Source organism: Molothrus ater, chromosome 4, assembly GCF_012460135.2.
Source record: "Molothrus ater isolate BHLD 08-10-18 breed brown headed cowbird chromosome 4, BPBGC_Mater_1.1, whole genome shotgun sequence".
NCBI lineage: Eukaryota > Metazoa > Chordata > Aves > Passeriformes > Icteridae > Molothrus > Molothrus ater.
Window position 1 is genome coordinate 47923644 of NC_050481.2, and position 71773 is coordinate 47995416.

Consider the following 71773-nt stretch of genomic DNA (forward strand, 5'->3'; position numbering starts at 1 on the left):
TCGCATTTTAAGTTTTCAAGTACGATTCATTTCTATCTATATAATAGAAATACTATAATTTGCTTATTTCTAGATAGATCTTAAAATCAGTTCAATGCAGTTTTGTTAGCATAGGACTTAACTAAATAGCAAAGGCTTCCTTCAGAAACCTCAGCTCTCTGCCCTTCAGAACAACACAGTTGATGAAAAGGCACTCTTTGCTATATCTGTGTAGAAATAAAACATGTTCCATCTTCTCAGCACTCAGTCATGATCATCCTCATCTTCACTGCTAGTGAAGTGGAAAGACCTGGAAATGGGTTCTGCTTCCTTTTTTGACGGTGAGAAAGAGTGATTTCATCTTATCTGAGTTTCACCCATTACTTTCCCTAGCTTTGTAGATATCCTGAATCATTTCCTTCTATTCTGTGTTTTCACCAAAATTAGAGAAATTGAATGCTTTGAAGGATCCAACTTAAACACACTTGCACTGACACTTGCTGTTACAAAGATTGGAAAAACAACTTTCCTATCTATTTGGCACTCACAGAAAAGTCTTTGTGTCAGGAAGTGGCACTAAATCTTCTTTCCCTTCGTTCCCCCTTCTGGCTTTTTTGTCTTTCTGATGTACACTTATTAACTCTTCATCAGATGGAGAAGAAGAACTGAACTGAAAAAGAACAACATGGAGAAGAAGGAGTCTGTGCTGTGAAGATCTGCAGCCATAAGAATGCACTAAGGAGGTATGGGACTCTAGAAATCTGATAACAACAGTATGGGACTCTAGAAATAGAACAACAACAATTGGTGATCCTGACGTGATAGTTGGTAGAAGATAAGACAGCCAAGAGCTGCGACAGAACATAGCCTTTGGGTCAAGGAGCTGTGAAAGAGTATGGCCTTTGAGCAAGGAGCTGTGTGTGTTGTACATGGCCTGTGAGTCATGGGGAAATATGGGTGTTGTACTTGAAGTATTGTATGTAAAACCTGGTTCTGTAAGTAAAAGAAAAGGGGGAAATATAGTAGAGGAAATGTATTGTACTTGAATATCTGTATATAGGCTTTACCCTGGGAGGTCCCGGTTGTCCTTAATTGGGCTGCAGCTGTAACCAATGAAGATAACTGGGATAAAAGGGGCAGGTTAGCCAGTCAGGGAGAGCCTTGGAGGAGCCCTGAACTGAGTAAGAACAACATGGAGAAGAAGGAGTCTGTGTTGTGAAGATCTGCAGCCATAAGAATGCACCAAGGAGGTATGGGACTCTAGAAATCTGATAACAACAGTATGGGACTCGAGAAATAGAACAACAACAGACTTTTGAGCAGTTTCTGCCTCTATCCTGTCTTTGTTAGATGGGTTTCAGACCCACTCAGAAAATCATACCAAATGATTATTGAACAGAAAAGGTGAAACATGATAAATATTCTAAACATGCAGTTAGCCAGAAAAATGGGAAAAGCAAGCTGTTTTCTTGTCTTACACAGAAGCAAGGAGAAAAAAGATCTATCAAGACTGCAAGACTCTGGGCTGTTTTGTCTAGGGATGGGGGAACAGAGACAAAACACCAGAGTGGTCTTCAAAAAGAAGAAAGGCATCTGCAATGACAAAAGGAATCCTTGATGCCATGACCTCTGCATAAGAAGCAAATGTATCAAATTACACAAGCTGGAAATTTAGGTTAGACATCAGAACAGACATTACAATAGCAAGGATAATTGAGCACTGGAGGAGACTATGAAATAACCACCAGAGAAGGTTTTAAAAAAACAGTTTAGACAAGAAACAGCCTGGAAAGATATGGCTACAATTGAAGCTGAGTAATGGATTAAATGCTCTCTTAAAGACTAGTGTTTTTTAATGACTTGCTGATTCCCTGTAGACTGATGGCCTATTCATGCCCTGAACTATTCCCTGGAAATAAAACTAAACACAAAGAATTGATTTGTCTATATTTTACAATAAAATAACAGATATTGGAATTTTTCCTCCTGATCTAAAATGTGGGAAACCTTGATCCATGTTTTGCCTCTGAAGGTACCAGCGAGCACTTTTCCTCTTGCTGCTCACCTGTAGCACCTGCAGTGTTTTACAGACTGCTGTGCTCTTCTGGCACAAAGACCTACCACCGTGTTTTCCAGAATGTCTCATTTAGTCCAAAGTGGTCCAAATTTGTTCCTAGAATGGAAATGAGGTAATTGGCAGAGACAGTAGCAGAACTGTCAACAATTTAGTAATTTTATTAATGACTATACAAGTGTTTCATCTCATATATTATGCAACTGTACTTATGACTGCCTAACTTCAATGACACCAGAAGAGAAAGGACAGCCCAATACAATCACAAAAGAAGAAAAACAAGCTCTTCCTTTAAACATGATCAAAAGATCTTGATTTCATGCTTGGGTTGCTGTTGTCTGTGAAGGGATCCTTATCATGCTGCAAGTTATGTAAGCTAGCACTGGCAGAAGAAAACAGTGGACCAAAAAAAATCTCTGAAAGAGAAACATGTAGCTTTCATGCCCTGAGATTGCACAGAAATTTGTAGATAGAAAAAGCATTTTAGGAGAACCAAAGCCCCTATATTCTCAAGAACAACATGCAAATCTCTGGAATTCTTGCCTTGGTTCTCAGGCACAGATTCTAATGTCTTGGTGTGCATTTTCAGGCTTGAACCAGAAGGTCAGCATTCACAAGGCACACCTCCTAGGTGTCCAGTTTGCTGTGCACACATCTGTCTGCATTTTGCATTGTTGAAGGACTCTTGACCAGCACTAACACACAGGAAAGCCCACCTGGCTACTTTTGAGACCAACAACAAAGGGATTATTGCTGATAAAGGTGCTTTAATTTTACCCAGCTGTAGAAAGGAGCATAGGATATTTTTAAGAGATTATCCCAGACCATGTGTGTTACTGGGAGACAGAGATGTGGGCACATCAGGTGAAGTCTCGGTGAAAATCCTCAACTGCCTTGCACAGATCACTGGACAGTTTGAGAAGAACTACCCACAGCAGCCTCTGTAATTTTCTTCTTGACATTTTCCAATGAAAAAAACCCTACTTTATCAATGAAATATCTTATCTTAGTATTTCTGCTGCATCTCCAACAGCCAAAAACAACAACATGAACTTTCCCATATCTTCAAGGAGTCTGATTAAGTTCCCATGAGAAATAACCCTCCAGCAAGAGAGTGTCTGGAATGCTTTTGCCTTCCTACCTGCAAAGCAGCAGGAACAGCTGTGTGTGATTACGTGCCTGCTTTCACTGGGCTGTGGCCTTCCCAGCTAGGAGCACAGGTAAACACAAAAAAAAGGCCAAGGCTTGGATCAATTGTATTACATGTGATGGTCTCAAATGACTGTGACATATTGTGTATGATATGTTATTGGGTCAAGAAGAAAGTTTTTTTCCTCATTGTCCAGTATTTGGCTTCTGCAGAAATTCTCAAGTTCTGGCAGTTTTTCTCTCCAACAGATGTGAAAAAATAAAAACAAAAAAAAAACTCACTCTTTTTTTATTGCCACACCTTACCTTTTTACTTCAGAAATATCCTCCTAGGATGATGTGTACAAATGTACTTTTACTGTGATAATACATAGATACAGAGACACTGCCATAGTAATATCACAGTGACACAGCACTTATTGAAAATGACAGTCTGACAGATGGTAGGGCAAACCCTTTAATCCTAGTTCTTGACAGTATAGTACATTGTACATCTGATGCCAAAGAATGTTTTCCTCCTGTATGCAAATACATGTGCTCCCTGAAGCCTTTAAACTCCTGGAGAAATGATGGAGGTGTTTCAGTTCAGCATAAAACACCATGCACCCTCAGATGGTCAATCAAATGTCTTTGGTTTGATAGGTACTACATGGTATTGCACCTTACTAGCTGAAGAGTTAGACAGATAAGAAGAGGGAAAGAAAGACAGATTTTGAGGAGAAGTTTTCAAAAAGTTCCTTCCGTGCAAGTGTCAGGAAACAGCAGCTGACTGCTGTAAGAGGCTACAGGAGATCACACAGCACATACAGGACAACCAGTGGATCAGGCCCAGCCAGCATGGGTTTGTGAAAGGCAGGTTCTGCTTGATCAACCTGCTATGACAAGGTGGCATGCTGAGTGGGTAGGCAAAGGTTGTAGATGCTGTCTACCTGGACTTTAGTTAACCCTCTGACACCATTTCCCACAGCATTCTCCTGGAGAAAGTGCTGCTGGCTTCGATGGGTGCACTGTTCACTGGGTAAAAACTGTCTGGATGGCTGGACCAGAGCTGGTGGTGAAAGAAGTTACATCCAGCTGGCAGCTAATCATGAGAGATGTTCCCCAGGGCTCAGTGTTGGGGGCCAGTCCTGCTCAATATCTTTATTGATGATCTGGATGAGAGTCTCAAGGGCATCCTCAGTCAGTTTTCAGATGATACCAAACTGGGTGGAAGTGTTGATCTTCTGGAAGGTAGGGAGGGTCTACAGAGGGATCTGGACAGGCTGGACTGATGGGCTGAAGCCAATTGTATGAGGCTCAACAAGGTGAAGTGCCAAGCCCTGCATTTCAGCCACAACCCCCTGCAGCACCACTGACTTGGGGAAGAGTAGCTGTAAAGCTGCTCAGCAGAAAAGGACCTGGAAATGCTGGTCAACAGCTGGCCTAACATGAGTTTGCTGTGCTCAAGTGGCCAAGAAGGCCAATGGCACCTGGCCTGTATCAGAAATAGTGTGGCCAGCAGGATGAGGGCAGTGGTGGCCCCCAGACACTGGTGGGGGTCACATCTCAAAGCCTGTGTTCAGCTCTGGGCCCCTCTCTGTGAGAGGGACGTTGAGGTGCTGAAGTCCTGGAACATAAGTCATACAAGGAGTTGCTGAGGGAGTGGGGGTTGTTGAGCCTGGAGAAAAGGAGGCTCAGAGGGGACCTTATCATGTTCTACAACTACCTAAAGGGAGGTTACTCCAAGGTAAAAAATTATAAGATGAGAATCCAGGCTCAAGTTTTGCCAGGACAAGTTCAGATTAGATATCAGGAAAACTTTTTTCATTGAAGGGTTTCCAAGCATTGAAACAGGCTTCCCAGGAAAGTGGTGAAATCACCACCCCTAAAAGTATTCAAAAACCACACAGATGTGGTGCTTAGAAGCATGGTTTGTGGTGGACTTGATAGTGTCAAGTTAATATTTGGACTTGATGATCTTAGAGGTCTTTTCTAACCTTAATGATCCTATGATTCTGTGAGTAAAATGGTCTTTCATGGAACATATTTCAGGTCATCAAGTGTCAGAATTAAGAAATCGGAAAAATATGATGCACAAGTAATTTTTTTCACTACAAAAAAAGAAAAAAAAATCAAAATTTTCCCAAATAACAATAATTAGGCTGAAAGGAAGAAAAAAAAGGGTAAAAAGCAGAAACATTTCCTTGTTTGTTTTTTTTTCTGTTTATTTCCATTGAAACAATGCAGATAAACTCAAAATGTAGGCAATATAAATTACAAATGATTTGACAATCCTTCCTCTGAATCAGAATTTTACTTCACAATTACTGTCCAAATAAACTTACATGCCTAAATAGCACAGCATAACATATCTTTTTGATCCTATGCACTGGATGATTATCAGAGGAATTTCCAAAACAAAAGTTTATTGTCTCCCAGCCTAGGAGATATGCAGGAAAGGGAGTGCTTTTCAGAACAACCTCAGAACTATGCAGTGAAATATGTAACTGTTTAGATGTTGCTTGCCCTAAATCCATTTCTTTACTAGGATAGGTAGGTCAGCAGTTGGGACTCACTCAAGTGAGGAGTTTCAGATTTGGAGTGTCTCTTGTCCAATCCATTGCCTCTAGCTGAACCATACACCCACTGCCCTAAAAACCACGCAGACCAGCTGCCCTATGAATTTGGAGAGAGGTGCAGGTACGAGGCATTTAAGCTGGGAATTGGGGAAGGAAAGGAAATCACTGCATTTTGGACTTTGATGGGGAAACAGAAGGGTGAACTGGAAAAAGAGGATTTTTTTTGGGGAAATTCATTTAAATGAGATGGGCTAGTTCAAGAAGCACAATTAAACTTGTACAGGTAAAAGAGTTTGCAAATTAAATGCATGTGCACATCTGAAAACCTGCAAAGAGTAACTTAAACACAGACACAAAATTGTTTTGGACCACTGTGCACAGAAATGAAACCCAACTCATGCAGAATGGGTTCTGTGTTTTGGAGGCAGTAAAACCATACTTTTCCTCTGTATCACCTTTTCTGTATCTCTCGAGTGGTTCTCTCCCACAAGCCCATCTTCACTTTTCTCTTAGGTTCTCTCAGATTTCTTTGTATTTCCAGTTTCCACTGCTTTTCCATGGCATTAACCAACAGTATGTTCTTCTCAGCTGGTTTCTTCTGTGTCAGGAATGTTCTTCATCTGCAGATAAACTCTAAGACAACCAAATTTTAATTTCCTAATTAAATTTTAACTTTATAGAATCACATAAATGCTATATCATAAAATAAAATATTTATATAATAATATTTATAATTAGATTTAATTTTATAGTTGAATGTTTTATAAGAATACAAGAAGAACTGCAGTGGATCAAAGCAAAGATCCATCTAGCCCAGTAGTTTCTACAATGAGAAGAGAAATTTAGCATAGTGGGTGCTACTAGCTTTTGAATTGGAAGTAGCTAAAAGGATGGAGGCAACTGTCCCTTAGTCAAAGAGCATTTGAAGTATCTCCAGAATAAATAAAGAAGGTGTTCTTTAGGCAAGAGGCCATCTGTATGCAAAAAACCATCTATGTGATTTTTTTCTCAGTACACCCCCACCACACAGCAGTGAATCAGTTATGAGCTGACTCCTTCCATCCATTTGTGGCTTCTTGTTTGTGGATTCATGCCTTGCCTAAATTGAAACCAGCAGGAGCACCTACTCCTAGACATAATCTGGCTGTGTCAGTTGCCAGCAGCAATTACAGGAACTCATGGGGAACATTGGCTGCAGGTTACTGAAACAGATGTCAGTTGTAACAACACAGGCATGAGACTGAATTTCAGAGTGCAAGCAGCCCAAGGTGCAGTGTGCAAGTTCCAACAGGTCCAGCCACAAATCAGACACCACCTAAAAATCACAATTTGCAGCAGTCATTCATATTCAGAGCAAGCCCTGCTTTCATCTGCCTCATGGAGTCACAAACATATTGCAGCATTAAAATGCTTTTTTATTTCCTGCTGAGGCTTTTTAACCTTACCAGAAGTATGAAAAGTAGAGAGGTGGAGATGTGACAACAAGCAATTAGAAACAAAATCTTATTGCTATTGCAGGAGGACAGTCATTCTAGGATTAAGGCTAATAACATTTAGAGATTATTTGTACTGGAAGACTTCTTTTTAATTTATTGAATTTTAAAGCAAAAGAAGCCAAGAAATGTTTCTGAAAGTTTTTGCTACTATCACTCACAAATGTGCTCCCTTTATAATTCACATCTTTGTTCTGCATAGGTGAAAAAAGGAAAATATCTTGAAAATGACAAATATTCTTATGCAAATAATCAATACAGGCCTGTCTGCCCCATGTTAAGACCTGTCCTGACCCTGCCCCACCTTATTTTCTATTCGACATTATGGCCACAAGCAAAGCCCCCTGTCCTGCCAAGGTAAAAACCCCTATGGTGAGATCAACATAGCAGTGAGTTTTACCACAGCTTTACATTGCATCACAAGTCAGGCCTGGGTCTACAAACATTTCACAAACCCCCTGGTCATCCCAGTTCCCAGAGTATACCCTGTACTCTCTCAGAGTACTCCTTCTCCCCTAGGGAAAGCCAAAGCTGCAGCAGGAAATATGTGGCCTGTTTTCTGCATTATCTAAACATCCTGGGGGAGTGCTAGGGCAGCCTGAAGAAAACAGCTCCCCACGTACTGGCTGCTGTCCCACTGCACACAGGCAGACACCAATGTGAAGCTTCTGAAAGGAGCTCAGCACAAAGTACATGTTTTCCACTAACAGATAAAACATTCGTATCACTGATAACATACAAGTTAACTGAAATGAGCCATTGTCATAAACATTGCCTATGAAAAAGACTAGTTTTATATGTAGCTAGGCAATTACTCACTGAAAACTGTCTTTAGCTTCTGTCTACATCATTCAAACCAAGACTTGGAGAGGCCCCATCCTTCCTGCCAGAGAAGACATCAAGCACTGTAAAGCCTCAGCGGGGAAAGACCATGAGAGGAAGGTGGAAAGAGTGTGATATTTAAGGATGGCACACTGAACATGGAGAGGCAAACTCTTAAAGCCTTATGTGCAAACCCTTAACCAAAGAGCAGTGACACCCTAAGTGCCTGCTCAGCTGAGTTGGATCACCTGTGCCACCCTTACATCCCAGCCCACAGGGAGAGAGGTTTCTCCTTTTGCCAAATCGTCTGCAGGTACAACTCCAAGTGTCAGGAAAGCTCAGCAAACAGTAGCCATCCTAAATATTTTCCTGTGTTTTCCAACTTTTTCTGCCTTGTGGCTATTTTATTTGTCCCCCTGTGCCCCTGGAAGGTGCAGGAGATGCCAGAGTGATGGATACTTTCTGCCTGCTCTGCTTGCCTAAGTCAGATCCTGGCATAGTTTCAAGCTTGCCTGAGTATCTGCTATAAACAACAGTTAAAACCAAAGGTAATGTTAACCAAAAATGTATTTCCTTTCACAAACTGTACTAATCTTGAGGTGAATTATAAATTCTGTGCCAGTATTATCCACCTATAGAGTATGAATAGATTTTATAGGTTTTGAAGTAAATGGGTTGCATTTTGTGTATTTTTAGATCCTAAAAAAGGAATATGTATTTGGAAAGCCTGACTCCACACAGACCTTGTTAAAGAAATACAGCATACAATGTTGGAGAGCCAGGGACAAATCTGGCCTCAGGTCTTACACCTCCTCTGCTGCTGATCACCATCCTCTTGGCTTGAGAGGTGGCCACAGAGATCTGACAAGTCAAATAAAATAACAAACTGTTTTACACTCTCACACACACACACATATATATCTACACATATATGTATATATATGCCAAACCATTAGTTTGGTACAATAAAATGTACCAAACTGACTGAGGCTTTGTCATGTCCAAATAGTCTCTCATCCCACGTTTTATCACATAACTGACAAAGCTAAGGTAGTTTTAAGACATATAAATACATTTCTAAAGGGACTATTTAACTTTGTTACAATTTATCTCTCTCAAGCTCAAAATTATACTAAAAAGTTTATGAGAATGATGAGTGCTTTCCAGTGCCAAAGTTTGAGGGAAATTTTGACTGGTTCCAGGATAGGGGTAGAATGGTGGGAACAGCAACACACCTGCGTCTATAGGAGATCTCTAACTCCTCCTATAAGCACAAAAATCACACCAAAAAAGCAGTCAGATATGCACTAAAAGAGAAAAAGGGTTTGTAATGGGAGTCACCAGGAGATCAGCTGTTTTGTCTCTGAGACAGATACATACTCAACCTCAAATGGTGCAGTCAGCAGAGAACAGCCCACTCTCTGGTTACAGGCAGCTGCTCTTGTTCTTCGGGATTACAAACAAAAAAGGAATTCTTCTGGGAGAGGAATGTGTTTAAGCCTTCTCTGTTTTCTCAGTTCTTTTGTAACATCCCCCAGGCTGGGCAAGAAGCATTATCTTCCCTTTCGGGAAAGTGACCCAGGCAGGACCCACACCTCAGCAGCTGCACGGTGTGATAACCATTTTCTAAACTCTACTTGATAGTGGGCTGCTGCAGACAAGTGTGTGTAGACTGAAAAAGTCTCCAGTTAAAATGGTAGCACAGAAAACACCAAGTAAGTCCAGATAAACACCCAGCAGCAGTTCGCTGTACATTCTCCAAGCTAGGTGTAAATGTATCTCTGATCTGCTCGAGCCACGCCTCAGCCTAGAGAGAGAGCATGGCCCCCACGGCAGAGGACACCAGCAGAGTTCCCAAAAATAAATTTCCATGGGTGTGAAAGAAATCAGTTGTAAAGAAACAATGTCTGAATCCCACTTTACTGGAGTCTTTTACATAGATATAGATACAAATTTATTTATGTTTTCAAGGAGTCAGAAGGTGATTCTGTGTGTTTGACGGCAGCTGTCGGAAGGCAGGCAGGCGGCGGCCAGAGCCAGGAGCCCCGGGAATTCCAGGGATCTCCGGGCGCGGGCCGCTGCTGCCACCTGGCGGCCGCACCGCGCCATCGCCCCGCGCCGGGCAGCCCCAGCCGTCACCCTGCCCGAACAGCGGCACCTGGGGAGTAAAAAAAGGTAAAAAAAACCAAAGCCAAAGCTGATATTTAAAACGTTTACTCAATACACCGATAATAGGTCCAAATTACATTTTTTGAATATGCTTTATTGTGGAAACCCAGGCCACCGGGAATATTTCTCTGTCTGCTCTGGGGTGCCCTGACCCCCAGGGGAGCACTGACTTTGACCCTCATTCATGGAGATAGTTTCCTAGACTTCAAGATAGACTAGAATCCACAAAAGTGTGAAATAGATTATAGAGAGTAGTGTAGGTGTATCTCTTGGTGAGAAGTTTAGGTTTTGGGATTTTTAGTATGTTGTGGATGGAAGCAGGATGGAGGTCACAGGGTGTCGTCATCCTGGGTTTCTTCTTCATGCTGCTTCTTCCTTCTTCTTCATGGGTTTGGGTGGCATTTTGTAATTGGGCAGAAAAGTCCACATTGCAGGCTCTTTGGGATCATTTATTGGGTTAAAAGGGAAAATAATCTAAGTGTCCTTTCTTAATTGGATAGTTTAGTCTTAAAAGACCTTGTAACAAGAGATTGTTAGCCATTTTCTGCCTTCTGATGAAAAGCTGCTGAACTCACAGTAGTGAGACTGTTTTACTGTTAAGAAATAATAAACACTTGAGTCCGAACATGAACTACCGTCTCAAGTGCCTTCAATCCAGACCCGAGAAACCCACAACTGGGACCACTACACTTTATAACTGGTCTCTCCAAGCTTTTATTTAAAAAAAAAGGTGCAAAAGACAAAGTCCATTGCACAAAAATGCAACAATCTTAAATGGGATGCAACATTCTTTTCAAGTACTAAAAAAACCACTTATTGACACTTACTTGACTACTCTGGTTAGCTTCCAGCATGTATGAATACCTAGCATGAAACTTTAAATCCTGGTTTCGTTTTGCACAAACACAGTCAAATGAGAATATTTACACGACCACTAAGGACTCACAAAGTTTTTTGATACTCACAAATAACATATCTCCAGAAACATGCCTGAGCACTCAGGTGATTGGCATAGAATGGCCTGGCTGCAAAACCAGGGAACCTATTTCCCATCTCCACGTCTGGAGTAGCATGGAGCATTAAACACATCCTGTGTATTTCTGTGCCCAGTCTAAACCGTGTACTCTGAAAGGAACAGGCTTTAACAGCAGCTGAGAGCACTGTCAGAAATTTCTCTCACCACCCCTGCATACATCAAGAATGCTCCACACTGCAGGGGCACAGCCAACCATCAATCAGTGCACCCATACTTGTGACACAGCTGGTACATCAGTAAAAGGGAAAGATCGCATCTGGAGGGAATGCAGCAGGCACTCTGCCTGCTTGTTCTGGCAGAGAGACTTGTGGAGAAATAGCCTGGTACTTCAGCACACAGGAAAACAATCAGCATCAGATCTCTCTACATGGCAAAATGAAGCAGTACCAAGTAGCAAACTCCCACACTGAACCCCTACCCTCAGAAGAACTGAAGAGTCCACCAGCAAAAAGGTAACAGGGTGATCGTACAATAAATACTCTTCTCATCACCTCTACTGTTTACTCTGTAGTAACCAACTCTTACATTCAGAACCAGCTGAATGTATTAGTACAGACTCCACCAGAATCCATGTAGGAAGCACCAACACATTGCAAGAACAAAACCAGAAAACAAAAGCATAGAGTACGGATCTGTTACTGTGCAGAGCTTCACAAACTGACTCAAAGCCTTGCCTATGAAAATTAAGATGGTGCTAAATATTAGCTAGGTGCTTCATTTGTGAATCTGCTGACACAGTCCTAGCATCACAGAATTTCATGTTTCCTATTTCACTGGAAAATGGTTTCCCTAGGCTGGTTGCATATAGCATAACCCAAAAAGACATCACATGCCACGTACGCCTCAGCTGATAGAAATGTGGTGAGATCTAACCAGTGAAGTTTTGAAGAAAGCTGTGACAAGTACAGGGATGTAATGCACATGTGAAACTATCTTCAGTCTTTGTGAGAACTAAGCAAAGCTGCCAAGTGGATTTGGTCCCCTCAGGCTTATGTCCAGAAGAGAAATTAAATTAGCAGAAATTCAGTCTGCTTTAATGGCAGGAAAACAGCAGACTATTGACCCTGTGGCATTAAATGAAGCACCAGGGGTAACAACCAATGTCTTTACATTCTTTCAGAGTTCTGAAAATTAGGAAAAACAAATCTTCACTGCAGTTTTTCCCCTTCTCCCCACACAGTTACCACCCCCTAAAAGGTCTCAGCTGCTGTTATTTTGTATCCTTATGCTTGATTGCACAGGCTTTACACAGCAGAATTTTGGTGGGTTGACCCTGGCTGGACACCAGGTGCTGACCAAGTCACCCTATCATTCCCCTTCTAAGCAGGAGACAGTGGGAGAAAATAAGATGGACAAAATCCTCATGGATCAAGAAAAAGGCAGTTCGATAAAAAAACGGCTGTGCACGGAAGCAATGAAAACACAAGATTTATTCTCTACTTCCCATTAGCAGGTGATATCCAACTATTTCCCAGGAAGCAGGGCTTCAGTGTGTGTACCAGTTGCTTTAGAAGGCAGACAAATAACACATTTGTTAATAAAAAAATACCTGGCTCTCTCTCCCACACCCTTCCTTCTCCAGCCTTCTCTTAAATGTTGTATCTGAGCAGATATGTTATGGAATATCCTCTGGTCAGTGGATCAACTTTCCTGGCTGTGTCCCCTCCCAAGATCTTGCCGACTCCAGCCTCCTGGCCAGGGGGAATGTTGGACAGACAGCCTTGATGCTGTGGAGGGCTACTCAGCAGCAGCCAAAACACTGGAGTGTTACTGACATCCTTCTAGCTACTAATACAAAGCACAGCACTGTGAGAAATTATAGGGAATATTATCCCACCTCAGCCAGACTCAATAGAAGTGTTTCATTCAGAGTGAGTCTTTTTTTTTAAAGTGTTTTCAGCAATTACATATTTCTTCATTAAATATAGAGACCTCTATATTTAATGCCTTGGCAAGTATTTTCATTGCAACCTTTTTGTTTTGTTCTCAGAGTCCTTTCTACATGTCAATATCCATATGTGTAATTTTCCTTCACAGGTCCCAGCTTTGTGCAGGATCCTTTGTTCTTCCAACTAAATCAGAGGGAATCTGAAGGAACAGAGTATCTTGTTAAAAGTCTGGGTTCACCTGAAATTGAGGTGGTCCTCCTCAGGTAAAACTCAATGCAGTTTGGTACTACTGAAGTACATCCAGTTTAAATTCATAGTTTACTTAAACACAGGTTTTAAAAAAGAGATCTGATCATAGCAGATGTGTACAAATCAGATCATCAGGCACAGAGTAAATTAATTAATACTTAAAAGAAGGGGCCATTTAGAAAATAAAATTTTAAAAATCACAGAAAGACTGTTTCCAAAACCAAAAGATATTTATAATAAATGTGAGACTTTGAAATCTCTTGTTTTGCTACTCAGTGAAACATAATAAGGAACTAAGTTTTTTTTAGCAGCATCTTAACTAGTAATTGTTAGCTACAACATTCACTGCATACAGAGCATTTTTCATCTGCTACTAATTAGACAGGAAATTCTGAAGAATGACTCGGAAAATCATCCCCTAGGTATTAGCATACAAACAATGAGAGTAAGAATTGAATATGTTTACATAAGACAGGGAATTTTGTCTATCTCATAGAAGCAGTTGATAGCATTGTGAAGTTTGCTAAAAGGCAACAGACAAGCTGCTATTCCAAATTTAGGGGCAGAGGGAAAAAGGACAACTTCCACTGAGTGTGGAACAGTACATCATATATTCTCAGACCTCCCGGAGAATATGCAACAAGGAGGAGACTATTGCCTGAATTTTAAGAGTTCTTCTGTAGTGATGAAAAAAAAAAGAGAATTTTCAAGTTGTGGAAACCAACAGAGCTTTTGGGGGAGGGGTGAGATTTCGGCCTTGTAGGTACCTAGGTGTGTAGTAATACCAAAGAAATGTGTTAACTAGTCTGCTGTATGCAGTAGTTTACCTCTGGGGTGTTACACATGGTCCACAGAGGTAGGGAAAAAAAAAGAATTGAAATCTAGAGGTAAAACTTATATTCTTACATAGAATCTGCAAGTATACTCTGAAAAAATGAGAGCAGCAAAGGCTCAGAGCATCACTCAAGAAATGGTGCAAAACACTATTCTTTAGGACCTGGTAAAATTTCTGAGATAAAGACTTATCAGAAGAACATGCATGAATTAAAACTGTTTATATTAGAAAGTTAAATTCAAATGAAAGGCTGGTTTTGAAACAAAAGATATTTTTATTGATTGCCTGCTAAGCCCCAGAGACCTCAGAAAGACATATTTTCCCTCACAAGCTTGCAAACACATCTTTCATGCCCTTGGCAAAGTATTTCTCAATACCTTGAAAGAGAAATACAATTTCTCATTCTAAACCTTGCTAGACAGGCTCATGGAATCACAGAATATACTGAGTTGGAAGGGACCTGCAAAGATGGTCTTAAATGAATGACCTGCATGGGGATCAAACCCACATTAAAACCTTGGCATTATTAGCATCATGCTCTAACAACCTGAATTAAACACAGTCTTGCCAAAAAAGTGTATCATTATGCTCATGTATGACCCCAGATTTTTTTTTTTTTTCAAATACACACTCACCTTTATTAGCTTCCTGTTTTATCATTCAATCATTTTTTTCTTCAGACAATTATGCTCCTACCCAGTAAACAGATTTATCCTGGTCTTCAATTATGGTAAGGTCTCAGTGAACCCTACAGGTATGTGCATACACATATATTCAGAATTATGTTGTTTGCTCAGTTTCCTCACTCCAGTTTGAAGCACCACCCTTTCAGACTATTAGTCCTTTCCACATATCAAGACCTATCTGTTAGATTACCTGCTTAATTACAGCTTAGCTAAGGCTGTGGAATTACTTGACTGCTTTTAAAGCAAAAAGCAAATCACAGAATTGTTAGGGTTGAAAGGGACCTCTGGAGATTATCTGGTCCAACTGCCCTGCTGAGGCAAGGGTCACCTGGAGCAGGTGACACAGGAATGTGTCCAAGTGGGTTTTTCGTCTCCAGAAACAGAAACTCCATGACCTCCCTGGGCAGCCTGTTCCAGGGCTCTGCCACTCTCAAGGTAAAGAAGTTCATGTCAAGGTGGAACTTCTTGTTTTACTTGATACCCATTACTCCTCGTCCTATTGCTGGGCACCGCCAAAAAGGGTCTGGCAGCACCTGCGTTTGAGATATTTATATGCACTGATGAGACCCTCCCTCGTTTCTCCACTGCAGAGGAGAACAGGCCCAGCTCCTGCAGTCTCTCCTCAAGAGAGATGAGATGATGAGGCATCATCCTTGTGGCCTCCACTGGACCCTCTGCAGTAGTTCCTTGCCTTTGCTGCCCTGAGGAGCCCAGAACTGCACATAGCGTTCCAGATGCGGCCTCACCGGGCAGAGTGGAGGGGCAGGATCACCCTCCCGGCCTGCTGGCCACAGTGTTCCCCCAGGAATGCACCCCCAGGATTCCACTGCCTTTCCTGCTCACAAGGGCACTGCCGGCTTAGGGTCAGCTGTGATTCACCCGGACGTTGATGCTTCACCTCATTAATTTTTCCCAGTAACTAGACACAGCTTTTGCAGCTGCAACACGCAAACTTTTAGGCTACAGGGGAACCTTTTTTCCATTAAGATCTCAATGTGCTCAGCAGCAGAGGGGCTGCGAGAGGAGCTCTCGAGCACAGCCGTGCTCCAGGCTGGAACGCCCGAAGCCCCCGGCAGCTCCCGGGCCGCTGGGCCGGGCTGGGCCGAGCGTTCTGTCCCTGGCTCCGCACCGGCCCGGAAATGCCCACGGGCGAAGGAGCCCATTTCCCGTCCCCGCCGGCCGCTTCCGGGTCGCGGGGCGGGTTCCGCTGGAGGCGGCGGGGCGGGAGCTGCGGGGCGGGCGGCGGTTCCCGTCCTCCTCCTCCTCCTCCTCCTCGTCCTCCTCCCCTCCTTCATCTCGTCCTGGTCCTGGTGCCACTCGTGGCCGCCGCGGGCTGTCCCGGGTGAGCGGGGCCGGGCAGGGCGCGCCGTGGCCGGCCGGGGAAGGGGAGGCCGCGGGGGCCCGGGGCTGCTGTGCCGGCGGCGCTCCGGCTGCAGGTCTCTGCCAGTGTAGGTTTATCACCCCTCCCTCCCCACCATCGCCAAAAAAAAAAAACCGCAAAAAAAGTGTCCTTAGCCGAAAATTCGGTGTGGTTCTGCTGCTGTGCGTGGGTCCCTGCTCTTGAGAGCATCCCCGTGTTCCCAGAGTAAAATTGCTGGGATTTTATGAAACCGGCCTAAAGCCGCGCAGTCTGTTCCTGTTGGCATGCTGTTCCTTCTCGGGGATGTGTGTTAATTCTTGGGTGTGCGCAAATCGTGTTTCCTCGGCAAAGGTGAGTTTGACTTGTCACGGCTCAGCTGTCCAGGGAGATGGAGCAGCACAGGCAGCACACGGTGATGATCATCACTTTCTTCCTTCTTTAGTGGGACAAACATGGTTAAGTACTTTAATTCATATTTTTTTTGAAATCAACCGCTCATTTGGGGTCAGCTAAATTAGTGTGGTCTGTCACACCTGTGGCCGTAGGCTTCTGACAACTGTGTTGTGTTCAGTCTAATGCCGAGCACACCTAGACCTGGAAAGAGCAACGCATCCCAAACTGGGGAAAGAGCCTCAGTCTTCCTGGATAACTACCAGACTCTGTTAAGCAGAAATTCATGGAAAAATGAGTTTCACTTAAATGCAAGAGATGCTTGTATACTTCTAGCAACCAAGCTTGTTTTCTGGATATTCATCTTAAAAGTTGATACAATTGCACTCAAAGCTTTTAAATTTCTGTTTAAATTTATGTGGCAAAGAAAAAATGTGATACCGTATTTTTTCCTGTGAATTGTAAACATTTCAAATATCTCTAATGCTTTAACGTGTTTTTTTTTTTGCAGAATAATAAACTTACTGGAGCATTGTTAAGGAGCTAGAATGGGAGTGAAAGGAGCTTTAATAATTTAGTCCCAGTTAGGTATTTTGATTATAGAAACATGGGATTACTCTGGGTCTTGTTTTTGAAGTTGTAGGCATTCAGCTGGTCATAAGAAACAGGAATTAATCTTGGTATATAAGTATTTCCTCTTTTCTGATGGTAATGACGAAAATACTGAAGTTCAAAATGGCTTGTTCTCATCTTGTTTTAGCTTTTTCCCGTTAATTGCTTTAAATTAGTCTGTGGATTTTAATAAATATTTTGACTGTAATCTATCATTTGGATTCTGTAGCTTTTCTCTTGATTGTCCAGCTTGAACTAGGTCTGCAAGAGTGTGGTATGCTAATGCAAGTCATTGGTATGAAAGATGATTTTTTTATCTCCTCTGTAATCTAAGAGTTTTGCAACTACTTATGTGGTGCTTATTTTAAAACTTCAACATTTTCTCCAGGTTTAAGTTTGTTTTATCATACAAGTTCTTCACTGCCATAATGAGGCTAGTAATTCTTGAAGATTATGATCAGGCTAGTGAATGGGCAGCCAAGTACATCTGTAATCGTATTATCCAGTTCAAGCCAAGTCAAGGAAGATATTTCACCCTTGGTCTACCAACAGGCAAGTTTTATTCAGTGTCTTTGAAAATAACTAAGCCTGGAACAATGTTTGTATCACTGGTAGTAGATACAGTATTTAAAAGAACATAAGTATTTTTGGTAATATTCTAAAGTTTTTTTAAATATTAATTTGATTTTTGTGAAAAGTTGTGATGGTTTGAGAAACTGATAAATACTAAATGAGAAACAGCATGTTGCTTGTATGTTGAAAAGCACTGTAACAAAATTTGACTGTGAAGACATTTAAATACACTGAAAATGTGCAGATACACAGAACAGTAGAAAAACTTTTATTTAACAGGAAGTACACCTTTGGGATGCTACAGAAAGCTGATAGAATATCACAAAAATGGAGATCTCTCTTTCAAATACGTAAAGACTTTCAACATGGATGAGTATGTAGGTAAGATGTGCTATTATTATTTGAGAACATACTGTACTGTTTTTTTTCTCCTTATAAAAACTATTAAATATTTTGTCAAAGTACCAGGTTAGTCTAGTATATTTGTATTCGTGTATTAGACTGGTGTCCCAGCATTTTTCTGTTCCTTGATCTACAAAAATGCAAAAATAAACACCAGGCTAAATCCAGTGTTTCACAGTACTTCTGTAGAATTATGTTGTCATGTAATATTGGGACTGCATTTCTGTTGAAGACTTTACACTCTGGGATAAGATGTATGTGGAGGGAATGTAAACCAGTCACCTTGTACGTGCCAACAGGAAACCTTTCTTCTCGATGTAGTTTCAGATCTTTATTTGACTCAGGTTTGCCTTGCATGCCCTACATCTGTTACACACAGACTAAAATTAAGGCTGTTTGGTTAAATCTTGTCATATGGTAATTTCCCTATAAATCATTTCAGGGCTTCCCAGAAATCATCCAGAGAGCTATCACTCCTATATGTGGAATAACTTCTTTAAGCATATTGACATAGATCCGAATAATGCTCATATCCTTGATGGGAATGCACCAGACTTACAGGCGGAATGTGATGCATTTGAAAAGAAAATTGAAGAAGCAGGGGGGATTGATCTGTTTGTTGGAGGTATGAGGAAATGCTCTGTGGTTAGTTACAATTCAAGCACATAAACCAATTCTTTAGTCATTATTTTCATAACTTGACTAAAGCACAAATATTTCAATTACTGTGTAAGAAAGTTCTGTGACTAACAAAGAATCAGTATAAATTTCAAAAGAGAATGGTTGGTGTCCAAGTTTCTAATGACTTATTGAAAATGGGGAAGCAAAAGGAAAGGATGAGCCCCCTTTTTTATTAATTTACAATGTTTGAGGTTATGTGTTGACTCTCAGGTCTGGAATGATTTATTTTTTTTAACTTTGAAAAGGCATTGGTCCAGATGGCCACATTGCATTCAATGAACCCGGATCAAGTTTGTCTTCAAGAACAAGATTAAAGACTTTAGCAATGGACACCATTTTGGCAAATGCTAAATACTTTGATGGAGACTTATCTAAAGTACCAACTATGGCGCTAACAGTTGGTGTGGGTACAGTGATGGATGCTAGAGAAGTAAGAACTCATTTAGTTCTAGTTGCATGTGTGTTTTCAAGATTACTTGGTATTGATACTGGGATTAAAAGTAAAGAGACCTTTGTTTTGCAGGTGATGATTCTTATAACAGGTGCACACAAGGCTTTTGCATTGTACAAAGCAATTGAAGAAGGAGTCAATCATATGTGGACAGTTTCTGCTTTCCAGCAACACCCTCGCACTATCTTTGTGTGTGATGAAGATGCTACTTTAGAACTAAGAGTTAAAACTGTGAAGTACTTTAAAGGTGAGCACTGAATCAGAGGTCACATGTTTATCCAAAACCGACAGCTTTGAAATTATACTGATTTAAATCTGAGCCTTCCAGCACTTTGCAGTCACTAATGTATAATGCTATATAGTCAAAATATAAATATTAACTTACTTCTTGTATTTGGAAAATTGCCAGGAGGCATAACTTGTGCTACCTACATTCCAGACAATATACTTGGGAAGAGTATTTCCTTTGCTTCCAGTTTAAACAATAGTTTAGTAATCTTTAACTTTAAACAGCAGTAATCTGGTGTTCCAGAATACCGGTCTTAAGTTTACTAGAAAGTTTAGCTTAAAAAATGTTAATACATTTATTAATCCTGATACATCTCCATGCTGCTTTTGCTGTAATGTGATGTCTAGTAAACTGCAATACAGACTTTGAAGCCACCTGAGAATATTTTTCATGTGCAATTAGCATAACAATCTATACTGCCTTTGAAAACATTGCAACCTTTTACCGTGTGTTTTACATATTTGTAGTAGGTATATTGCGGCAAACTTAAAGTAAGTCAGGATATTTGATAGTAATTGAGACTTCCTAGACTGAATTCTGTTTGACTGAGACAGTAGAAGCTGAGAAAAGTAGTTTTCTCCTGACTGCACTAGCACAGCACATGCAATTGTGTGACTCAGTTGTTGTTCTCACTAGCATGGGTATATGTAGTAGCTGAGGTATCAGAGATCAAGATTGTAATTTATTAAATTCTTTTTTAGAGCATTATATTACCAGTGCTCATATATGTATTGGATTGCAGTTTGTACACCTCTATGATACTTATACTGATACCTCTTGTGGCCAGCTTGTTAATTTTGAATTTTTCAGTATGCTGTTCTCTGCTATGTATTTGTGGGGTAGGAGGGAGGGTTAGTCTTTTCTTGTATCACACTGCTAGACAGCACTTACTGTTGTTTTCAGAGATAAACTTCTCTAACTGCTTGGATAAGTTTTAAACATTATCCTGTATTTTATATAAACAGAGGCTTTGCTTGGGAAATACAAACCTAATGTAGAATCACTAAATATAAATTTCAGTGAATATTGCTTTAAAAAACATCAAGGGCTACAATTTATGAATGTGTGCTATTGTGTCACTGTATATAATTACCCTGTAATACACAGCAATAGAACTTTAAAAAGATGGTTTACTTTAAACTTAATTAATTTTACCTGCTCTGCAATCAGTAAGATTCTTTTCCCCTTGTAAGATGGAGAAGTCAGTGTGGGTCAAATTTGGAATTATTTCTGAAACTTGATCTTCAGGTTAGACTTCTTAGGGAAGCTAGGTAGTTATTAATACTGCTATTTATAGTAGTGATTTATGGAGATTTTTCACCACTTAAAACTTTCAATATGAAGCTGCTTTTTTTTTTGTTTTATAATCAAGTACCACAGTGGCTGGTAAATAGATTAACCTATTCCATTTTTTCTAACTTTCTCAAAACCTATAATAGACTAAAATTATCAAGTGTGCTTATGGTCTTACTTGCAACTTTCTTGAAGAATGAAACAGAAAATGAATTTTGAATTTACTGATTTATCTGCCTATAAGTTAGTTCAGGATAGTTTTTTTCCATACTTACACGTACTCCTCTTAAAACTGTGTGCAGAAATCTGTTTATTCAAAGCATACTTGAATACCAAGTGGGACTTTCCTTTGAAATAATTGTTTTGGCATCTACCAAGTCTGGTGCGTTTCTTTAAAAAAATCTTTTGTTTCTCACTGTTTTTCCTGTAACACTTTGACTAACAGGATTTAAATATTCTTCATTAAGTATGACAGAAGCTATACTTTGTAACCATTTTTCATGCATCTAGGAAATCGGTAATTATTTCATTTCCCCTTTTTAGAAGAGGAAAATATTGGTAGGAAGTTAAATGTTTTAAAGCTCAAAACATGTTTCTAGTTTACATAGTGTAGCAGCTGTTACTCTTTCTGGACAAACGGCTTTTATGTCAAATGTATACTTAAGTTCTTGTCACTGTTAAACTGAAAAAATATTACACTTGATCTAACATCTGTATTTTATATTAAATAATCACACAGTGATTAGTAATAGATGCTGCATAAGATGCCTTTTTTTATGGTCACTTACAGTAATGACCTTTGATTGTATAGTTAACTCAAACTTCATGTTGCTGCAGTGGCATTTAAGGCTGCCACCAGCTGCATCATGTAGCAAAGGTATTTGAATATTCTTTACCATAGATAATAAATATGCAGTAATGTGAGATTTCTTTCATGATTTTTAAGAAAATTACTTTTAGTGTTGCATATTTTAATTTTAGAAATTCAGTCTTTAGTTCAATACTAAAATGGACTTTTACTTTGTGGATTGTGAACACTGATCATTACTGTTATTAGTTCTCAAGGTGAAATGAGGCAAAACTTGCCAGTGATCCAATGTCACACATACCTAGATGTAGGTAACATTTTTATTAAGTTATAGCAAAGTTAAGAAGGAAGCATCTTTTTTTTATTTAATTGCACTTCAGCATTTATTAGAATTAAAGTAGTTGAAGAGGAAAAAAATTATCCCCCTAATCATAGCTATGAAGGACTTGTATATGACAAGAAAAAGCCCAGCTACAACAGAAAACAGCTGGACTGCTGAAATTGAGTCTGCACTAAGAGTCTGGATAATTTAATTTGATTTTGCCTGTCTAGGACCACAAGTACATGATTATTACAAAAACAGTATTACCACAATGCTAGAACATTTCAAAAGAACTCAAGCTGTCAAAGTCTCACTATGTGTGCATCTAATTTTTATGGCACATTGTGGGGTGAGGGAATTACATTGCTGTTACACAGTTTTTAATACACAAAAGATATATTCATTTCATTTGGAAGTATTCCAGATGTGGCTTTTTGGGTCTGTTATTAGAGAACTGTCTGGTCCCTGCTCAGCTCATACTGAATATGTCATTAGTATGCAAGTGATACAGGAATATATCTGCTGTCTCTGACTCTGAACTACTTTACATAGCCATTTTTATTCTCATCAATGAATTATTTAAAATGTGTACTTTGAAGCAAATTCCAAATAAAAACGTGGATAGAAGAACATTTTATCAAAGTATAACTAATGTAAAGCTGGCATTGTTGCTTTCCCCCCAAGGTTTAATGCATGTGCACAATAAGCTTGTGGACCCACTGTACAGTATGAAAGAAAACTGAAAGAAGACTGAAGAGGAACTCCATGTGGGTCAGCAGCAACAGTTTTAGGTAGCAGATGAGTTCACTGCTATGCAATATGCTGAAAACTGTTTAAAATGGGAAATCCTAGGTACTGTATTTTTAAAAAGGTCCAATATCTGTACATTCACATTCCATCTGTTTGCTGTGTTGTGCATTTTGCTTTAACATTTGGAGCTCCGCTGTGGGTACATCACTAAATGGAACAGAACAAACTTGGGAGAGACTGCACATTATGTAGAGAAGGGAAAAGCAGAGCACTTACTCCAGCACAGCAATGTATTGCATCTGCCTCCTATTAGAGATGATGACACTTCATTTCCCAGAATTCTTAATTTTTGGCTTGGTTAGAGTAACTACATTTTGCATTTGTGTCTTTAGGCAGAATGGTTTTGGCCTTTGCTATTACTATGGACTTGTAATAGTTGTACAATTTCTACTATGAAATGTTCTGTTTACATATATCTAATGTATATTGAGCTTTTGCACTTGGTTGCCTTAAATTTGTCTTAAACAGTTTTTGGGCATCTCAAGTCCTGCTTTATATTTCGGGCAAATGAAGATATAAAAACAGTGCCTAAAAATGCACCAAATTCTTCAAAGTTACAACTTGCTCCATGGATAAAAATATTAAACTTCTACAACAGCACTTTTTCCTCTCATGTACTTCAAATTACTTTAGGATTTTATATTTTTGGTAATCAAGCTTTATACATAAGGAAAAAATCTCAACGTTCCTTCCTGGAGGTACCTGGTCAATTATAAAACTGATGTTACAATTAAATGCCTGAAAAGAGCTTAATTTACAGGACTATAACGTCTGCAAATGATCATTTAAAGCCAACTGTTAATCACTTTTCGTTGTATCATTATAAACATTGAGCTGTTACAAGGAATGTTATTTCCTACTTTGAATATAAGTAAAACTTAAATATAAATCTCTTAGTTTCAAAATTGTTTCATTTCTAATATAAATTGTCATGATTAAATAGTTCAGAATTTCAGGGAGTGATTAGGCACCAAAGGAGAAAGATAAGAGTTTACTGATGAAGACTTTTTTTGGGAAAGCCCTTGTTGAAAATACTCCCTGCAAGAAAGTACAACTATAAGCACAACTTCAACAATTCAACTTTTCACCCAAATGACAGGCATGTAGTCTTTATTACAAAATCACATTATCTCCCCAGGGATGTGGGAGGCTCACCTTTCATCTAGGTGACTTTTCTAGACTAATCTAGGCTCACCTTTCTCATAAATGGTCTTACAGAGTCCTTTCAAAACTGGACTGTTCACTGATTCTGAGGAATTACAAAAGCATGGAAGAATCTGTCTACAGCAGTGTAGGAAGCCAGGCCTAGTGTTTCAATTCTCAACAGTACATTGAACATCCATATTTAAAACAGGTTTTCAGCTTTAAGGCTCAGTTTATTTTTGAAGCATAATGCAACATTGTGGGGAAAAAAGTTGAAAAGACTGCCTTTCAGAAGAATGCTGTTACAGGTAATGTATGACTCAAAATGCAGTGTTAGGTTTGCCATTAGCCTTTACAGCTAAGCAAATTTACAAACAATTGTATTACAAAAGCATGAAACTAAAAGTAGTAATTAATTTAGGTTAGTATTAATGGAATTGAATCAGGTTTCATCTTGATGATCATTATCCTTCATGTGCCAAAATGGAGAATGCTATTGAAACAATATTCTTGTTCTTTATTCCAGCACACCTTTCAGTCATGTGCCTCACTTGGCACCCTTACTCACTAAAGCCCTCTGTGTTCTCAAGATGTGCCAGATCACAGAATTAATATATTTCCTCCCTTTTTAACTACTCGACCTTCTGTAAAACACAGGCCAGTTTAAATACCGGTACAGCAGAACCTGTCTGTCCTTGGGTCTGGGACTATTATTGCCTCTTTTAATGCACAGCTCTTGTTGTTCTCCAGCTTGTTTCTCTTGTTACACTATTTTTTAAAAATTTTGAGTGCTATATTATGTAATTTTTTAAGTACTACCACACTGTTATTTCATTCCTTAAGATACTTCCAATCATTTTATGAAATATCATTTCTTCAGGAGAGTACCTTCCAAACTTGTCCACTACTTTAGTGCTTAAGAGTTAACCTATTACTCTGCAGTAATGGCAAAGCAAGCATTTTCAAGTTCAGGAGTCCTTAAAAGTAAATTCTAAGTTAGCCTAGCACATCAAGGTTACCATTTTATTCTTTTTCTCATTTTAAGGTCTTTCCAAAGGAAAGGGGGAATCAAAAAGTAACTAGATAGAATCAGGTACATTTGTGTCAAAAACTAATACCTCATGTACTTTACAGGTACTGACCAGTTAATTTAAAGTTCTTGTTTTGAAAACTGATATATGTACAAGTCCTCTCAGAATTAAGACTACAATTTGTATTTTTTTTCTGCCTCATGTGACTATGTAAAGCTAAAACAGATTCTCAAGGCAGCTCTATCCATCTATGTAACTCATTTAATTAGGTAACATACACTTGATGTGTCTGTCATTTAGCAAGGATATAATTTACTGTTTGGACAATCTCTAGCTCACCTTCAGTTTCTGCCTTATTCCTCAGTACAGAATCACTGCCTGTAGGTCTGGTTCAAGGAGTGGGGAGGACCTCATTTTAGCTCCTTTGCTCCTAGCATGTATCCCTGCAGCTGTAGTTCCTTAAATGCTGGCTTTTATAGGGGAGGAATAATAAATGTGTTAGAGAGCCTTTATCCACAGCATCCTTCCTTTCTTCAGGGTCAGTAGTAGCAGCTTAGGTACCTTTATTAAAGGTACAGATAACTTGTTCACATCCAGATCTTTGGTTTTTCAGTGCACCTGAAACAGCTTCAAATAAAAAAAAACCCAAAACCTGAACAACCACAACCAAACAGAAAAAAGCCCCAACAAACCATTAACGTATCAGAATTCCCTCTCCCCTTTTTCTACACCTGAAACTAATAAAGGTTGAAAGGGAACATGTCCTGTTCCATTCCATCCCTCCAAAGATTTTCCCAATTCTCCTTGTACACAGGCTGAAATAAAACTAGTTTATGATTAAGGTGTAGGTACAAGCCTAAATTTAAGGGCAGACTTTCCTGGTGACTGAGTACTTTAGTAGGTACGACTAGCTATCTGTTCTCTAATAAATATTTAATAACAAGAAATTAAGATTTGTGAAGAGCAAAAGTAGTCCCTGAAGATCAAAAAAATTAATGCAGTTTAAAAGTTTTTGGAGGTGGGTAAACAGTTGTAAATACAGTATATAGTAGGGTCATTAACTTATATTTATAATTGCCTTGTGTACACTTCCAAAAGTAACACTTCATGTTATGTGTTATGCACACTACACTGCAGCATTTAACTGGGCATGCACTGACAAACTTTAGTATGTAAACTAATATAAATAAATAAACTTCACCAACTACACCAAGATATGTTATAACCAAACCTTCATGTTAAATAATTTTTTTAAGGCCTGAATTGGTCTTACTAGTGGAACAGTTACAGATCTGTGTTTTAATATATGAAAACTTACCATTTCCCTGGAGATGAGCACAGCTAGGCTGAACTAATGGTAAATTTACACACTTCAACTGGTTTAAAACAAACAGCGTGGTAAATTTAAAGAGTTTTGATTTTTTCATCTGATGTGGTTTCCCAGCATAACGATTTCCTGACAACAGCAACTTTGGAGAAAGTGAAACAGGAAACAGCTTGATACTTTTGTGTCAGCAGTTCAAACTTTAAAAGAAAAAAACCAAATCAACACAGCATTGTTTGTCTATACATACCTTTAAATTATTTTTATAATCTTTTTGCCATATGGTTCCTCTCTATATATAGAGACTTGCAATGCAAAAAAACCCCCAAAATTATGTTCATTTTAAGTGCTAAAAGTATGAAAACAGTGGAAAAAAAAGAAAATATAATGTGAACTTTTGGATGCAGTCAAGTAACTTTAATTTCATCATAATCTACAAATATATGTACATTTTTAAGTCAATTCATCTTCCCACACATACCAAATTAATTCCATTTAAAGTCACGTATGTTCCCTTTCACAGTGATAAATCCTGTATTAGCTCACTTTGCTACTGTCTGCAAAAAGCTGACATGATCTGGAAGATCAGATTTCACTGATCTCTACTTGTCAGTTTCTCTCTTTAGAACACGTATAAAAGCATCTCTTGGAACCTCAACATTGCCAATTTTTCTCATCAACTTCTTGCCTTCTGCTTGCCTCCTTAAAAGCTTCATTCTTCTTGTAATGTCACCACCATACTGTGGAAAAAAAAATTACCAAGCATAAATTATAACTGCAGCTACAGTACATTCCAGCCACACAAAACTCAATGGTTTAAAAATAGTCAGAAAGGCTGGTTATATTTTGACAAAAATATTACTTTATACTCCAAATAGTTTGGTCTAAATGCCACTAGTTAAAAAGAACAAGGAGGAAAATAAGCACATTAATTTGGACAACTGACTGTTGAACTCTGTCACCTAAATATATACATTCCTGTAAGGCTGGCTGACACTAGACAACATATTAGATCCAAATCCCCTTGGAATAGCAGCAGGATACCAGCTCAGATACACTGTGGCATCTTGACTAGCATTAGGTGCTTACATCTAGAAAAATGACCTAAACCTTGTACAGTGCTGAACAGTCACCATCCCACAGCTGTGCTTAGCAGAATTCTATTGCAGTTGTGTGAAAGGGACACTTGTTTAATATTTTCCAATATGTTCAATTCAGAGAGTTAAAACCTAGCTAAGTAAGAGGCCTCAGTTTTCCAACAGCTTTGTTGAATCTTGTCCACAGTCAACTATTGACATTTAAAGCTTTATTACAATGTATTACTGCAAACCTAAATAGAAGTTTAATCACAAACAAGTCTCAAAAGAAGCCCATTTATATTTCCTTCTATCACCTGAAAACCAATTTAGAAAATATAAAGTTACTTATATGCCTGTGTACACACACACATACACTGTTAGAAAATGATGAGATGATGAAACAGACACACTCAAAGTGTGTGACTGAAAATGCCATTACTTTATCTGATCCATTCTTCAAGCTGCAGCAACGTGTTACAAGAGTTGGATTTAAAAAAAAAATTTAAAAGTATCTGTTGGAATTCCACAGACACTTAGGAGGCACAAGTAGAATATATCTTTGCTGGGTTTCTAGGAAGAGATGGGCATATCATCTTAGCAGGATTCTAAGGTACACAAATGTCAGAAATACGGAGAAAAAAAATACCTACACATTTTGCCACAACATTTTTTCTGTAAGGCTTCAGCCTGCAAAATAAAATAACACATACAGCTTAACATATTAGAACATCTGCATGTGAAGCTAAGTACTTGAGTTGTTAAAATGTTATTTGTTTTTCTCCTAATTTTGGAACATGCTTTGGCATCATAACATTTTCAGGTTTTGTATACAAAATATGAAGCTTTAAACAGAAGATGTAATTCACAGTTTTCAATTCTAGAAACATCACTTAGGACATATAATATGTACATAAAGAAATCACAGTCTTGGCTTTTTATCTGGAATTTCTGCTATGACTCACAGGAAGCATTACATCCCTGTGTATATACAATTATAAACAAATTCTTACAGCACTTATGCCCAAATCCTGACCTTTAATTATTTTACCACTACTTAAATCCTATTTAATCAGCAACAGAAAAATGAGAAACATAACATCCAGGAAATGGTTTTCTTTAAAGAAGCATGTGCTAGGACAATGTTTTTGTGTTCAGCTGAAACGTATTTCCTTTGGAACAGCACAAATCAGCTATTTTTTTGCTGACTCTCACAGCAAAGTATTCCACAACTAGCTAATTTTTTTCAGTAGTAAGAAACTTTTTCTACTGCCAGAGGAAGTGGACACTTGTGTTGGAAGTTACACTTTAACCACTAAGTGCAATTCTGACCCCAAGCAATCTAAAATAGAAATACAATTTCTTTGTATAAATTTAATTCAAAATGTTAAGTCAATAGTCACTGCTCAAATGTGTTTTTTTTTCTTCAAGTAGCATATATCAAGAAAAATACAACTTTATAGCGAAATCAAAGTCCTGTACTGTATAAAACTAGGTAAGACTTCACAAGTCTGTATTTTACACATCTTAAAATACAGACAGAAAAAAAAGAAGGGGAACAGAAGGGCTTCACTTACGTTTCTCTTGCAATGATTTTCTTGCCAATGGCAGCCTGGATGGCTATTTCAAACAACTGTCTAGGAATAGTCTCTTTTAAACGTTCACACAGGAGTTTACCAGCAGCATAGGCTTTATCGCTGAAAAAAAGGTCAGCAACACTAAAAATTTATACATTAATCAAACTGTTTGATTGAAGGATTTTAGTAGAGGTTTTCCTCTTCTTAACTCAGAAGATAAGCTGATCTGATCAAATTTTACATCTAATAAGTGGTCTCTGTATGTCACCTGTTTCATACTAACAGGTGATAAGACTGTATTAACCTCAGTATATAACATCATATCAAGTATTTATAAAAAACACCCTGATTATCCATCACAAATGAAGACATTTTGAATACTGCCACAGCTTCAAGTGAAATTTTAAACTAGGTCAAGGAGAATTTTCATAGATCGTAGGCCCAAGTGGTCAAAAAACACACATTACAGAATGCTTTAAAAGTCTGGTTTTATATCACAAGAAAAAAATAAATTAACATACTCTTGTCATCTGCTAATAAAAATTATCTAACTGTATTCAAGATCTGCATATGCTTCAGGTTTTGGAAAGAGAAAACAACAAAAGGTCTGAAGAAGCTACTAACAGATACTTTCATAAGCTGTTAGAAAGAAATGGGTCTATCTGTATAAAAATATCCATATTTAGCAGACATTTTTACCAACATACATGTTTTCAGGTAGTGGCAATGTGACTCCTTGCTACCTGTATAGAGCAAACATTTAAACATGAAGTACTTGAGTCATGTTCTTTGAGCGTTACAGTTTTAAGAGGTACATATATTTACTTCTACAGGAAGAACAATTGATGACTATCTTAATACCAAGCTTGCAGTAATCTCTGTAATGCTTTCTCTATAAATGTTATTCAGCATAATTCTTACAGATGCAGTTTTTACAGTGGGAAGACTGAAAATACCTGCAGCAAGAGCAAAATGACTGCAACTATGAGTTAAAAAAAAACCAAACAACTGAAATCTAAACCCAAAAGAAAGTAAAGTGACTAAAACAGTTTTAGTGAATAAAACCAGTCAGTTTTAGTAAGTAAAACAGTTCAGGGTACGGGCTAAATTGATAAAAAAATACATGTTAAAGCAATAACTAACTTTTGCAAGGGTGTCCCACTCCATTTTGCATCTTTTCAGGTAGACTGCTAAACACTGCATGCTAATGAGAAATGCATTAGCTAGCAATTGATGCAAGACAGTTACTCCCCTTCAGCCCCATGATCCTTCTGAACAAGGCAAGGGGTTTATTCTCCTATGTCAGCTTTCTGGAGTTACAGAATTTTAAGGATTTCAAGATTGCAGTTATGTAAAAAAATATGAAAATATTCAAATATTTAGCCACTACAAGTATTTTAAGAAGGAAAACTAAACAACCCACAAAAGCAGGCATTATTGGAAAGGGATGCTGAAGGGAACCTTGTAAAAACCTTGTGAGAAGATAGGGCACAGGCTGGAAACAGGAAAGGCATTATTCTCACCTCTAATGCCTGAAATGCTCATAGAAATGGAATCATTTTAGCAAAAAAATTCTGAGGTAATTGCATCCAGTAAATATTTACATTCTCCTGGTACTCTGTCTGGAAACACGGTAACAACGAACTTCTATGGAACAGGAATTAGTGGGAGAACAAAATCATTTTTTGTCAGTATTAAGCATCATAAATTACTCATCTGGCATCTCCTAGACTGGTCTGCATTTAAATTTTTCCAGCCCTTTAGAAGATTGGCATTTTGCATTTCTTTCTCTCTGCCCTACATTTTCCACAAAAATAAGATATCCAGTACTTAAGCTGAGAAAGAGAAATAAAAAAATTGCTATTATTATTTCCTAATTTTCATACTACAAAATACTTCTCTTTTTCAGTGGTAATGAAGGTGGTCAGATGGAAAAATCTTCAATGCTCATACACATTTTTCATATTAAGAGTAACACATATACCTAGAGTCATTTAGAATCATATAATCATTTAGGTCACTAAAGACCTTAAGATCATCGAGACCTATTAATAGACAATGTTTTCATTGTTACTCCTTTTGAATAAGGAATCCAGTAAACCTACCTGTGTATGATAGTTGCGAGTTCTTCAACTGGATTTCCATTTAGAAGAATATCCATTTTGATTAGGTCTGCTGATTGGTAACCTGCATCTTCATAATCAAAACTAAAAAAATAAAAGCAGTTCAAAAATTAGTCATGATATTGTATAAATTATATTTTGCATTCTTTGTTCCATAGATTTTATAGACAAATTTCTTAATAAAACACTTGAACTTTTTAATATAATGGGAGCACAGTTTTTAGTAGTCTCTCACTACTTCTTCACACTAGAAATGTACCACAGGTGATGTCCCCTCCAATGCAGAAAGACGTCATCTTGACTTTGTGGATGTCTTTCCAATCTAATGAGCAATTAGAAATCTACATGCTTAATGCAGTCTTAAAGAACCCTTCAACACAGCTTTGCACACCTAATGTCCTGAATGTCACAGGAATCAAACACCAATCCAGGACTGTCTTCTTTTCATCTTCTCATTTGACAAACTTTTTATGTGACCCCTATTGTCATCGTCTCTGACAACTAAGTTTTTCACTTTGTCTCCAAACCAGGCAACTATCTTTGGTAGGTGTAGGCCTTACTGTCTGTTAGTTTGCAAAAATTCTTAAAAATAGAAGAGATGAAGAGGTGATGTATGCAACAGACAGACAGACAGATAGATAGATAAACACACAGACAGATAGATGGATCTTGTGTGTATAATTGTGGAGGATAATCAATATCACTGTAATGGGGTCAAATCTGAAGTATCAGAAAAGGGGGAGGAAAAATCCTTTGAGATTATTTCAAAGTACTTCTATCTTAGTCGGCTTAATAACCACAGATAGGTGAATGGATCCATATTACAGAAATATGATTACTGAGAGCACTACATACACAAGCTGTATTAAAGTGTCAATTAGGAAATAAAAACTAATAAATAAATAAGATAATGCAACATCATTGGCAATCATCCCCAAATCAAAGGAAACCCAACATAATTCTGCTAATGAGATAGGTTCTTGATAAACAGTTTAGGTTTTATGTAGTGGGGGAGCTAGATCCAGAGAGAAATTCAAAATTTCCATCCCTCTGTTTCTTCTATCTTGCCTCTTTGTTTATGCTTTTGCTGCATATATAAACCCGGGCAAGACATGTTTTACTTACATTTTTAAGACATAATTAAAGAAAACATTAACTCAAAGCAAATTCAGCCCTTCAATAAAATTCATTTTTATGTTTGTAAAATAAATAATGTAAGTAGGTATACCAGTTCCTATTGTGTAATTAATATCCTATTAATGACATCTCAATATACCAGGTTTGTGAGAGCCATTGAGCCTCCAGGGCCACAAGCTCATCGCCATGCAAGATCTTCCCTTCCATTAAACTCACAAAGGCTCTTCACAAACATCTGAGCACTGTACTAGACTCTGAATTCATAGCAGCCACCCACAACAGCAAATTTGTCTCAAAATACACAATTTTCTTTTTTCACAAAATAAAGCATGTATATAAAGTAAGTACTGTTTGTTTTAAATACCACATTGTTTTTACTGGCTTTAAATAATCAATGTTATTTTCCTTTTTCCAAGAGACAGTTCATACACTAAGTAGTACAGTTTCAGTGATTCCATTGAAAAAAATTGTCCAGTGTCACTTCAGACAAGGACAGACCATTTAGGTCTTACTCATATAGATGAACCAGTGCCACTCCAGGGGGCGCCCTTGAAAAATCCACTTATTGCCAAAAACAATGATTATTAGATACTGACACACTTTTCATGTTTTTCAGACTTATTTCCATACATTTTCACAGTGAATCTAATCCATTCAAGATGAAGAGAGACTAGATTTGCAGCAGCACCAGAAAGGAATATTCTTTACTTCTGCCCTCCACAGCTGTTCCTCTGGCCTTTTTTTACCATACCACCCAACTTCAGGGTCCAGGGTGGGAGGAGGAGAAGGGGGAACAGGGGAGGTAGTTACCTTGCATAGCCAGAAGACAGAGACTTAAGAGCATCATAAAAATCCACCACAATTTCATTCAGTGGAAAGAGGTATTTTAGCATAACCCTGTTTTCATCAATGTACAACAGATCTTTCTGGACTGCCCTACGATCCTAGACAAATAAAAATTGTTTCAGTTTCCCTTGAAATTTTCTACCAAAAAAATACAAAGCAAATTAAAATGAACAGCAATCAAGCTACACAAGAGAATTCCTGTACTTAAGACCCAAAATAACTTTCTCATTGGTAGTTTGCTGAAGTCCCAGGACAAACTTCAGCACTGTAACAAATGAAGTGGTTATAACTAGTGCTGAATTTCTGAAATCCTTAACAGCTTCTGCTTATTGCTGCCACTGTAGGACTTGCAGGCTCATCTTCTTTCCTCCCAGAAGGGTGTTCTTAAAGTTATTTTAGAAATTCTTTTCAAAAGATCTTATTCTTCACTGTACTGCTTTGTATTATGCATTTTGGAATGTTAAAAGCTAAGAAAAATATTGTGAAGTAATAATATAAATATAATATGCATGGCAGTTAAAACATTTTCAATTAGAAGTATTCCAAATACAGTTAGGCAAATTTGGCCATCGCTATCCTAAATTTACTTTCAGTGAAGTACTGAAAAAAGTACATGGACACATAGTCAGAAGTGTTGGCAGAAGTTGTATTCCCATGAATATACTTCTAAAAAAAACAAAACATCTTATTTCCCTGCTGCAGACTCCATTCATTCAGAAGAACAGAACTAGTTATGAATTAGTCTAGTACAGACCAAGCACTTTGTTGTCACTGAACTTCATCATTAACTTTTCCATTTATGGATTCTGTAGTTCAGAATTTTAGAAATAAAATGTTTAAAATTATTTTATCTTTCAAAAGTACCAAATAATTACTTCAAAAATACTATTTAAGTAGTAATATCTATTATCATACTATCTTGTGTCTTCACTTTAAGTATGAGGTGAAGAGCTTAATCATGCAAAGGAAAAAATTAAAACTATACACCAACCTGGCACAAGGTAATTATTTTCCCAATATATTCATGAGGTGTTACAATAGTACCAAGAACAGTTGGCTCCAAATATTCTGATACTGAAAATTTATCAGGAAACTGAGCAGGGTTGATAATAGTAATCTGGTCTTTTCCATACTCCTGAAAACAAACAAATAAACCAGATATTGTAATTTATTAGTAAGTAAAATGAACAGCAAAGGAGACAAATATAGCATTGAAAAAATGCTAAAAAATGTTTCAATTGCCTGAAAACATTGGTGCATTATGCAACCCAAGTTTAAACCAAGGAAGATTTTAGAAGAGATTTTTATAAAACATATAGAAGTCTGATATCAGCACATCCTTAAATATCATTATGCAGAAATTAGCTTTTGACTTGGGAAATGACAGAAATACAAAATGCCTTCCTATCCATCTTTCCAGGTCTCTCTCTCCCCTGTAAATTGAGGATCTTCTTTCTTACTTCATCCTGATCCTCTAAGTTACTATTACACAGCTTCAACAGAAGACCTGCTCTAAATATTTTATAGTTCAGTGGTGGGAACTTTCTCCCCTAAGCAGAACTTTGGCTCCCTCACATGCTGAAGTGGACTTAGAAATGAAGTTTTTGATTCCTGTGTAAGTGCTTTCATTACCTATGAAAGCACTGGGCTTTCGTAAGTAAGGGCTGGAGTTACCCTTCCAAGGTAAAAAGAAGGTTATGCTGCTTATTGTGTAAATGCAACTTCCCTCTCCTCCCTGTCCACTGACAGGGACCAAACTTACAGCATTGTTTGAAAAGAATCCCACATCAGCAGTCCAGAATCACACACTAAAGGTGTCAACTACTTCATTTCTAGCTGCTATACTGCCTGAGTAAGAAACCAAAACAACCAGAGAGATAAAGGGTTTATGCCTCACACCTTGCAAGTACAGAAACCTTTCTTATACAAGTTTTAGTAATTTGCAGGATAATCAGCCAGTCAATTCGCAGCCTCCTCTGTTAGCAGGGGCTCTAAGTCTACCTCTTTCTAAAACTCAAACACAGTAATTCTATTTACACCCAAGTTAATGAAGTCAACACAGGCCCATTTAATTGTGATCAAAAAAATTCACTTTCACCAGCCCCTTGCCAATCTACAGTATCATCACAAGCTATTCCTAGAAACGTTCATGTTTTCTGATGGATAAAGCCTGGGAGATTATTTCACCTGCTTTTAATGCAGTTCAGTCAGTAAGCACTTAAAAGAACACAGCAAGGTATGTGTCCTATACTCCCATTTTCAAGGAAAAGTATAAGACATAAAAAGAGAGTGCATGAAATGAAACAGGAAAGAGCAGTTAACATCCTTAAAAAATTAAAAACTATTTAAATAATATACTGGTGTTTCTAATGCTTATTATAAAATACAGTACTAGCCTATATTTAAAAAAAGACTCTAGATGTTTATTATATTTACATAATTTTTTGATGAATTTAACATACCTTTATCAACTTCGCTGAGGAAAGAACAGCTTTATATGGAACTGTAGGTGCAGTCAAAATAACAGACATGTTATACTCTTGCTCCAAACGCTGATTAAAGACTTCCATATGTAGAAGACCAAGGAAACCCAATCTGGAAAAAAAATACTCTGTTGGTAAAAGTATTTGTGTATTCCCTGGAATTTCACAGTGATCTTTTTCACCCTCCAGCATGTTTACAGTGCTAGTATGGCAGTACCAGGCAAAGCAAACAATCTTCAAGGGACCAAATAATCATACAGTTGAAAAAGTCTTGGAGAACAAAAACTATTGATCACAAAAATTTTCATTCTCTGTGCAGAGAATGTAAGAAAATCAAATGAAATTAATGATCTTTATCATTTATTTGAATTACAGCTTACAATTTTGAATTAAGTTTAATTCTACCTTCAGTTTATTTAATCATGCATTCTTAACTTATGAACAGTTTAAAAAATGAAAGCAGCACAGAAACCTCACCTCCATCCGGCTCCTAAGGCAAGGCTACTGTCACGATGAACAGTTACACTGGAGTCATTCAATGTCAGCCTTTCCAAAGCACTTTTGAGATTATTATATTCTGTTTGATCTATTGGATACATTCCTGTCAAAATATATTAAATAGAAGTGATGTGACAGAGAGTTTTAGCTACTGTGTACCTGGCTTTCAAATATGCCACTTACAGTTAACAGAGCAATAAAATCAGGAATAGTTACTTTCTGCTCCATCAGTTTTAAATGTGAAAAACAACATAAGGATTCTTTATTCCTCAAAAAAAAATAGTCAAAACATAAAAATGTTTTAGATTACCTCAAGAATTAACATCTAAACCATAATGGTAGGATCACTGTACTCCTCTAATCCTTCACATTTATGGAAGATTCACGATTGAGTATAACCACTGTTTTGCAGTGTAAGTGTATAGACTTCACTGAGATGTTCCCTCAAAGCTAAGAGTGAGTGAAAAATAAAAAGCATCATTTCTAAGTTGCAAATATTTCTCTATTCTTTTGAAATTAATAAAAACAGCTATTTGTATAACTACTGCCTGAAATAGATTCTACTGTATCACTTTTCACATCCTTGTATACTCAGAAAATGTCATCTACATCAAGATGCAACACTCATATACAAAAACATCATCTACATGCCTAGTCTCCATGAGACAGTTCGAGTGAGTTCTACACACTCCTTCACAACAGGTCCAGAAAATTATTTACAGAATTTTTTCTAAAGCCACCTTCTGTAGCATTTGTAGTAGTTACTGAAGCTAGTGACAACAGCTCAATAGAATTATTCAAGCTCAAAAAGTGAAATATTTTACAGGATCATTCTGCGTATTAGCTCTGGCAGTTTACCATCTTTAACAAAAATGAAACAGCTGCTAAATTTTAAAAGAAGAAAAACCAACACAATAATTACAGAAACCTGATTATCAAGATGAATAATTCCCTCTATTTTTTTTAAATTTTAACTCTTTTTTTCCAGTTATTAAGAGTTTACTGGCATAAGAAACAATAATCATGTTTGTGTTGTATTCATGCAAAACCAGTCAGCATTTATTACTTATCCTGCTAAGTCACAGGGAGAAAACACAAATTTACGTAAGTGATGCACCTCAGCTAAAATTCTAATTCTCCCTACTCTTAATATACAGTTTTCTTTTAAAAGCTCTAACAGCTCTTACTCTTGTCAATGGAAAAAAGTAACTCCTCTTTATATTGATTTACTCCTCACCTGCAAAAACCATTGGCTTCGCTGACTTAAAGCCAGGCAAAGGCTCCACTGGCTGTTTATACAAAAACAGTGTGTCTCCTATTTGGGCTTCTGTTACTTCTTTCATTCCAGCAATCAGGTACCCCACCTGTCCTGCATAGCTAAATAAAATTGTTATTATATGGACATGATTGTTGGCATTAGCAGTATTTCTACTATTTTCCTACTTGATTTAGCCCAGCCAGAAATTCAAATAAATCACCCCCTAAAAAGCCCATATCCAAAGTCCAGAAGTGAGATTTAAGTTGTTTCATCTCTGAGTTGTGAACAGTCTCAACTAGCTCTTTTTCTGTTACAGCTGAACAGTACATTTATGATCCTGGATTTTGAATACTGTGATGCTCTCAGTTTAAAAGCTGGAGCTAGACCCTTGAGAAGCTCCTAAGAAAGAAACCAGAACAGTACCCAGCTGCCAGCACAGCAAGTTTCATATACCACTAGGATGAAACTAGACAAACGCTTTCCATCAGCACATTATGCTAATAGGAGGGGAATACATGGTAAATATTGAGTAAAACATAGTGTATTGGTTTTGGCTGGGATGGAGTAACTTTCTTCAAAGCAGCCTAGTATGGAGCTGTGTTTTGGAATTGTGACTTAAACAAGTGTTGATAACATACCAATGTTTAGGTGTTGCTGAGCAAGCCCTCTGGGTTTCTCACTGTGCTCCAGCAAGAAGACTGAGGGTATGCAAGAGACTGGGAGGTGACACAGCCAGGACAACAGACCCAAATTGGCCAAAAGGGCATTCCATACCACAAAATATCATGCTTAGCAATACAAAAGAAGTGTAGTCTTTCCAAGGATTTTACTTGTAGACTAGCAGGACATCAGTCTGCTTGTGGGAGGTGGCGAATTTGGACTGTCTTTGCATCATTTGTTTTTATTTTTTTTTCTCCTTCATTTATTAAACTGCCTTTATCTCAATCCACAGGTACCTCCTCAGTTCTCATCTTGCTAGGGTTGGGGAGTGAGCAGCGGGCTGGCTGGACTGCTGGCTGGGTTCAACCCAGCAGACACAGTAATGTAACCTGAAAATGACCCCAGTAAAGTCATTAATGTGTATTTGGATGCACACTGGTAAAACTTCTCCACTGATTCTAAGTACCTGATTTTCTTCCCACTGCTGCCATTGAGAAGCCAGTTTCTGGAAGCTGTTGCATTCATGGATTTTAAGTTTTCCACCCTCAAAATATGCTGCAGCAATAACTAAGATGAAGCCCTATTCCCTTCCACTCTCAAACAGGGCAGTTCCTAGAAATAAATTGGACAGCTGAATAAGAATATCGAACACTAGTCTTTAAACACTTAGCTGTCCAGATGTTCCATGTACTACAGAAGATAATGGATTCCTCCCACAGCAATGCCCCAAAAGCACTGCCTAAAACCTTCTGCTTCAGCATGCCCAAAATAAAAAATGACACAGAGGACTAAATTGCAAAGAGTAATTATTAAAAAAACCCACCACCAAAGAAAAAGAACAAAAACCTAGACATCTTCCAGTTTTTACCTCTCAAAGCAAAAATCAAAGAGAAATGCAGGACATTGTAGCTTAACCCAATATATTATTTTTTCCACTGTAAGAAGTTTTTACTTACAGCTTATGTGTTGGCTGTTCATTTGGAGTCAGAATTCCAACTTCATGAACTTCATATCTTTTCTTAGTGTGTGCAGACACAATTTTCTGTCCCTTTGCAATCTCCCCACCAAAGAGCGCAATGTTAGCTATGACACCTCGGTAGTGGTCAAAGGTAGAGTCAAATACTAAGGCTTTCAGTGGATCAGCAGTATTACATTGGGGTCTGTCACCAAAATAAATTAGAACAATGTATTATGCAGTGTGTTTTCATTCACTATTGAATGAGCAAGCATGCCCACCCCAAACACTTTCACAGAATCACACTAGAATGGAAGGGATTTCCAGTATCACCTGATCCAACTTTTCTTGGCAAAAACATTCTTGGCTTAACAAATGGCCTAGCACCCTGCCCAAACAAACCAGAGAGTGTCCAATGTTGTGGAATCCACCGCTTTCCTGAAGAGATTATTCCAATGGCTCTTTGTAGCTACTGTTTAAATACCAGGACACAGCAAAAGGTCTCCCTTAAGCCTTCTTTTTCCAAGGCTGAACATATCCTTTTTTCTAAAGCTTTCCTCAAAGGGCAGACTGCCCAGTCTTTCAATCATCTCTGTGGCCCTTCTTCAGCTGGTCCATATTTTCCACACAGAAGTGACAAAAACCAAACACAGTATTCCAGGTGTGGACTGACCACCACTGAGCAGAGTGGGATAATGACTTCTTCATCTCTGCTGTTGATGTCCCTGTCCTTGATGTCCCAAGGCAACCCAGCATGCTGTTGTCTTTCTTTGCTGCAGCAGAACACTGTTCACTCACATTGACTTTGCTGTCCCCAAAGACCTCTGGGTCCATTTCCACAGAGCTGCTCCCCAGCTAGGTAGATTCCAGCCTGTGTTGTCCAGGTGCTAGACCTTTGCCTCTGTTGAATTTCATAGGGTTCTTTTTAGCCCACTCTTCCAGCCTATCTAGGACTTCCTGTAAAGTTGCTCCCCCTTTCTGAAGTGTCTACTTCCCCTCTCAGTTTGGTATCACTGGCAAAATTCACTAGGGTACATATCCCAACTTCCAGATCACTTAAAAGAAATAGCATTGAACCCAATGTGGAACCCTGGCAGACCCTATTTGTGGCCAGTCTGAAAAGGAACTATTTACCACCACCCGCTGGATGCAGCCTGTCAGACAGTTCCCATGACACAGACCACTCCAGACTGTAACACAGTGGTTTCTCCAGGAGTCTGTGAGAAACCTTATCAAAAACCTTTAAGATCCAGATAGAGAGAAACCCAGGTAGCCACTGTCCACCGCTCACACTACACAGCAGGTTACTCTGCTGTAGAAAGTGATCAGGTTTGTCAAGCACAATACACCCTTTGGTGAATCCCTGCTCGCTTTTCCCAATCACTTCATCTGACTTGTCATAGCCCCCGGGAGGATTTGTTCCATACCATTTCCAGGGACTGCAGTAAGACTGATGGGCCTATAAATTCCTGGATCCTCCTTTAAGTTCTTCTAGTAAATTCGACATTAGCATTCTTCCAGTCTTCTGGGATGTCCCCTGATCTCCAGGACTTCTCAAAGATTACAAAGAGCAGCTTTGCACAGACACAGCCAGTTCTCCTACAATCCTCAGGAGGATACTATCAGGGCCAATAGATGCACAGGGGTCAGGCCCCTGTAACAGTTCACATACCAACTCCTTCTTTGCTGACAGTGGGTCTGTGCATCAACCTGCATTTTTGCTCCCCAGGCCTAAAGCCCAACAGTGCTGGTAAAGACAGAGGTGAAAAAAATGTCCCTCTGCTTTTCAGCCTCACTGGTGACTAATTCACCTCTCCCATTTAAGAACAAGTCACTATTTTCCTTCTGTTTCTCCTACATCTATCTATAAAATATTTTTTTAAATTAGATGCATATTAAGTGTAAAACTACTGCCAATACCGTATAAATACAACTCATGATTTCCAAATTACTTTTAAAGGTTAATTAGACACATAATTAAATACAGACTTACGGTGGGATCTTCTCAATGACCTTTTGAAGAACTTTTTCAACATTTGTTCCTTGTTTAGCAGAAATCTAAAACAAATCAAACAACAACTTTATAAGACACATCTTACACTTATTAATTAAATAGTGTCATGTTAACTTAGACAGTTTGGGTGGTACTCATAAAAGTACTCAAAAGGACACTCTAGAATGCTATGACTAAGAAATACTGTCTCTACTGAATGGCAATTATTTTTATGACAGAAATGAAAATCATTTATGGATTGACAGTGAGAAATAATTTAAAATCCTGGATTCTAATCCTGAAAAATACTAGAATTTTTAGCTGAGAGTTATTTTCTCCACTCTTACAGGAGACAAAATTTAAAGAAATTCTTATGTCAGACAAGAACAGGCAGACATGTAGCACTCTCTTAATTTACAACATGCACATGTCACATGTTAGTTACAAAGTTATATTATCAGGCATGTTATAAAACTCAGAGATCTTACCCTTATGCATTCATCTGTAGGGATATCAAACAGCTTCTCAATTTGTTTTTCAACTCTTTCAGGGTCTGCATTTTTCAAGTCAATCTGTAAAACAACAAACTGCTAAATATACAAGAAACCACATCTCCCACATCATCCAGTACTGTACAAAAAGTACAGTAGAAAGTACAAAAAGAACAGCAAAGTACAGCAAAGAACCTTTATGTATTTACGAGTAAACACTGTCCATCTTTAGGAAAACATCAATATTCATTTTATAAAGTCTTCCTTCCTTGATTTTGGGAAGGATCCTGTCCATAACCAGTCTCATTTTGGCTTGTTTCATTAGGTAAAACACCTTTGTCGACGAGTTGGTAAAAATCTTTAGTTTACACAGGAATTTGAAATAATTAAGAGCTACCTACACTGTTTATAGGATTACATATTAAGTACAAAATAAATCTACAAAAAGCAATTAACATAAGCTGAGCAGTAATTAATCTTGTGATTCCAATAACACAGCTCTCAAAATTGTATAAAAAGTAACACTTAGAATTTCTTTTAAAATTAAGACTCCACTTTTTAAATATAGAGCTCTAGTCATGTCATTTCCTCAATATTAATGAACTTTTAACATCACCAATTCCAAGCATAAACCCAGCACTGCAAAGTCCACTACTAATCATGTCCTTAAGTGCTACATTTTTAAATACCTAAATGTATTTCATGAAATTAAAAATTTCACAGCAGTTAAATTGTAAAATTTTACACAGAGAGCAAATACAGAAAATTCCTAGTAATGTTAAATCTAAATCCTATAAATATTATAATAAATCACTTTCTTTACTTCTCTTTGAGGTTACATTTCTGATCAGCACTATACACATTTAAACAACCCAAGTATTTAATAAAAAATGCTAATAACTTTATTACCTTATTTATGACAGGAATTATTGAAAGCTGTGCTTCAAAGGCAAGATAGAAGTTTGCCACTGTCTGAGCCTGAATACCCTAGAAAATAACATTGTAGAGTTTAACACAGAAATCTCCTCAGTTTTGGTGTGGTTTTGGGGAGTATTTTCAGGCATACTATACAATTTAAGATTACATTGCTATTCTATCAACTCTTTCATTTAGGAGATGGATAAATAAAAGGTGATTGATCATATGCAACTGCTTTAAAATCCCACTACTATTTTTCTGCAATGTAATACTTTCATGGCAATAGCCCAGGGGCAGAAACACTGCCAGAAAAACAAAAAAAATCCCACAACCTAGTTTCCCTCTAGCTAAAGGAAATCCTGAAATACTAAATAAAAACCAAGAATTAAGTACTACACCTCATTTGCATCCACCACAAGTATGACACCTTGACAAGCAGATAGTGACCGTGATACTTCATAGCTGAAATCTACGTGGCCCTATGGAGAAAACAGATGTTTACAATTTCAGGTATTTTTGCAAAGATTTCTGTACTACATTGTTTTCATTTGTATATTTGTATAATGAAGTTCACATTCTTATAAAAGAGGAATTGAATAAACACAGGAAGCCAGAAATCTCCTACTTTTAACTATAAGGACACTTAGATTTGTGTGATTTCAACACTGTTTATATTTAACTTACTGGTGTGTCAATAAGATTTAAGAGGTAGTTTATTCCTTCATGATTGTAAAAGAGAGATGCAGATTGGGCTTTAACTGTAATTCCTCTTTCACGTTCCACTTGAAGTTTATCCAGCACTTGTTTATTACGGTCAGTTTTAGAAATTGTTCCTAAAAAATAAGGAAAAAAAAAAGCTTTATTACCTAATTTACTACATAAATCTTGAAAATGCCATTAACCAAAAGTTAACCAAGAGCAAATGAAGCTTTCCCATATAATTAAGCTAAACAAAGATTTTCAATCAAAAACAAAAGAGCGCATCAACTCTTTACATTTGTCAAATAAAGTTTACACAATAAAGTTATATAAAATGCTAACCTGAATAAGCAGGATAAAAAACATCATCTAAGAGATTAAGAAGAAGGAAAAATTCCCTTGAATTGTAAATAATTTTGATACTTAAGGAAACTTCCCCTCCTATCACTGAGGAAGAGTGGCCCACAGCTCTAAAATCAATCTCAAGAGCCAGATGAGCATTAGCATAGAGGGACAGACCTAAATTCAAAATCCCATTCTATCACAGGCATCAGGCAAAAATGCTCATGCTGATGATACATGGGAGGTAATCATAAAAAATAACTTTGATCAGAATTTTCTCTCCCTGGTTTTGTTTCATTCCTCCTTAAATGCGAGTCCAGAACTCCCAGGTCATGACAGTCCCACCCCTTCTGTCCACATCAACCACAGGCAGTAAACATCATAAACTTAACATGTACTGTTCTAATGGATGACTGGTTAGAGTGACAGGAGATACATCTTCAACAAGGAAGATGTTGAAACAAGAAACATCTTCAAACTCCTTTTCAGAGTCTTTCCAAAATATGTACTTCTTTAAATGAATTACACATTTCTTTATGCCTACGTGTAGGCAGATCTCAACCATAAAGTTCATATATCTGTAACACTACACAACTGAGAGCTTAAAAACCCAAGCAACACTAGGAGAGCAAAAATATTAGAAATTTTAGTATAATCAACGGTACACAAACTTAAGATGCCACCTTCCATGTCAAGAAAAGGTAGCATAAAATGAGAATGCTTACCTGTAATTTCCAGCAATCTGTCTGCTAGTGTACTTTTGCCATGATCTACATGAGCTATAATACTGAAGTTTCTAATGCTTTCAACGGGATATGTTGACATATCTATTTCTTCCTGAAAAACAGGAATTTCTTTTCATAAATCAAGGTTACAGTCTCTTTATAGCATATGACCTGGCCTTTAAAAAACCAAATTAATTATTTTAACATTTTTTCTCTAGAAGTAGTACAGATTGAACAGAGATACAAAAGCTTGAATTGTCACCATTGTTTAAAATGTCAGCATTTCACTTGAGTCATACAGACACATGTATTCTTTTATCACTAAACAATTATGAACTATGCTGGAAAGTATAGCAAGGTACTATGCTCCTACATACATAGGGAGCTGGAAAATTTTGTTTTAGTTTCACATTGGTGAAACTACTAAACTTCAGGATTAAGAAAGCTGGATTCAGGGGGCCATTAAGGACATCATTCTTCACAAGCATGATAGGAATACAGAGCCATTATCTAGAGACTCAGCGAGTAGTAACTTTATCACAAGGAGCAAGCAGACAGTGAAAAAGGATGCTACAGTGTGGAAGGTGCCAATCCACACACAAAAGTCAAAGTACTTTATTTATTTACAGTTCTGCGCAGAAAGGGGCACTTGGTGGAAAATCCACAAAGCCAGCAAACAACTATCAAAACGTCATACTATTTATACATTTTAGCAAACAAAGGCATTATTATCGACTGCCTAAAAGTTACATAGTTCTTTTAATTCGTGTTCTATTGGTTAAATGATTCCCTCACTTATGCTAGTTAGCCAGCATGGTCTGTTTCTCTTGAGTCGGTGGGTTTCTCGGGTCTATGGTCGTGATCTTCCCCAGCCAGAGCCTATTTCAGCACACTTGCTGAGTTGACTGTGTTAGTTCTTTCCTTATCCTGGGAGCTCTGTCCTTCTGGCCCGTGAATTCTGCCTTCTTTGTGCCCACTACTAACATCGTTCTCTCCAAGCTCTGTTAACCCGTCCCTAGAACCGAGATCACTGAAACATGTCAAGCCCTACACCTTAGCAAGGCAGTTCTACCAAGCAGTAACGCATCCGTCTCACTCCTGGACGCCAGCGTGGGCCGCCTGTCAATGTGGCGAGCCCAGGGGTCTGGCAGCAGCCGGCGTGGGGCAGGAGCCCGGGCTGCCGCGGACGCACCTTGCCGCGGGAGCCGTAGGGCCGCCCGCGGACTCACCTTGCCGCGGGAGCTATAGGGCCGCCCACACGCCGCGGGCAGCCAGGGCTGACGGCAGAGCGGGGCGGCGGCGGGGCCGGGGCTCGGCAGCCGTGCCCCCCAGCGCAGCGCCGCCCTGCCGGCGAGGGCCATGGCGCGGGCAGCAGCTCAGCTCAGCCCAGCTCAGCCCAGCTCAGCCCAGCCCGCCAGGGCCGGTACCCTCAAGCCGGGCCGGGCGCGCCGCGCAGGGCGGGCGCAGCGGCCCGGAAGGGACGGGGCGGGACGGGACGGGAGGCGGCGGCGGCCGCGCTGTGACGCGGCGGAAGCACTGTCGGGGCACGCGGTGGGAGTGAGGGACGGGGCTGCCGCGAATTGTCTGCTCTGCGGGCGATGGGTTTATTGCATGCGATTCGGGCTGCTCTGCTGGCATATGGCTGTTGTGGCCGTCAAAGCTGAGCTTTGTTAAATTCTGGAAGCAGAAGCACACGCGATTTCCGTGTGCTACTCTTCATCACAGTCTTTGCGGGTCTTCCAGCTACTTTCCTAGCTTGTATCATTCCTGATTTGGCGTTTATTAGTGACCGCGCGTTCCGCTGTTTTTTCTTGAAATTTTTGCATTAAGGTTATTCACAGACCTGGGAAAACGTGCAGGCAAGGGTCGCTGTTCTGTTCACATATATTGGCTCCTCCTTTCTCTTTTGCTCAGTCTAATTAAGATTTCGGCTGTAGCTATGTAAAATATTTCAGAATTTTTTTCAAAATATTTTTTCAATGCCATCAGACTACTTAGCTAAGAAAGCTTCAAATATTTAATCAGATTCACATTCTAGGCATGTGCCAAATGAAGCAAGACATTAAATTTTGAGGGCAAAATCATTTAAAGGAGGTTTAATATCAGGATATGAGTATAAAATTTTTACTCCTTTTTAACTTAGAAGGATTTGGTCTGAAAAGGCTGCATAAAAGGGATAGGTAGTGCAGACAGCAGGAATTCCATGTAAAATGACTTAGGATTGTGCAGTAATGAATTTGTTAATGTAGTTCACTGCTGGGCTGATCCTATGGAATTTGGGTAGTAATGGACAAAGAGAGTCCTTTGGCAAATTCATGAAAATGTATAGACAAGGAGAAGTATGTCCTTGAATGGTGAATGAATGCAACAGGAACCAAGAATCCAAAGCCATGATCCAGAGCAGGCATATGAGCATAGGAACTGTATTTGGAGGAAAACATTCTCCCTGCTACACACAGATTTAAGTTTGGTGCACTGTAGGTATTGGCTTACCTTTGTGCAATAGCAGAGAACACCAATACACAGCAATACTGTCATTCCTAAAGGGGTAAATGTCTTCACTGTCCTAAGGAACATGAATATAAAAAAAAAAAATTAAGAAAGTGTTCGATTAGCTGGAATTAAACTAATATGTTTAAATACTGTATTAAAGAGAGAGCACTCTCTTGCACTGAGCAATTTATACAGATGGCAGATTTCAGCAATTTCAGAACAGCAGCAGGGGTAGCTAAGCCACATGTTCACACTACCAGGATGTGTGTAGGGACGTGCAAAATCATGTAGCCTCAAAAATAACTGAAAAACAGCATAATTCAAATCAAATAGGTTGCACTTGCACTCCATATCTACACCTTAGAGAACAAAGGCTTGTGTTTGCACCACATGCACACTCAGCTGGCTGGATTCAAGGAGCTGTGCTGGAGTAACTCAATGAGCTCATGTGCTGCATCTTCATCCTGGAACTTGTCCTATTGTCATCGAGTGAACAGCTGTGGAATGACTGCTGGTCCATGCTGTGAGACAGCAGTCCTTAGTGTAAAGCTATTTGCAATATTTTAGAGTTCTGAGATAGATGAAGAAAAACTGGGATAGAACTGCATTTCAAGCATGACTCCTAATCATATGAACAAAATATATTAACTAGAATTTCAGATTGGAGGTCCATCATAAGAGCATAGAAAAATTACAGTCATCTGTCTTTATTTTCACTTTTCAGCTCAGTTAAATATATGAATCAAATATTAAGATTTTTGATCAATTTGAGCTCTATATTCAATGGAACACATTCACTGGAAATACTATAGAACGATGTGCACTTCATCAGAATAATAAATATTAAAGTATTTATGTGACAGCAAGCCAGAAGCAAGAAATATTAATTTTCAAGTGATCATTTACATGTCAAAATATGATGGATGGATGCACACATTTCCTGAACAGCAAAAGCCATTTGTTGTAATGAGGATAAATTAAATGTACCTGTCACTAGCTGCCTTCACTAATACTGGAGCCAACCATATAAATGGTAAATTCAGATGCTTACAGATTCCTGACTGAAAAGGTGAAAACAAAATACAAGCACGTCTGATTCCCAAGTATCTTGTTTCAACTACATTTGATTGCAGGTGTTGAATGTCCTACCAATAACATTTAAGTTGAAGACACAATGTAATTGCCATAAATGCAAACCAGTTAGTGTTATGTATTATTTCCTGGCAGTTGTGTTCAATAGAAACAAATATGCTCCCTAATGACATGGTTTCATAGCCTGAGTTTTAACAGGAATTGTGTTTTCCCATAAAGTGAAAATATTGCAAAATTAAGCATTTACCCAGGCAGGGATCAGAGTTATCTGCTAAACTTCTGTGAAAGTCACACAGGGTGAAATAGCACACCCTAACACAATGAGTAATACAAAAGGCAAAGAAGCATTTCCTTGGTAGTGAGGTATGAACTGATAAAATGCAACTAGGATTTCATAATGTAAAATATGTAAGATACATATGCGTGCAGAAGGCCAAACAGATCCGTAATCGGTGGTATCTGTGAAACACAGCAGAGACTGCACCACTTGCTACTCAATCATCATTTGGAAGCAATCTTTGATAGCACTCTGAGATTGTGGAAATGCAGAAATAAGAACAAAGCAGCATTCAATAGCTGTAAGTAAAAAAAAAAAAAAAAAAAAGAGAGAGAGATTGTTTCTTTATTTCATTGGTGAGGATTTCTGTAACAGAACAGATTTCTATTTTACACAAGTACTTACTGTGCAAATGCAATGGCTGGGACAAAAGCCGTTCTTCTCACTGGAAGCACTGCTGCCAGCAGATGCTAAAAGGGGATTACTACCTAAAAGATAACATTGGCAGAAATTTCACCATCTGTAAAATACATTCTCCTAAGCCAAATTCAAAGACTTGATATGGCACAGTAATGACCTGAATTAGAAGGACAAAGTTTACCCAGGAAAACACCTGAAGTCTCAAACTAAACATATTACAGGACAGGTCACTAACATTGGTCTTCTAAATAAATGTCTATGTGGCAGAGTGAGGTGCCTGAACAGACACCTTAATTAACTAACCTGGTCTGCCAGTTTTTTAGCTGGAGTAGTCACCCAGTTTTCCTCAGGGTATTTTGTGGGAAATTGGCAGAAGAAATGCAGCACTCAATATGAGTGATCAGCAAGTCTCGAACTTTATTGATAGTTCACACATATTTACATTGGTGTTAATGAAGCTTATACATATTGCAAAGCTGAGCTCATTATTGGTTAATTACTTATCGGTCAACCACGCCTACTTCTATATTCTTACGGTTATTTTGTTACTACTTCTACATTCTTGTGGTTATTCTGCTGAAACTATCCTCATATTTTTGGCAAAAGATCCTCTCCTCTATCCAGTTGTTGCACCAAGGGCACAATGTCCTTGTCAGTGGTTGGACACTGACTGCTGAATCCTAGACTTGTCTCCTTCTAACTTAACCGACAGTATTATGTCGACGTGACCTTTCTCAGCTAGCCAACTGTCCACAAAGCTCTCCACAGTATTTGAGTCTGACAGACCCTTGTTCTTGGGAGGACAAAATCTAGCAAATCCTCTATTTTTCTTCCCTTATTCTTTTCTTCCTCTTTTTTTGTCATCAAAAAGTGTCCTGTGCAATACCCATACTTGCTGTTGTATCTGCTCTACACCTTTCTTAACCAAAGCAATGATGGACAAAGGGCCAGCAGTGACTGGAGTTAATATTTTGCCTCTTAGGACAAATTTCCATTTTGGAGCTGTTCCTTGACACTGACTTGTCAGATTGCTGCAATATATCAAGTTCTTCTCTCCAATTGTGCTTGGAAATGCAGTTTAATCTTTTATTTCTTGGCACTTCATGATGCTGATGGCCAAATATTTCTGTTGTAGCCAAGCTGACAAAAGTAGCAGACGCGTGTATACTTCTTGCCTTAAAATAAAGCAGAAAAAGTAGTTAGTATCTTCCACTCTAATCTTCAGAAGTCACAGCAGAAACTGAGGAAAATGGCAGTATTTTAGTCTGTGAAAAAAAGTATCTGAGATTATTGTGTCTGTCTAATAAAAAGAAAATAATGCATTTTTCCTTGTTTCTATAAATAATTACAAACTGCATGTTTCTAGGCCATAGCCTATATACTGAAATACATAAGAGAAAAATTGCTACTTTTTCTTTATATTGGAAGCTTCTTTAATTTAAGACATGTATCTTCTATAGTCCACTTACCAGAAAGACAATATTTTAGAATTATATTCTGTTAACTTCCTTGGGCTCATGATTTATATGTATTTTTAATAAGAAGTGATTAAGAAAGTTTCTTTCCCTTATTATCCCCTATATTATATTCTTGGTATACAGATCTTTGCATATGTTTACCAGTCTAATGGAAAATTGCCTATTTTAAGATTTTCTTGGAAGGCTTAATGAATACTAGATGGGTTCATATTAGCTTGATTTGTGTTTACAAAACAGTTTGTACATATTTAATAGGTTCATCCCTGTTGCTACAAGGTTGAGAATGTCCCCATCCTGAGTTATTACTTTATCTTATCATCCTTAGTGAACAGTGTAGGGCCTCTCAGAGCCCCATTCAGGGTGTGGTGGTCATCTCTGCAGCTTTTCTAACACAGTTCTGCTATAATAGGCAAAAGTCTTTCATGAAAATGTTTAGGTCATAAACTATAATATTTCAGTCTCTGACAGAGACTGAAAGATGGGGAAACAAACTTCTTTTTATCAGGGTAATGATGTTAAATTCAAAGAGGGCTAACACAGATTAGAAGTTTTTAACAGTGAGGGTGGTGAAACACTGGAACAGTGTTGGAGAGATGGTAAATGCCCCATCCTTGGAAACATTCAACATCAGGTTCAACAAGGCTCTGAGCAACCAGATCTAGTTGAAGATGTCACTGCTCATTGTAGGAGGCTTGGAGTAGATGATTTTTAAAGGTCCCTTCCAAACCAAACTATTCTATGATTTCATTGCTTTAACAAACTGTATGTTGAGAAAAATGTTGGGTTTTTTTTATTTCTAGTGAAGTAGCTTTTTCATAGAAATGTAGCATTTTAAAATGTATTTTCACCCTTCTATTATCCAGTTTGTTTTATTGAGAATGTTCTAAATCTTAGAGGATACTTCATAAGGAATATATTAGATCATTCTGAACAGAAAAAGCATAAAGTTAATGAAGTAAATTGAACTCATCCAAAGTTCATTCTAGGCATTTCAAAATATTCAAAAAAGCATCATATGTATCTAGACAGAAGGGAAAAAAGGTCTTTCATGTTCCACATGCACTTAATAAGAGTTTCTAGCACTTTCTGGATTTAATTCTTCCACTATAATACAATTACTAATAAAACTAAAGAGTCTTGATATAGAAGGCTGTAAGTGATGCAGAATATTTTATATTGGATGATTACTCTAACAGCTGCCTAGTTTTAGATCTTTAAAAGTGGAATTATATCTATTCTGAATTACTCAGTGTCCTGTTGCCAGGACTGAAAAGACCAGCTGGAAAGATTCTCTTTTCTACAAGTTTTTACCTGATTAGTAGCCCCCCCCTTAAGGTATTTGTAAGCCAGACTAAGTTCCCTAAGGATTTGATTGAAGGAATTACATTTCTTTTATTATTTTCCTTTATTTCCCGGTTAATCAATTTCCCTATCACATTTGCATTGTTCTCTATTAATGATTTTTTAATGAGAAAAGGCTAGTAGCATAGCTTTCCCTTCCTCATTATTAAACTATTTATGTGTTAAAGGGTAATTGTGTTGCCACAAAATTTCTGAATCTGATGCTGCTGCCATAGAAGCAGAAACCACTTTGTACCTAGAGGGGTAACTACATTTGGCCCCATCACATACCAGGTCTGATAATGCCTACCCTACAGTACAATTCAGATTGCTTTGTATCAGTGATTTATGATCCTCATTATCTAAATAATCCTCAATCTTTGTGTTATTTTAAATTGAATTAGAATTTACTTTCCTAGAAATAATAAACAGAATTGTTAAAATGTTTATAAGCAAGGAAAAGCTCTCCTAGACTTCCACTAGACACACAAGTACATGATGACCATTTCCTCAAACCAAACCTTTGAGACCTAGCAAATACACCATTCCATTTGATGTTCAGTTTAAAAGCTTTGTTGCAATTTTATAATAAAAAATAGCATGTTATTAAAGCTACATGCCAACTAGAAACCTACATATTTTGTATTGAGAGTGTGATTTACCACCACTGTCAACTTAACTTGTAACCTTATTTTAAACAAGAAAAAAATTTATTTTGATGCAGTATATTTTTCACAAATCCAAGTTGACTGGCATTAATTATGATATCCTTCTTTAATTCTTGATTATAGTCCTGTAGAATCCGTTCCATTATTTTGCATATGATTGGCATCTAGCTGACAGGTCTGTAATTGCCCTCTTTAAAAACTTAAACACATTTCCTCTCTGTCACTGTTCTTGAACTGACAGCATTTCAAGAGTTGCTGGAAAGCCATGTTAATGGTTCACAGAGCTTGTCAGGCAGTATAAAAGTTTTGTATGCAAATTATCTGGATACAGCTATTTTAAAATGGAACCACACAATGTTTTCTAGTATTGCTATTAGAATAACAAATTAAACCCTCCTTACTGTGTGACTACATATATAAAGGTTGCTGGATAGGATTTTGACAAAAAAAAAGTGTTCTCTATTAATAATATAAACATTATTTTTCTTCCAAAAGGTGAATCACCCCCAATGCATAAATATGATTGGAAGTTTTTTTCTCCTGAGGAATGGATTTTGTTCCCTGAAAATATTAGAGTTGGCAGTGAATCATCTTTAAATTTCCTAAAGAACTCTCTTACCAAAAATCTGTAGTTCTCATCTCCTTATTTACAATAATTATTGCCACCTTACACCTTCTTTCATTTCTTGTTTATTTTTTTCTTATACCTCTTCCTCCCTTCTAAGATTAATGGTTTGTTGAACCAGTGTGGCCTCTGTCTTTGCTGAGTGCTCTGAGGCTCTTTGGGCACTGCTATTGCTGATGTTCTAGACTGTAGCTGGAGCTCTGTCTCCTAGGCCCATACTTTTGTCCTTTCGTTTTTTAAAACAAAGTAAGTTGCTTTGTTTTAAAATGTTAACAGTTGTCTTATTCTCTCAAAACAAAAAATCAAAGTTTTAGAGTGGTCATGTCAAGGTAGCCAAGCCTTAGCCATTCTCCAAGGAATCCCAGCTGTAGAATGCTACTCTGCATTTGTTCATTTCCCAGTCATTTCCAGAAAGGTATGAAAATAGTTTTTGTTTCCCCCAAAGCCATTTCCTTTCCCCCCCTGTAAAACATAAGTGGTATTGACAGAATTAATGAACCCAGATTTGCCATGTGGGCCACTAATAATTGATTCACGGTGAAGAAGATAGTTTGATTAACATCGTAGTTCTGTCTTCTGTTAGTGTAAGTAGATGAAGGTCAGCAAAGTACTTTTCTAGAACATCTTAAAATGCCTCATGAAAACATTGTCTTTACACCTTTTTCTGTTTTTAAAAAGCCATTAATAGTTGTAAGGTATAGTGAAAGAAAACTAGTTAAAAATCCTAGCAGGTGCATGAGTAATTGTGAGATTGTTATGCTTTAGGAGGTCTTGACTAGGTAAATGACAAAGAGTTAACTGAATATTATATTTACCTTGTATTTTCTTCCTTCTATATGATACTGACCAAAGTTTTGTAGCTTATTTAGTATTGAACCATTTCTGCTCTTTCCCTTTGTTAAATATGTTCTGTTTCAGTTAATGTTGTGCTATTTCTATAGTACAGCCATTATTTATGTGTTAATATTTAATAGGAATACGGCAAGAGACATTCTGTAATTAGGCATGAGTAAACAGAGATAGGAAAGGCAAAAGATTGGCTTGTAACTATAAAAGATTGATTTTCTGCGTGCAGATAACTGGTTTGTACAGTGTAAAAATGTGCCTTGGTCTATCACAAGTGGTTTTTTAACAATTTAATAAATATGCTGCTTAAACTTTTAAAAAATAATAGCAACATTTTTAAGAATGGGGCTCATAAACATTAAAAAAATGCTCTTTATCTTTTTCATAGTTCATATATTTTATTTATCATCTACCAAGGTGGAGGAAGTGCATTACTTTTCTAGATTACTTTCAATGGACCTGAATTTTCCCAGATTAGTGGTTCTGATTCTGCTTTCTCATGGGGATTTTCAACAAACTTAAGTCACTTAAGTCACTTAACTGTGAGCTAACCTGAAAAATATTCAGTTCTTTGTATGAAACCTATTTTACATCTATATCATCACAATAGATGCCTAAAATCAAGTGATTCAATGATAATTAGAAATCAGCAAAAAAAATTATTTAAGCAAACAATTGAAACAATGCTGTATGTATGAAAATAAAGACTTTTGTTAAAAAATACAGCTTCATTCAGACAGAGAGAGTAAATTAGTGAAGCAGCAATATCTTTCAGCTACCAGCAGTACATGAAAATGAGTACCTACTAGTTATAGATGTTTTGAGCAGTACAGCACCTGCAGCATCAAAGTGATAATTATTTCCACATTTTTGTCTTATTTCATACTAAATCTGGAGCAAGGAGGGGTGTGGGGTATGTGTGTCCCAAGTTTGCCTTTGATATTAAATTGCAAGTGCCTCTGTACATGTGGTGATTTTAATTACCTCTGCTTCAGTGAGAATAAAGATTGCTGCTAAACTGTAATATGCTGTATGACTTGCCTATTATATACAAGGCCTGGAGACATATTTTCAGGATGCCAGAGGTCTGCTCAGTGATGTGTTGATCAATCCATTTTACCTATTCCTATAGCTCCTTTCCCATGGCACTAAAAGAATAAGGTTATGAAGGGTGAGAGTCTACAGAGAAAATAGCTCATTTGCATTATTACTTGTCCTTGAGATGTCATGCAAGACAGGCAGGTCTCCTTGCAGAAGGACAAACCTAACATCAAGAAGAGGAAAACCTAGTAACCACTCACTTTGATAGTCAGAAAAACATTAGTTCTAACTATTTAATTTGGAATGCCCATTAAAAAGAAAAAAAAAAAAAAAAAGGGGACCTTACTCCCCCTGTTTCCATGAACTTGTGTATTTAGAGTTTATATTGACAGCAATCCTGTGAAGTGGCCCTGGTCCAGCTCCACCTTCAAAAGACAGTTTCTGAACAACTCCAGCCTGTTGAGCAGTTGGCATCTTTTCGTTTTCTTTGAGACCTAGGCCTTTTGGCCTGATTTGTTTGAAGTCTGAGCAAATCCTGCTTCCAAGCTCTTCAAGGAAATAGGTATTTCCTTTGTTGTTGCTGTAAATAAGTCAATCTCTGTCTGCTGCAGTATTTTGTCCATTTGGCTTCCTTCCAAGGCAGATGTCTGCTATCTGTCCTCATTTTATGAGTTCCCTGACTTTGTGCTGTAACAGAATGTCTTGTGTGCCACAGGAAGTGTGGCATGCTATGGCATAATGTATGTCTGTGTCTCCCTTTTTCTCCCACACACAGGTCTTTCCTCTTCTATGGTTGGATCCATTCAACTCTCCTGCCCATCTTCTGCCTGAGGTTTAACCTTTTTTTGCATTTAGTAATTATAAAACAATTGCATTAACTGGGAATATTTGTGGGAATATTCAATTCTCCTGCCCATCTTCTGCCTGAGGTTTAACCTTTCTTTGCATTTAGTAATTATAAAACAATTGCATTAACTAGGAATATTTGTGGGAATACAATACTGCAGTCCTTCTGCTTCCCTAGTATGGGTGTCTTAGGGACTCAGTACTTCCCCATGACAGCCTAGCAAAGAAATAACATTTTCTTAAAACTAGTGTTTGGTTTGGTGCAGCCAGCTTCAAGAAGTTTCTCACTAAAGGTAGGAACTCGAGAGTGTAGGAACAAGAAAATTAAGATATTTAGAAAATAAATTTTCCAAAAAGATAAAAGACATTTACAAAATAGACAAAGCACATTAAAAAAATGTTAAAATTTTCTGGTTTTCTAGAAAAAGGAAAGCTAGCCAGCCTGTGACTGCATGGCCTGTGTACTTAGCAATGTAGTTGCCCCATGCAGAACCCATATCTGATGGGCTTGCCTAGGGCAAAAGCCATGTTTCCTCATCAACCTCCCACCATCCCAGCTGCCCTCACAGCCATATCATACTTCTCAGGACTTTAGTGGACTGGGAGCTGCTAGGTTTTTCTCTCAAGGAAGCATTGGTCACCCCTTGCAGCCCAATGCATACTTTGCAATACACTGTACAGGGGTAGCAGAAGGATGGAGGTTGATTGGAACACCAGCTTTCCTTAAATTTGAAAAAAATCAAAGACAGCATATAGAGCTTAATATGGCTAATTTCATTATCCATAAAAAAATGGCCTCGCTTTAATTTCTGCATATGTATAATAGAAAAAGACCTTACAAAACTCTTTAGACTCGACTCACCTCCATCTTTCCACTGATTAAATGTATACTTTAGGATAACTTACAACTCTAGAAATCAGTAGGAACATAAGAAATGCCCTTCTGGGTGAGATGAATGCTTTGCCCAGAACAGTATTTTTCCTTCAGCAGCCAAAGCAGGAGGTGCTGGAAACACACAGGCCTGGCCAAGGCCTCCAGTGCATTCCTCTTGCTCTCCATCATGTCTCTCCTGTCCTTTTTTCCAGCATGAAGAATTCCAGCCTCCATACTTTTAATCTTTTTTTTTTTTTGACGTTTGTTATATCCTCTTTAATTCCATTGGTATGCCATCTCTTCTTAAGAGCTTAGTTTTGGAAACAGAAAAGATAGTTTAGCACTTTGTTGTTTAAAAATGAGGTCCCAATGACCAGGACAGTCCTGAGGATGACAACAGAATTTATTTAGCCATGTGAACCATGTCTAGAGGAACACAATCCACGTACCTTGCTGTGATTCAGTTCCCTCCAGACATAGATCAGGCCAAGGTCATTAATCCCAATTTTAATTGCTTTTCTCTCTCATTAAGTTGGCTGTGTTAGAAAGCTAGATCCATCCAGCTGTAGAGAAGAGACAATTAAAATCTTTTTGATGGTTATTGCCTGAAAAGAGTTGCAAGTAAAGAAAATATTTTTGAGCAGAAGAGAAGGGACTGTTCATATTGGACATATGTATTAAAGGTATTCCAAAAGCACAGCTTTGAGGATTTGATTTTCAAAACACACTATCTTGTGAATGATAATTGTATTCTTGCTTTTTATTTTCAATGACAATAGAAGAATACACACCTTCTGAATCATGTACTTAACTTTTTGGTCTACATAAGTTTCCTGTGGAAGGGGCTAACAGCAGGCCTGTTAGCTAAAGGAGCGAGAAGAAGCTGAGAAGTAAGAAGAAGCTGATAAGGAGCTCTCTCCAAGGCTGTAACCAAGGAGACCAAGAGAAGAAAGATAGAAGAACTTTGCAGCTAGATGAAGCATTTTTAGAAAGCTAGTTAAGTCACTATAACTTCTCACCAATAGTATTATGTTGATTTATTGTAGCCAATAGTAAAGAAAGAAGAAGCATAAACAATTAGAAAGTGTATAAAAATCAGCCATGTTCAATAATAAAGTGGTGCCAGCTGAGACTGCTTGTAGTCTCTGCTTTATGTCGTGACCGCCTCGACAGCGATAGTTTCCTGTGAGCTAGCAGTATCTATATTCTATGACTGTCCAGAGCAATAAATTAATGTCCCTGTTTGAAAATTACATTATCTATTTCTGGCTACTTCTTCATTCTGTATCAATAAATAAGAATTGTTTAATAGTAAAATATATGAGTGTCTTTTCCTTTTTATCTTTCAGAAAGGAGTTTTAAAAGGAGTAAAGTGGAATGCAGCAAGCACTTTAGTAAATCTTATCAACATTTACATTTTTTCCTTTCTTAGTTATCTCAGCAGAACTGTTTTTTTAATTTTTTTTTATCTTTACTTATCTTCATGTTAAAATAAAGATAACAGTAGAGAGCAATTTTAAAAAAAATTAATAAGCATTTTTGAAAACAATGTTCCTTTCTGAATTTTGACTCTCAAGTTTCTACAACTATAGTTGTATTTATTCTCTTTTATTTATTCCACTGACAATCTTTCTATGTTGAGAAGAAGACAATTACCTTGGCTCCCTGTTGGTAGAATGTCTGAGGTTGGCTTTTAGCCAGTAAATTTCTTCTTGTTTCTCTATCTGTCTTACTATGTCTTCTCTATCTGTCTTACAATGGCTACTGTGATATAGAGTAACAACACATAAAACCTAGGCTAAGGAAATGAAGTCTGAAAGCATTAGGAGTGAAATCCTATGTACAAATGTAATTTGAATTATACTGCTCATTCATTTTCATTCCTGATCAAATGCTTTTAATTTCATAACCATATTTTTTTAGTTACTTCTAAAATGATTCTCAGAAAACAGTGAGCATTTTTTTCACTGAATTTAGTTCACCTTGAAAATAAAACATATGGGGAGTCTCATCCCAGATACTTAAGACTTTGCAAATTTATAAGCAGCAAGGTCTTTATATAAGGTCTTTAATCACAGTGTGGACTGTGGCACTAATCCCTTGCTTGGATTACAACTGAGTGTACACTCTGTGTCATAACAAGCCTGCACCCTGGATGACCTTGGCTAGGATGAATCCTGGGCTCAGGGATCCCTGCCTCTCCATTTTGGCATTGCGTGTGTGGAATTTGCTTCTAAACAAATGTGGCTCATGTATCTTTTTCCTGTTCAAACTAGGCTGGGCCCAGGAAGATTCTGCCTGCCACAACGGATTTGGCCACTCAAGGGAACAGACCCTGTGCCTCCAGCCTCTTCCTTCCTATTAGTAGCATGTGGGATCTGTGTGGGATCTGTCTGATGTCTGGGCAAGGTCAAAATATATTCAGCCAAATAGAAATTCATCAGGATGCCCAGTTTAATTAATAGTAAATGCTTTGCTGGTGATTTAGTTTTATTTCCAAGATTTGGATTTATTTCCTCTTCCCTTTCCTCCCCTTCTATCAGAGCAAAATAGAAACAGGCAACAAAGGCTTTTAATCTATGGCCTTCTCTTAGTTTAACATTTCTGTCCTATGAGACCACTACATATGTAAAATCATACAAAATAGCAAATATATTGACAGGTCTACTGCAAATTTTACAAATCACTAGCATTTTTTTCTGCTCTTCAACTGGTTCCAAGCATGGCTGTATTGCTATATACATAATTACTCTGGGCACAGACAAGAAGCAAAAATTTTGCCTGAGAAGCCCTTTAAGGATGCCAAATTCATTTATATGCTTTTCCAAAAAAGTAAAACTCACTTTATGGAGTTAACATTCCCCTTAGGCAATTTGTGATCCATAGATTATTGACACAAAGTGCTGTAACTGCACTTTTGAAACCTTTATAGCTTACACAGTCTGTATCTGCTTATTCTAAAGAAATAATTACAGTTGCCCTTAGGAGCTTCATGACCTCCACAGAGAAGAAACTTTTTTTCTTAAATATTGCCATATCTGCTGCTCCTAGTTCAATTTGGGAATAATAACTATGCCTATGCAGGATGCAGTATTGCAGTATTGCAGTTTTGTTACTTCAAGAGGCCCATGAAAAGCAGATGTGCAACACATTTCTGAAATGCTGAATATCTTTATTGTGATTGTTTAAATAAATAGTTAGTAAGGCTGCCTGAACTCCATTTTCAGTTTACCAGTGATGAGACTTCCTTCCTGCATAAGACCCTTCACGTTCTATTGAGCAAAAGCCCTACCACAACAACAAAATATTTTAAAAATTGCATTTTTTTGTACATTGACTATTGGTTCAGTATTCCTGAAAATTTATTTAATGCAAGCCAATATAATTAGATACTTGCACTTCAAACAAGTTTACCTCAAGAAATAAGTTTTCTATTCTATATCCTTAATTGTAATTTTTTTCAAATTGAGTTCATGTACATACCTATTGTACTTGTAAATATATATTGTAATTTATATGCCTCTATATATTGATTGTCCCCAAGAAAAGGAAGATTTGAAAGAAACTGTGCTGGAGTGAAACAACAGAAAGGATACAAGAAAATAAAAAAGGAAAAATTAATGAAGTGAGATTTATTTATTTATTGCTATCTTTTCAAATTCATACAAACCTTTATTTCTTAAGGACAAAGTATTGCTGCACCATGCTTCTTATCTACCTGTTTTGGCATTCTCCACAACAATTTTGAATTTGTTGGGTAATTTTGAATATGTTGAATGAGAGAGAGAGAGAGCTCTTAATGCTTATAAGGTTTCTACAAATGTCATGACAATGGGCAACTACTAGGAGGTAAGAAATTTTGTTGGTACCTACACTAAGCAAAACATAAAAACATCACTCATGCTTATTAGACACTAGAGAATTAAGCTGGGAACCAGCTCCTGTGTGTGATTCATACATGAAAAAAAAGCTTCATCTGAAGGGGATTTTTTTTTTTTTTGGTGGTTTTGTTCATTGGTTTGTTGGTTTGGTTTTGGTTTTGGTTTTTTTTGTGCTTCTGATAGAAAAAAGTCTGGATGGAGAAGATATATATTATGAATCTGAAACTGGAAGTCAGCTAACTCACAACAGAGGTAGGAGAACAAGGACTCCAATCAGAAGTAGAAGCGGAGTGGAAGGAAAGGTATCACAGAAGTCATACAAAGCAGTATTTTGGTAATTGTTGGAAGTGAGCAAATTCAGCCCATGGAGAATTAAAAATGTTATGGTCTTCTGCAGTGAGTTTCTTCCCTGTTGGATTTTAATCTGTAATCTTATGTGTTGCTTTCCTCCTTCACAAACATAAAGCATTTGAATGGTCATGTAAGTCAAAAAAGGAACTCCCTGTTTAACAATGACAATGATTGAATATACAAGGATGATCATGAATTCTTGTTTATTGGTTCTTGAGCTGCATAGTGTTTTTATGCATTCAGTAATTCTTGGTTGTTTTAACTTTCATGAACCTGTTCCAGATCCATAGAGATATTTAACATGCATAACTTTCTTTGACATGACTTTCCAGCAGTCTGTCACTCATGAACCTTTTTTTCCTAGTTTTGAACACCTTTTGAATTTTGTTTGTTTTACAGAAGAAAGAGGCCCCAGCTTTTCCCTACCCAGCAGTCCCTGTCACACAGTTTCATGAGCCCTATTAAGGATTGCTTCTCCAGCCCAAGGACCTGACCTGGTTGTTGTTAGATGGAGCCTGTTCCACACACACCTCCCCTACTCTTCTCTCAGCATGTCACCACCCTTCCACATACTTTCTGAGGGAGCACAGCTAGAACTGCTTATAATAATCAACTTGTCAGTGAATCACAGATACATGCAGTGATATAATGATGCCCTCTGTTTTACTGTCTTTTCCTAATAATGACTAGCAGGAGAATTGTGTGTTTGATTTGTAATGGGTATTGATAGGTACAATTACTCATGCAGGAATCTGTAACTTCTCACTTGTTTGTTCAAGTCTAGCAAACTTGTTATGCATAAAAAAGAAAACACTAATAGCTTCAGATTTCTCTTTTTTTTATTTGCATCTTATCCACCCTCTGAAGACCGGTTACAGGAAAGAATTTATCTCTTGCAATAGCTATGTTAGAGTCATAAAATTCACTATGCAGCCACTTTATATAATGTAAGTAATTAATTTGTTAAAAAAACCCTATTTTATAGTAAATGGTATATTTCTTGGCAATTAAATTTTCCTCTCTTCTTTAGGAGCACATTTTAATAATGTCCATTTAACGAAATTATTAATGGGGCCTGTAAATGTAAGTAATTAAGCTTAAGGCTTGCTGAATTAATCCTTAATAAGATCAATTTTTACATTTCAAAAAACTATAAAATTTTGACTAATTATTATAATGGATTTGCCATGCTCATCAGCTTACTTTGAGTAATAAATGTAGGGTTACATAGCTGAGTCTAAAGCCAGAGTTCTATAGTCTTTTCTATCTTTTCCCATTTAATCTCATTTAATTCTATTATTTTTTTCAAAAAATGCTCACCTGAAAGTTTTAAAAAGTTGAAGTATCATCCCATTTCATAAAAAACAAAACCTGAAAATGAAAATGTAAACTTATGAAAAGGATGACATTTCACTTTTTGCTGCATCTATTTTCCTTTTCAGGAAAGCTGGAAAAAAGTAGGTAAATGAAGACCTAGGAGTTAACCTTTAAGAAAAGTTTTGAATTTCTTCTTGAAATTCTCACACTTTTCATTAATTTTCTTCATCTTTTTTGTATCCCCCAGCTTAAATTCTCATTTTCATCTTTGAGGATTAGATTTCATCCAAACTATCTTCCCCGTAGATTATTAGCATCCTCTGTACCTGCCATTCAAAGAAAGTAAAGCCACCTTCAAACTCTGTTCTAAAGGCTTTAAGTGCAATACTTTATTTTTCCTTTATGTTAATGCATCTGTGACAGCCTTGTCTAGTGTGGTCTCTCAGTGATGGACTGAACATCAGGTACCTGTGACATACCTGAGGGTCTGCTAGGTGATCTTTGGAAAGCTTCTGTCCTGTAAGGCATCAATGCAAATCCTCCCCTCTTTCCCAATTACATTTGAGACACATCAGATAGCACTTATTTAATCAGTGTAATGGGTGTCACACTAAGCAGGGATGGTTACATATCTATTGAACCAAAATAAAGTAAAAGGCTTTGTATAAATACGGGTCATCGGTGGTTACCTTTCCCAACTACAAATCTTGTTAGGAAATAAATTACTTTGAAATGAGCTCATTTCCAAAAGCCCATGTTGATTGGATTCATCAATGCAGTTAGTTATTATTTGAGCCCATAATTTGCTAGGATCAATCTCATGGGAATAGGCCTATAATTACTCAAGGCATCTTATTTAGCCTTTTACGAGATAGCATGTTTACTTATTTTTGATCTTCCCAAACTTTCCTGTTGTTTTGTTACTCAACAAAATAGAAAGGTTTTAACAATTTCTTCTAAAACTTTTAGGTACAGAATTTTAAAATGGTGATTTTAGCATTTCTAATAAATGCATCTGTGTTCTTGTTTTATTGATACTTTTATTTTTACATCTGATAGGAGCATGGCAGTAGCAGTATGATTTTGTCTGCTTTTAGTGCACTTGGGCAGTCCTTATTTCTATCAGTCATGTCACTTTCCTGTCAACTACTTAAACTTACCTTTTTTTTTTGATCATCTACTTCTCATTTCCAACTAATATTATTTTCTATTTTTGTATTGTATGTGTCCATTTATACATGTATATCCAGACGGATATTAATGTAATATATGTGTATAGTTTGTGTATAATATGTATCGTAAGTTACATAATAATTTTATATAAGGAGAGAAATATATATGGCTCAATTTTAAGTTCCAATTTTTTTCTCTTTTTGATTTACAGGTAACTTTCTTGTCTAACTGTGGTATATTAAATGCCTATTAAAGTATTATTTGACCATGTTCCAATACAATTCATTGTATTTTTTCCTATTTAAACTTCCTCCTGGGAAGTTTTTTGTCTGATAATTATTCCCAGTTTTTGTATAGATGTATATATATTTGTATTTCTAACAGAAAGTAGCAAAAGTAATCAAATCACTTTTATAGTTTAAATAAACAGGCAAAACTCAGGCAAATCAGGATTTTTCCATTCCTAAAAAGAAATTTTTGAATTACGTTCCTGAGGGACAGAAGTTAATCCTGTATCATATCACCCCATGGATTCGGTATAAACAAGATGAAGCCATTTTATCTAAACTGAGATGATCAGACATTATAGAGGTTAGCAGTTTGCTAAGAGTTGAAAATGAAACTTCACCTTGGTGGACGTAGCAGCATGAACTGGTACTCTAGAAATAGCAAAATATGAGGGAGACTTAACAATAGCTGTGATAACTGCTGTAGTTAGATTGCCCTTAATTTTCAGAATCAAATGTTACATTTTTCTTCTTTTCACCATTCTTTACTTCTGAATTCTTTCTTGGACATACTTACTGAGTAAAAACTTGGTAAACTTCATTTTAAGTTATTTTAAAATGCAGCTATGGTACAACTCTTCTATAACATTGTAAGTCATGTGCTAACAGTTCATCATTGTTCTGCTAATGAAATGGAATTATTTGGCCTTCAACATCACAGGATTGAATATGCACCTGAGGCATAGATTTATTATCTGATAATACATATAATTTAGTGTTGCATTCCTTAAATTTAACAGCCCAAGTGCTTTTTCGGAAACTACCCAATAAATAAAGAAGTGAAAAAAGCAGCCTTTTTTGTGGCTAGTCAAATATGTCAAACAAAAGCAGGTGTAAATTGAAAAGTCATCTTTGAAGTTTAAAATCTATTTAAAAATCCAGCCTGTGCTGCTGTTTCCTAGTAGCCAGGACTATGGAACAGAGGTTCCTTGCACTGATCCTGGCATGGTGGGTACTGCACTTCAAGAGACAGCTTTGCAAACAGAGAGAGCCCCTGGAGGAGCAGTGGGGCAGGGGGATGTGCCTGGAGAACAGGGCCCTGGCAGAGGCACTTGGCCCAGCAGGGCGTTCAGCCTCCTTCCCTCCTTCCCTCTGCCACAGTGTTCCCAGGGAGCATCCCACAGGGAGCATCCCACAGCCATTCCAGGGCTCTGGCTGCTGGAAACACACCCTCAAATAAGTGTATTCAGCCCTCTACTTTAACAGGTAGTATTACCCTTTTTAATGTCCAACAGTTTAGCTAATGAGGGCTTCACCAAGATCTTCATAAATACTTACTTAAGAAGGAATCTAGATTACTGAGTTGAAATATATGAAGCAATATTTGTTGATTTTGTTCATTTTTCCTCAAAGGTTCCTACCCTTCTCTGCCCATTGTTGTTAGCTCTTGTTAAATGCTGGCCCTGATATTGACAGGTTGTGAGGTTTTTTTCCTTCATGTGCATCTGTTCAAATATCAAATTTAGAATCTTAAAAATAGCACTAAGCTCATCCCTGTTGAAGCAAGAGGATATTTTAGGTCTTCTTCAACATGTAAATTCAACAGACTGGAGTTTTCACCAAATATCTTAAAATGTAAGTAACCTTAACTCCAAATTCTTTTGGAAAATAAATGTATGTTTTCTGAACTAGGTTATACAGAGTTAACCATACCTGGTTAAGCAATTATTTCATTCTGTATAGTGACAGCAAAGGACGTTAAATACTTACTGGAATTGAACTATTGAGGTAGAGCTACCAACTTAAGTTTCTTAAAACATGCCCTGTGTGAAATCTTCATCGAAAGAATGCCTAAGTGGTGTGCAATTCCAAATAAAGCCACAGTAAATAGCTTGGTAAATTAATTTCTATTAATTCACATTTAAAATGTAAAAATTATTTTGAAAACCTGCACAATTGATCAAGAGTTAAGAAAATAACATTAGAGCAATTTCTACTTTGAACTCTAGGTAAAATAAGGAAATAGGTCCCAAAAGATTAGACTGATAATGGGAAAAAAAATCAGAAACTCTAATATGCAGCATTTTAAGGTCCCTGATGAAATAGTAATCTTTATCACTTTTATCTTACAAAGACATTTGCAAAGATCTTTCCCATAAGCAGAGTGTGTTTGATAAATATTGAGATAACTCTAAGAATAACTCCGAGGTCCAAAGCATATTTTGCCAATGGCATTTGGAAAGTTAGAAATGAGGACAAAAGTGAAAAAAAAAGTGAAACGTTAGGAGAGATGAATATCTCACATGAAAATCTAAGTAAGTTGGATATGGCTATGGATTCCAGTCAGGTTATGTAACTTCTCTGTGGGTTTTAAGGGCTTAACTACCTAAGTGCTAGCCAAGTGGTGAAACACATGCAGTAGGAAGGAAATATATGCTTTAGCATGTCTTTTCACTGAGGAATCATCCAATCATTGATCCAATTCAATCATCCAGTATGCTGTCTTTTACCGGTCATGTTGCTGGCCAGTGAGAATGTTCCTCTGCTACCACTGATGTGCCAGTTGTGTCCTTGAACAAAAATCACAGATTTTGTAAACAAATCTGGGTTTTTTTCCTATTGTTTTATGACAGTCATATATAATATCCCAAAACATTGTAAATAGTAATTGTTTTTGAAATCCAAAGTACTTCCTAAAACCTTAATTTTTAAACATTGAGATATGGTCACAATTTTTTTATTGAAAGTAGGAAAATGAACTGTTTAAAAAAATATTTTGTAGATATATACGTTCCTTCAAGATTGCATTATTTTTGGTAACAATATCGAGATAGGAAGTCTGATATACCACTTTTAAATTAAAATACTGTAATTTCCAGTAAAAGCAGATTAATTCCTCTTGTTACAGCTAAAGGAATTAAATGGTCTTTTTTTTGTCACTTCCAAATGATCATGAGCTTCTACAGAAAGATTCTCTTGAGTTTGGGGCTTTACAGTTTGCTATTTTAATTTAAGTTTAGGGCAGTTCAAAACATAGATTTTGCCTTGTTGTAAAGGCTATTTATGATATTTGCAATCATTTTTTCTAACCAGAATGTCAAGTTTTGAGCAGTTTCACATCGACTTTTACCAGTCTAATTATACCATAGAGGACCAGGAAGAAGGTTGCAACAGCTATGGCTCAGACAAAAACCTCTGTGAAAGCAGAAAGTAAGTGTGGGTGTTGCTTCAGCTTCCCTCTCCAACAGATGGTGGTTCTGGGGCTGGCTTTGGGGCTTGCAGCAGCAGGAAAGAAGTTCAAGACATCATCTAAACTTTCAGAAAGGCAGAACAGAATCTTTATAAGTGAATTTTTCTTTTTAAAGGATTTGATTTTGTGCTACTTTTATTAGTAGAGGTGTTACAGCTTCTTTACCTGACAGGAGTAACTGAGCTTCATGTTATTAATGTGAAATTTAGGCCGCATATTGCAGGAAATTCTTTAGGATTCTTCTGAGATTCAAGGACAAAATTTAAATGTATGGCTCTTTCATTAGCAGTAAAGATGGGTTTGAGGAACGTCACCAGGCTGCTGGGCAAAAAAGCCCCAAGTGCCTGGGTGTGGGAGTGGGAAAGGTGCGGTGGGTGCAGGGGCCCGGCAAGGAGCTCTGCCCGCTTGCAGAGGGAGCTGCAAAGGCACGGGCAACAGCTCAGCTCCTATTACACACAGCGAGGACAGGACCCAGAAAAATTCCAGCTTCCTCACACTGAAAATAGCTGAAAAGTAGGTGGAACATGGTGAATAGCTCTAAGACATGTGAGAAACAACTGCTCACTTTGAAAATTTAAGAAGGTTATTAAACCTTAACAGAAATACAACAAAAGGACTACATAAGGAAAAAGCTGCAGTGCTGGGAACTGCCCTTGTGCATATCACATCACTGGTTCATCTTCAAGACGGATGCTCAGTCTTTGATACCCCTGGGGGTTGCATCAGCCAGCCCTGGCCCCTCCCAAAGTCTGTCAGTCAACTCTTCTTTGCATTTATCGGGGGATTGCTGCTTTCTTGTAACTGGATTGGAGATCGGGTGTTGCCATGCCGCACCCCCTAAGCAACCCCTAAGCTTTTCCATTCCCAGCTTCCCCAGGGAAGGGGCACATGTGCACACCTTCTTTTTTACCTGTCCTAGACAACCCCAGCTGTCTGATGGCAACAATACAGGGGGAAAAGGGAACTATGGAGAAAACAGAGGACATCTAAACTGCAATAGCATTACTATACATCACTAAAGCTTTTCTTAATATTCACACAATAATTATCCCTTACTTGCGAGAGCCAGTCATCTCATTATCCATCTATAACAGACGTTTCTCACTGTAGTTTGTGCTTTGCTCCTTGTCCTAGGAGGCAGGCAGAAGAGCAGCCTGCAGGCGGGGCGTTTGTGCCATCAGACATGCTGCTGTCCCCGCAGAGCTACTCGGGCAGCATTCTGCAGCCAGCCTGCAGTCCCGACGCTCCTTCTCAGCTTGGTTACGTTGATGGATTTGACGAGGAACCTCCTTTGCTAGAAGGTAAAACTGTGAAAAACACCTTCACTCTCTTGTGAAAATTTTAAAAGTTTAATAAAGGACAATAGGAGACAAGGACTACAGAGCAAAGGTTATTGGGGCAGGGTGGACCTGGGCACTCAGCCAGGAGCACACTGTTATCTTCGGGGACCCCCTTTAAATACCTTGTCCCTTACATCAGCCTCTTGCATATTCATGGACTCTTATTCATAGTAAACTTTTCCTTCAAACTAGTTTACATGTTTAGCATATCTCCTCTTCAGATTTGCCTTTTTAGAGCATGTGTATTCTTTGGTTGTGCTTTTGTCTTTTATTATCATTATCTTCAGTTTTGGCTCTGCCTCACACTGTCTTCAGATGGTGAGTGCTGATAGATGGCATATCTGTAGCAGATGTTTTCATCATATGTTCATTGGATGTTATCTCATCTAAGCACGTATTTTAACAAAAGTGTATCAGCTATTTCACTACTATGTCTTAGCTTAATTAACAACTATAAATAAAACTATATCATTATAACAAAGTTACTTTGACATTGCACATATAAAATCTATTTTAATTTTTGTGAAAAGCCAATATTATAATATGTATTTATAACAAAACAAATCCCACAGATAACAGCCAGGATTCCTGGGGGTGCCTCTAACTTTTCTCTGCCAGCTAGAGGATGGAACTCACTAGAGAAACTGCAGCAGAGCTGGCAAGCCTCACCCTGTGAGCTTCAGCCAAAACTCCTGGCAGCCAAATATGCATTTTCTCCTTCGAATTCGCCCTGGATTTCCTGCAACCTTGTGGCCGAGAGCAGATATACTGTGCCACCGCTAGATGACAGCAGAACAATAGTTTTGAATTCATTCACATTTCCAAAAATTGTTTCCACTCTTGTGTTATTCCTCCATACATATTGGAAAATCTATAACTAATGAAGATGGATAATCATCCTCTTTTGCATATCTAGTTATAGATTTAGCAGTTTGCAGATGCTAAGTCGCTTGTTTCAGTGGGAAAGGAATTGAGAAAGCTGCTTTCAGTTTCAATTAGTTGATCATTTAACTATATGAGCAATGCCGTTCCTTATGATGATTGACCATTCTAATTCTAGTGGCTGATTTTGTTGCTACTAAAATACTTGTGCTGTATTAGGAAAAAAAAAAAGGAGAATTTGTCTGTAATTATTTCAGCATAATATAAAATGAGCATATTCAGCCTGCTAGTTTGCATACTGGAAGGCAGCTGGAGTTTTTACTACTCAGAAGGGACTACAACTGCCTTAAAGCCAGCAAGATCATTCTGTTTGATATAGATAACTGCTAGATCTCTACCTCTAAAACCCCCAACCATTTAACTCACCATGTGGTTCACCCTGGGAAAAGGATGTTGTAATCCAACTGCTTGTGATCTGCAAGGCTTTAGAGATATTCCTGTCTGTGTACCATATAAATCTGAACAAAACCACACATTTTAATGCAGAATAGCTTTATATATGCAATGTTTTGACTGAGCTCAAGATGATGGAGAGGTGGAACAAGGTAAAGACTTGGTTTTCCTAACAGATCTAACTCATTGTCAGTCTCAGCCATTCTGGCAGCAGATCTGAACCTAATTTTCCCCTTACTGGAGAATCTCAGGGAAGATGCTTACTTGTGCAAGCTAAAGTGTTTCTCCAGAAGTTATAAGATAAAGATTTGCCCCAGCAAAGTTAAGGGCAGGAGTGCCATCACCTTTAATGGGACAAAATATTCTTTTGTTTCTTGGGGTCTCACTAATTACTTTTTAAATGCAAATATCTTCCACCCCAAAAAAAAACCCAAAAACAACCACATTACAAACCCCCAAGCTTATAAAGCACTGTATAAAGTAGTATAAACTTGCCTTGAAGGAACAAATGTCATTTTTAAGTGCTTTTGGCAGTTCAGACTTAAGACACATTTCTTGTCAGATTTTCCAGAATTAAAGCATATATCTCTGTCCTCAGTGTTGCAGAGTATCTTAAATTCTGCAGTTATTGTTAATGTGTTTTTCAACATCTATGTTAGTGTAGCATTAGATATGTGTGGTTTATATATAGGAAAAACAAATATTAACTCAAAAATGCTGAGGCCATTTTTTGCTTCGCTGACTAAAATCGGATTTAATACATTAATATTCCAATTTAGAATGAAAGCTGACTCTCAAATATACTGAGTACATAGCAGGGACATTATGTTCCTAATACAGAAAATGTCATCCTACAATATTATCTTCACTGAAGCGTTTGTTTGTAGTTTTGTGGTGTCTAATGGAGTTTTGTAAAAGTGTTGTTTTCTTGTGAGCAATTAACAAAATCCTGAAATTCTTGTTGCAGAACTTGGGATCAATTTTGAGCATATATGGCAGAAAACATTAACAGTTCTAAACCCAATGAAGCCTGCAGATGGCAGCATTATGAATGAGACAGACCTCACTGGACCTATGGTCTTCTGTTTGGCCCTTGGAGCAACATTGCTGATGGTAGGACGTCGTAGAAATCTTCAGGGATTTCTTTTCTAACAAGCTCATGCCTAGGTGATAATGAGTGTGAAGCTGCAGAAGATGTGGTAGCATAAAAAGAGTAATTTGCTGCCAGTTATTCTGGGATTATGTGTTAAAAATTCTTCCTACTTTCAAAGCACCTGCTTAAAATTTAAATGTAATGTAAAGGTGACACAGGTAAAATGATGTATTACTTCCAGTGGAAAGAGGAGACCACACTATTTTTAGGGTGGGATTTAATATGAACAAAAGGAGAGATCTGTGCCATATATAAGCTGGAAAGGCTCTGAACAGGTTTTAAAGGAGGGAATAAAAAGGAATAGCAGACCAGCCCAGTTTTTCTAACACTCTTGCTGCTTTTTTGGAATTATATTCTTTCAATGTTATTTTAGAGAGTGCAGAGACAGATAGACTAAAAAAAATCTTTATACAACTAGGATAATTAGAGAAAAAAGAAATTGAAACAGTCTTTTTCCACCCACCCCCTAAACTTGCAATGCCTTCCTATAAATTTTGCTAGTTCTTATTTTATATTCTTTGTTTTATATTGTCTGCTTAACAAAATATAGTAGCCTGTATTTGACCTCCTTCTTCTGTATGAATGTAGCTTTCCTACAGGAGGAAAGTTAACAGGGCTGTCCAGAACTCCAAATTCATGTATATATCCCTGGCAACAGGGGCTCTCCAGTGTTGCTGAAGTACAGCTCTGACTGCCAACAGCAATTCATCAGACAGCAGTAAGGTGGGACCATTCTGGGAAGGGCTTTACTGCCCCGCAACTGAGGTGAGAGGAAAGGGGCTCTAATTCTCCATTTCCTCTGTGATAAATAGTGCTGAATCAGAAGATTCTTGAAAGTTCTTACTCAATTTGTAATGTCAGTGCGGTACCTTGAATGTGCAAACTGCTATATAAATGGCAAGTAGTATTATTATTTATGTTCCTATAAAAATAAAAGTCTTTTAAAAGGGTGGAAGGGCAGGAGGAAAGGGAATAAAAGGAAAAGAAGGTGGGAAGCTAGAGAAGACAGGCTATTTTCCACCTGGAGAAATAAATGTATGAGGGTAGTAAAAAAAGAAAGTTGAATTAATTATAATCAAGAAAATGAAAGGAAAGCTAAAAGAAAGAATGGAAAAAATGTTTCCTGTTGACTTTTCTCCCTGAATAGCCAACAGTTATAATGAATATTAAACTATTATTATTAAAATAAATTACTTTAATTATCATACTTTTGCTGAGATATTATGCATTTTAGGTGTCATTAGAAAACCAAGTATTTTCAATGCTCCAGTTTTAGGGCAGCAGAACACCTCTGACACAATCTAGTGTTTTTGTTTCATAACTTCCCAGCAGTAAGCCTTCAGGTTTATCTTAGAAATTCAGGCTACCATTTTATCTCAGATGTATTTGAATACTAACATGTCTCTTCAGCTGTGTAAACTATGATATCCTTCTGTACTTAAATAAGTATCTTCTGATAGCACCAGAAACATAATTTCGTTGAGAGCTTGTTTCTAAAAATAATGTATACATTTTCTTTAGTTTCAGCTTTTTAAC

At 37.6% G+C, this 71773-nt stretch overlaps 3 protein-coding genes across 8 annotated transcripts in view; 2 read left to right on the forward strand and 1 right to left on the reverse strand.

Moving 5' to 3' along the window:
- The first annotated feature begins 16161 nt into the window (after positions 1–16161).
- On the forward strand, positions 16162–23819 carry GNPDA2 (glucosamine-6-phosphate deaminase 2). Of its 3 annotated transcripts, none has more exons than XM_054514525.1 (7): positions 16162–16281; positions 17201–17272; positions 17690–17857; positions 18158–18255; positions 18719–18901; positions 19203–19655; positions 22805–23819. In XM_054514525.1, exons 3-7 carry the CDS (start codon positions 17730–17732, stop codon positions 22861–22863), a joined length of 921 nt encoding a protein of 306 aa, XP_054370500.1. In that variant the 5' UTR covers positions 16162–16281; positions 17201–17272; positions 17690–17729; the 3' UTR covers positions 22864–23819. The 3 variants fall into 3 exon arrangements, with proteins under 3 accessions (XP_054370500.1, XP_054370499.1, XP_054370501.1); XM_054514526.1 differs by lacking the exon at positions 17201–17272 and having other exon boundaries at positions 16169–16281; positions 19203–19387; positions 19481–19655; XM_054514524.1 differs by lacking the exon at positions 17201–17272.
- Positions 18122–45601, reverse strand: GUF1 (GTP binding elongation factor GUF1). Of its 3 annotated transcripts, none has more exons than XM_036381557.2 (17): positions 45439–45601; positions 44210–44321; positions 43128–43276; positions 42842–42922; positions 42435–42512; positions 41523–41606; positions 41035–41099; positions 39043–39246; positions 37406–37545; positions 36148–36271; positions 35650–35782; positions 34179–34322; positions 33152–33285; positions 31187–31288; positions 29082–29201; positions 28158–28194; positions 18122–27168 (listed from the first exon to the last, which is right to left on the reverse strand). In XM_036381557.2, the coding sequence occupies exons 1-17, from the start codon at positions 45568–45570 to the stop codon at positions 27031–27033; spliced, it is 1977 nt and encodes a 658-aa protein (XP_036237450.1). In that variant the 5' UTR covers positions 45571–45601; the 3' UTR covers positions 18122–27030. The 3 variants fall into 3 exon arrangements, with proteins under 3 accessions (XP_036237450.1, XP_036237451.1, XP_054370498.1); XM_036381558.2 differs by lacking the exon at positions 45439–45601 and adding an exon at positions 45402–45421; XM_054514523.1 differs by lacking the exons at positions 39043–39246; positions 41035–41099; positions 41523–41606; ... (3 more) ...; positions 44210–44321; positions 45439–45601 and adding an exon at positions 38553–38692.
- A 19120-nt stretch (positions 45602–64721) lies between these two features.
- YIPF7 (Yip1 domain family member 7) overlaps positions 64722–71773 on the forward strand; it is a 16207-nt gene continuing 9155 nt past the window's right edge. The window contains exons 1-4 of one of the 2 annotated variants that reach the window (XM_036381530.2): positions 64722–64794; positions 66253–66369; positions 67544–67710; positions 70052–70197. In XM_036381530.2, the coding sequence (XP_036237423.1) occupies positions 66254–66369; positions 67544–67710; positions 70052–70197 (429 nt within the window). In that variant the 5' untranslated portion in view covers positions 64722–64794; position 66253. The remainder of the gene's footprint in view (positions 64795–66252; positions 66370–67543; positions 67711–70051; positions 70198–71773) is intronic. The other variant, XM_054514775.1, reaches the window with a different exon arrangement.

Bases quoted from the DNA above. Each gene is read 5' to 3' on its own strand.
- GNPDA2 (XM_054514525.1), top strand. From the start codon at position 17,730: ATGAGGCTAGTAATTCTTGAAGATTATGATCAGGCTAGTGAATGGGCA. The intron at 18,256-18,718 runs GTAAGATGTGCT...AAATCATTTCAG, and splicing joins CAACATGGATGAGTATGTAG to GGCTTCCCAGAAATCATCCA. The intron at 18,902-19,202 runs GTATGAGGAAAT...AACTTTGAAAAG, and splicing joins GATTGATCTGTTTGTTGGAG to GCATTGGTCCAGATGGCCAC.
- GUF1 (XM_036381557.2), bottom strand. From the start codon at position 45,570: ATGGCCCTCGCCGGCAGGGCGGCGCTGCGCTGGGGGGCACGGCTGCCG. The intron at 33,286-34,178 runs GTTGGTGTATAG...TTATTTGTCTAG, and splicing joins AAATAATTACCTTGTGCCAG to GATCGTAGGGCAGTCCAGAA. The intron at 29,202-31,186 runs GTAGGTTTACTG...CCTTTTTTTCAG, and splicing joins CTCGCAACTATCATACACAG to CGATAAAGCCTATGCTGCTG.